This window comes from Rhinolophus sinicus, chromosome X (genome assembly GCF_036562045.2).
Source record: "Rhinolophus sinicus isolate RSC01 chromosome X, ASM3656204v1, whole genome shotgun sequence".
NCBI classification, from domain to species: Eukaryota; Metazoa; Chordata; class Mammalia; order Chiroptera; family Rhinolophidae; genus Rhinolophus; species Rhinolophus sinicus.
This window is the reverse complement of record NC_133768.1, coordinates 91,991,821-92,063,202: the sequence shown is the minus strand read 5'-3', so window position 1 is coordinate 92,063,202 and position 71,382 is coordinate 91,991,821. Positions and strand designations below refer to the sequence as shown.

The following is a 71,382-nucleotide window of genomic DNA, read 5'->3' as shown; positions in this document are numbered from 1 at the left end:
GGCTTTGATTTCTGCTCTTCAGCTTACCAGCTATGTGAACTTGGGTAAGCCTCTGAGCCTTGGGCATAAAATAGGGATAAAGGCAATATCTGTCCCTAACTCACAAGGTTGTCGGAGGAGCCAAGCAGCTCAGAGATGGGTGGGGCACACAGCGCAACACCTGGCACCTGATGAGCTCTCACTCAGTTCTGGCTCTTAGTGCTACTAAGTCCTGTTTTTTTTCATTTTAGGGCTGGGACCCCGTGCTTGTTCTTCTATGCCTTGTGTTCCCCACCCCCACTCATGCCTACAACATGCACCTCCTTGTGTGCACATGCACGAACTTGACAGACGACTCTCATATTTATTGTTCCAGATGATCCATGCGACCTCAATCTCCTGAGTGGACAGATCAGAAGCTATCCCCATTTTCTGAGATGGGGAAACTGAGGCCCAAAGAAGGTCAATGAATTGTCCTACAGGTCCTACAGCTACGTGGAACTTGGTAGTATTCCAACTCTGCTTTCCTGCTCCCTCCACAGCACTTTTGCCATTTGGCAGGACTGGGAAGAGGAGTAAGGGCAGGAGGGAGAGAAGCCTTGTTTACCTTTGTGCTTTTCCCTCTACCATGTCACCTTACCCTCTGAGGGGAAGGAACTTGCCCAGGGTCACAATGCTCGAGCTGGCTGCTCGCTGCCTTCAGGCCCAGGGAAGTTACTGTCTCCACCTTCTGGAAGCACACCTTGGCTTTTCTAAGGGCACTTCCAAGGTTTGAGGCTTGGAAAGTGACTCTGAAGGCTGGCCCAGGCTCTGGCAGGAACGAATGAGCTTTCCCTGGACCACCCTCCCTTAGAGGACCACATGGGCCTTGTTTCTCCTGGGAGAGGCCTGGGGGAAATTGCAGCCACCAAGCACAGAATTGGAATAATGGAGGTGAAGAAACATGATGGGAACTTTTCTGCCTTCTGTGTGCCCCTGACACCTCTGCCTGCGGTGGCACAAGGTCCCAGTGTCAAAGTGTCAGCTCTTTCTCAGACTCTTTCCTCCAGCTCAGCTCCCATGTGGTTTGGGGCCCAGCAGTGTCTAGAGCAGTCTTGACTTCCCACCCCCATTAGGCGGAGAACAAGGGGAAGCAGGCTGCTCGCCAAGGAGAGTCAGCCAATAGCAAATCTGCTCGGACCAGTGCCACGCAGGGCTTGGACAGGCAGGTGACAGAGCCTGTGTGAAAACTCATAAATCTCTCCCCCACCCCCACCCACCTCCACTGCAACGTTAGACAAGCAGCTGGGGTGGGGAGAGTACAGCTGGAAGTAGCAGCCACCCCAGGATCTGAGATGAGGCAAGATGCACACACCAATGACCTGAAGCTCAGCCTCAGCTGTCTCAGCCTCGGCCTGGGAGTTGCTCACTTGACAAGGGGGTTCCCCCATACGGCACTTGGCCTGAGGCTAGGCCTGGGCCTCTTGGACCTGGTTCAGGCCTACTTTGGAATGGTCCTAGGATCCCGCTGGATTTGTGGGATGTTGTTCCTAATTGCCTGGGAGAATTCTACAATCAAATAAAAGACTAAGTCTAGAAATCCTCAAATCCAAATAAAGAAACTTAGATCTGGCATAACCTTCAAGGAATCTTCTAGTCCAGCCTCTGCTCCAGGAAGATGAATACTTCTGCTGTCCATGGCAGCTACTTTGCCTCCTGGCCTTTAAAATATCCCCCTAAATTTTTCCTCCTTAGCCCTCACTCCTACTCCCCATCTCACCAGCTTCATTTTTCATTCTTCACAATAATTTCTCCCCACCTGGGAAGAGCCTGTATGCCCCCTGCATCCCACTGCAGGTTTGGAGGCCCTCCTCCCCATGTCCAGTTTGGTCCCATTAGCAGTGTGCCAGGGGAGCTGCAATAGAGCTGAACCAACTGAGCAGAGTCCCGGCTACAGTCAAAGGGCAGGGGACCTAGGAGCATCACGGCTCCAAGTGGGGTGGCCCAGCAGGACTCTTTGAGTGAGATGGGTCCTGAGAGGCCATGCTCAGGCAGAAGCGGTGGCAGGACCAGTGTAGGGGAGCTACAATGAAGTAGTCTTAGGATTCAACTTGAGAATTTTATTTTGTGATTCTCAAATTCTAATCTAAGATTCTAGCTCCTAATTTTAAGTCTCTATCCCATCATTGTAGGGTTGAGTTCTATAACTCTAGAATTTTAAGAGTATATTCTATAACTCCATTTCTCTAGAATTTTGGAAGTATCCTTTGTACTTCTGTTATTTTAGAAACCTTTGGGCCCCTGTCCCATTGTCCTTAGAAGAAAGACCCTTGCCTACAGACTCAACATGTGGCCTTTGGCTCTTCCCACTTCTACAAGTCCTGGAGAGGACGGATTGAATGAGCAGAAGGAACAAAGAAGTGAGTTCCCAGAGATGGTCCTCACCTTTTTCTTCTGAGTGGGCTCCTTCTCGCTGGCGTTGGAGGGCTTGCGGCGCAACATTGTCCTCTGCCCTGGTGACACTCTGTCCTTACTCTCCTAGGTGTTGAGATGCAGAGGCCTCTTGCTCTGCTTCGTCTGCACCGTCTGGGGGGCACGGCATGGACTGAGCCTCTGGCTGGCACTCTGACTGCTGTGCTGGCAGCTTAGGGGTAAGGGCCATGTACACCCTGCAGCAGCAGCATACAGGAAGCCCTGCCACGTGACCTGCTGTTACAGCAATCGCAGCCCCTGTCGGCCCCTAGGGAGGAAGGAAGTCCCAGCTTCAGTCTCCAGAGATTCTGATGCAGATGGCTCTTGGGTTGAACAAGCAGAGAAAAGTCCCTCCTGCCATCTCATGTCCATCATCAGCAATTCATCTGCTCTGTTTCTTCAGAGGTAGCCAATCAACTTGACATCATATGGCTTACTCAGGCCTCTTATCTCACTGACCAGAATATGAACCATCTCTCTGCCTATTGGCCAATGCTCCTGGTCACTTTGCATCACCAAAGTCATCACTGCCATCATTACCACTACATCACCCCTAAAACCATCACTCCCATTTATAGCCATCACCTTACAGCCATCACCTCTACAACCATCATCCCTCCAGTCATCATCATTGCCTCTCTCAACCTTACAATCATCATCCTTACAGCTGTCACCCTTATGGACATTACAGCCATTACCCCCAAAATTCTCTTACCCCTACAACCATCATCCCCTATAGCCATCACCCCTACAACAATCACCCCTGCAGTCATCCTCACTGCCATCAGTGTTAGAGAAACTACCCTACAGTCAACACCCCTCAGCCATCTTCCTCTATCTGCCTCACTACTGCTACTATGAACTGCACAGCCATCAGGCTCACAGTCATTACCTTTATAAACACTATTACTAGAGCCCCTCACCCCGACTGATGCCCTTACCTTTATGACCATCACTCCTACAGCCATCACCTCTCAGTCATCACCCTACAACTATTATCCCCATTGCCACCACCATATCTACAGTGATCCTCACCAGAGGAGTCACACCTTAGAGTCAAAGCCCACTTGGCTATCACCCATATATTTATCATCACCATAGACATCATGAAAAACAAATACATTTGCAAGCAACTCCACACCACCAGAAAATGTCCCATTCAACAGGCATTTCTCGATGCCTATGTGCTAAGTTTACTATGTTCACTTTGTGAATTATCTGTGGCAGATATTTTGATAACTCTAATGACTTATTGTTATTGAAAAGCAATTCGTATTCATCATATACAATTTAGCTGATAGATACACACAAAAAAGAAAATTCAGATATTCTCCATAATTATCTTCCATAATGTTTGAATGGATATATTTTTCTGTTTTTGAGCATTTAGCTATGTGTATGTGTTATTTTCCCCCAAAAAATCATACTGCACAGAAAGCAAATCAGTGGTTGGGGGAATGGGGAGAGGAAGGAGAGATCAGGAGTACTACAAAGATCATTTTGAGGGTGATGGATATGTTCACTATCTTGGTTGTGGTGATGGTTTCGTTGGTGTATACATGTCAAAACTCATGTTGTACACTTTAAAAGCATGCAATTTATTGTATGTCAATTATACCTAAACAAAGCTGTTTTAATATATTTTTATTTTGTTTCTTAATTAAATTTATTGGGGTGACATTGGTTAATATTAATCTTTTTAGAAATTAAAAAAAAATCATACTTCACAAACTGTGTTGGTACTGCTTGTTACACTGAACACATTAAAATTTTTCTCATACTTTGAAATATTCAACTGTGTGATTTTGATGGCTGTTATGACTGTACTGTGATTATTTCACCAAGCCCATAACGATGAACTTAGGTTGGCCTAATTTTTAAAAAATCTTCATTGCATATCCTTAAGGTAAATATTCACATCCACGATCTTCCCCTTGGCATAGATTTCCAGGAGGGGAATCCTGGAGTAAAAGGTACACATCTTTTTAAAGCTCTCTACTGTGATACTTGAGAAATCCTGGCTGGCCTTCCCCTGTTCCCAAGATGTTGTCCTGACTTCCTCCCTCCTACCTCCCAGCCTGCCTGACGCCCTCCAACCATCCATCCATCAGTAAACTCAGGAAAGGCAAGGTCCTTCTTTCCCAAGCTGAAACCACACTTCATTGGCTCAGCCTGCCTGGCAGAACCTTGAAAAGATCGGCGCCCCCAACTGGGCGCCCCTAGTTTGCTTCCTCGCGGACCTGGGCCTGCGCTTTCTTTCCAGCCTGAAAGTCTCTCACAGGCCGCGTGGAAACTGAGCATGGAAACTGCTGAGGCTGCACTGCGTGGGAAGGAGCCCGGCAGCGGTGTGGAGGACCTAGCGGGCCTTTGGTGCCCAGCGGTGTGATCAGGGCCAGGAGGGTAGGCTCTTAGGGTGCTGGATGAGGGACAAGGTTGCATGGCCTCGGGGCAGCTGGGGCAGGGAGGGAGCCACTAACAGAACCTTCCGTGTCGCCTGGGCCTGCGCGCAGGATGTGCACCGCTTCCTGTTTGCGCAGCCCAGGCATCGAGAGGAGCTCACACTCTAACCGCAGAGCCTTCAAAGGCAGACACCTAACCAGGCTGCCTGAGAAAAGGCAGTGTGTGTGTGTGTGTGTGTGTGTGTGTGTGTGTGTGTGTGTGTGTGTGTTACCTCCTAGAGAAGTACAGCTTTCAGGACAGAAGTGAGTGAAGGTTTTCAGCCCCGCCCTTCTTCTGTCTCCTTTTCAGATCTGTTTCCTCTGGTCAGCAGACCTTGTACTGAGGGCCCAGGGCTCCCTCATCCCGACTTGGCCTTCCCTCAACTTTTCTCTCCTAGCAGATTGCCCTGGCCCGAGTCCCATTAGGTCAGGCTCCAGCTAGCTAATTGGTCCTAAATACGCTTTTAATGGGTTTCCCCTCTGGGCAACATTTGCATTTTATAGGTTATATTCCAGATACACAGAGCCCTCAGCTAAAGAAGTAATGCAGGTCAGTAGTTCACTGAACAAAGCCACCTCAAACTTCATAATGGGCTGGCATACAGAACCTGGGAGTTAACTGTGGGCAGAGCCTGTGCTAGGCACCTTGAAAAGATGTGTGATAAATAGCTGTCAAGGTCCCTTGCACCTGGGAGCTTGCAAACTAGGTGGGCAGCAAGCCTACATTTGCCCAGTACTTGTTCTTTGTCAAGCACTACATTAATCCCACCACAACCCCCTGAGCTAAGTACAGTTGTCCCTTATTATCTGAGGGCGATTGGTTCTAGGACTCACCTCCCCTGCAGATATCAAAATCTGCAGATGCTCAAGTCCCTTAGCTGGTCCCCCGTATCTTCCGGTTCAGCATCCGAGGATATAGAGGGCCAACTGTAGCTTAAATTGGGATTATTATTGCAAAGACGTGCCCAGTATAAATCTGGGGCAGGAGAGCCTTGATTTAGCAGCAATATGGCGGTTGTGTGCGTGTATGTGTGTGTGTTGGGGGTGTTCTACTGAAAGTGAGATCCATCTGAACCCTCAGAGGGTGGACACAGGGCTGCCAAAGACACAAAGGTCATCATAGGCTGCATTCATATAAAGAAATCCCCATGTGAGCCCCCCAAGAGATCCTAATTTAGTGTTAAGATCATAGTTGGGATATTGGGCTCACAGGGACCTTGACATGTATGAAAGCATCCCTTACTCTCTGAATGGGTACAGTGCTAATTTGAGAGAGTGAGAGTTTGGATAGTGAGGGGTACCTATATTTGGAAAAACTTCCCAAATGATCCTTATTCTCACCTGTCCCTGCCCCCCACCCCAACACATCCAGTTGAAAATAATAACACTATGTGGCAGGCAGTGGGCTTTACAAGAATCCTATGAAGCAGGCACCATTGTTATCCCCATTTTCCAGAGAACAAGGTGACGCTTATAGGGGTTCAGCAAACAGTGTAAGACACAACTAGGAAGTGGTAGGAGCTGAGTTTTAAACACAGGTCTGGTCTTGGTCCACAGCCCAAGCTATTAACCACTAGACTCAAGTGCCTCTGATGCAGAGTTCCTGAGAGAAGAGGTGAGAGAATTGGTACCCTACACTGGTCAGGTGCCAAACTAGGTGCCACAGGGCTGTCTTAAAGCAGGCCTAGTGCGGAATGAAGAGGATGGGATGGGTGTCTGGAAGTTACATCATAAGCACAACAACTGGATAGCTAGGGCTGATTAAGTGGTGATGACTTATAGCAGAGTTCTTGTCAATCGGGAAACTCTGAGTGTAAACTGATGTAGTCACCTACCTGTAGTATTTGGTCTAGAGGGTTGGGTGGGAAAGCAAGTTGACTTCAAACAGCTTTCGTGTATGGGAGGCAGATGTGTTCTGGGTTGCTAGGAATGGTAGGGAACAGATAAATAAAAGGTTTGCATTAATTCCAAGGAAGACATTTTTAATATTCAGATCGTACCAGCTCAACCCTGGTAAACAGTGATCATCCTGTCTCCAGAAATGTTCAAGCAGAGACCACATAGTCTCTTGAAAATACTTGGGCATTTCCAAGGTGAAGTTAATAGCCTGACCTGTTAGCAGATTTCATGGTGATAATCATTTTTTTTAATTAAAGTTTATTGGGGTGACAATTGTTAGTAAAGTTACATGGATTTCAGGTGTACAATTCTGTATTACATCATCTATAAATCCCATTGTGTGTTCACCACCCAGAGTCAGTTCTCCTTCCATCTCCATGGTGATAATCTTAGTCAAGGAGGATGAAAAAAGCAAAAGCGGATGAAAAACACCAAAAGAATGGTGTTTGCTTGGAGAGGCAAGCAAGGGATCCAGGTGGGAAGCATCCATTCCTTATGCACACAGGGAGTACTCACAGAGCCTGCAGCTCTGGGGACACTGGGGAGATCCTGGTAGCAGGGTCTGATGGGAGGGAGAATTTGTGAATTTGTGATAAGTTCCTTTTTTGATTAAAGTTTTTTGGGGTGACAATTGTTTAGTAAAGTTACATAGGCTTCAGTGTGATAAGTTCTTGGTTTAAAAACAAAGTAAAACAAACGAAAAAAAAACACCTTCAGGTAGCTGTGGCAGTTACCATCAGAAGAGGAGGCTAAGTTTTGGTATGAAGATGAAAACTTGCTGGAGGCCCTTTCTATGGGAGACTGGGAGGGACTAGGCTGCTTTGCCTAGGCTTGTGTCCCAAGGTTACAAGGACAAATGTTGCTCAACAGTCTAGGGGATAATTGTCGAGGGCTCTAGGGAAAAAGAAGAGCAGGAGAAGACCTCGCAGAGATGGAGTCAGGTACAACTGGAATTAAATTGTCATACATCACCTACTGGCTATATGACTTTGGGCAAGTGACCTTGGGCAATGAGCTCTAGTGAAGACAGTAACAGTGATAATGTGAGCCTTGCTTGGAGAGGAAGAATGGTGTGTGTGTGTGTGTGTGTGTGTGTGTGTGTGTGTAAGTAACCAGGGTTACCCAGATGACCTGTACAGCGAGAGCAGTCTCAGCCTAGTGCTCTGTTCATGGAAAGTGCTTGGTACCTGGTAGGTGACTACATCAGTTTACGCTCAGAGTTTTTTCTTTTGCCTTGACACTTGTTTCTACATCTCATCTGGGCTCCATCTGAATCTCTGCTGCATGACCCTCTGGCCTTGTGTCTCCACCTTGTCAAGGGCAGGGTCCCCCCAGCCCAAGCTATTGTAGAACACAGGAGGTGTGATATGCAAGAGGGTCTAGAACTACTTATGTGGGACTGCTGGGAGGGAAATTAGCTTTTCAGCTTCATGGCCTTGCCATGGACCACTGAGGCTTTCTCAACTACCTATTTTACACTACCCGCTCAGTTCCTGTTTCACAAAGAAACAAGGAAGTGAGAAGATGGGTGGCCTCAGTGCAAGGGCTGGCTGGGCAGGGTTGGAGAGCGCCTCCCACTCCCAACTGAGACAGCCTTGGAGGGCAGGGCTGGATAGAGAGGGAGGAAACAGTTTCTATTAAATCTTTCATATTTCTATTTTTTTTCTTTTGAACCAAGAATGCCCAATCACTGATTTGAGGAAGTGACCAGTGACTTGGTAAAATTCACTGGTGACGTGGTTTATCTCGGTGAAGAGTAGCCAGCCTTGCCCCTTCTGTGGTCCCAGCTCATTAGGACCTGGAGCCAGCTGGCTGGCACATGAGAGGACTGGCTTAATAATAATTTTTTAAATGAGCCACTTAGACTCTTTGTGTATGTATGTATGCATCTTTCATCTTACCCATGCTCTTTCCTATTCCCAAAAGGATTGAAAGCATTAAGAAATGTATCTCAATGTCATCATCACCACAGTTGTCATAGCTGTGTGACCTCACACAGCTCTCTTTGGGCCCAAGTTTGTTTATCAGAGGCAATAAGAGAGTGACAGAAGGACCCACTGAAAGTGAGGGAGGAGCAAGCACATAGTCAGGACACCAGAGATTTAGTCAGGACACTGGGGGGGAGCCAGCACATAATCAGTCCTAGCTCTGGCCCCAACAGGCAATGCGACCTTGGACAAGTCCCTTCCTATTTCTGGGCTGCTGTTGATGTTTCCTCATCATACACCGAAGGGATTGAATCCACCTTTTTGTTTGTTTGTTTGGTCATGGAGCTGCTAGTCAGGACTGGCTATAGAATTTGTGAGGCTTGGTGTAAAATGAAAATGTGGGGCCCCTTGTTCAAAAATTATTAAGAAATTCAAGGTGGTGACAGCAGAGCACATCTACTGCACAGGTAGATGACCCATGAAGCTGGCTCGGCAATTGCTTCTAATAAAATTTGATGGGAAGCCCACATGGGCTGCTTTTGGCTTGAGTGCTTTCCATGGCAGCTTGTGGCATTTCTGAAGAAGCGTGGGCTCTAGGGAGCAGAGCTGGAAAAACACAAATTAGATACTTGCTCAAAAGTCTATCTAGTTTTGACAATTTATATATAAAATTTGCATCCCAAACCTTTTCCTTACCTACCTCTAAAGGTAAGGCAAGGGTTGAAGTCATGCATGCCCAACAAATAGTAGCATTGTCATCTCTTGCCTGTACGGCTTCCTGTTTTATAGGGTGCTGTCATGTCCGGATTTTCCGGGCCTCTCACTGTAACCTCATGAGGCAGGTGGTACACGTTGTTTATAGGAAGGATAACTGAAGACCAGAGAGGTTAAGGGACTTGCCCAAGGGCACATAGCTGACACAGCCTGGACTAGAGCCCTAGAATCCTAACTCTTAGGAAAAGGGGATTTTCCACATGGTTCACTCCACAGTGGCAATCAGCAGGCAAGGAAGGGTTTAGCAAGCTCATCCACCAGCATCAAGAAAAAGGACCAGAGCCCAAGGGGGCATTTATTTATCTTCAGTTCATAATGATGTCTCAAATGCCCCTGCATATGTTAGCCCCTCTGTATGTGCCCTGGATGTTTCCCTGCCCAAACCAGAGTGAAGCTCTTGAAGCAGGATAGTCAGTGTTCTAGCCATCTGGGGCCCAGGAAGGGAGGAGTGTGTGTGTGTGTGTGTGTGTGGGGGGGGGGGGTTGGCAGCGCCAAGGCCCTCCTACAGGAATGCTTCCGGAGGCAGGGGTTGTCAATCCCAAGATGGTGGATTGGAAGCAGCAGTTACTTTATGGGGAGGAGATGAAGTGGAGCCCTCGGTCTTACACTAAAGGGAGGAAAGGGGAACGTGTGAGCCACCATGGGCTGAAAGGCCTGTGAGTGGGTCTTGCTCAGGCATCCAGGGCCCTCTTGCTGCCCATAGCCTGCCAGAACCATAGGAGCAAGTGTCAGAACCCAAGGATAAAGGCTTGAGCAGGAAGACCCTGGGGAAACAGGATAGTCTAGAGAATATCAGTTGGATCTGAGTCTTACCTCACCAGCAGTGTGATACTGGTTGAGCCTTAGTTTCCTCATCTGTAAAATGGTGCAAGCCATACCACTTGTCCTTTTCTGAGAGTGAGTTCTAGAGTCATCTGACTGGTTTGAATCCTGCTTTTTTCATTTCCTTGATGAGTGACCTGGAGCGAGTTGGTTAATCTCTATGAGCCTCTCTTGTAAAATGGGAACAATAAAAGTTCCTTTTTATAGATTGTGGGGATTAAGTGAGAAAATGCAATAATTACACTTAAACGTTAAAAGGCTAGATCTCACATTTAGTGTTCTTACCACAATAAAATAAAATAAAAATGAAAAAGAATGCATGTAAAGCACAGTGTCTGGTACATATGAAACACTTAGTAAATGGTAGTGATGATGATGACAATGGTGGTGGTGCCTTTAATTGTACTATTAGTAGCTATCTTTGTAGGGTGAGCATGTGAGGGAGCAAATGACTCAGCCAACAGAGGCTCACTGTGAGGATGGCTCAGAGCTGGGGCCTTTGGATGTGAGCATCAGTGGTGATAACTGTCACAGGTCACCCTTACACTTGGCAGTCTAGGCCTGGTGGTCCCAGGCTGAGGGACTCCTCTGCCTGGTGCCTTTGTCCAGCACTCTGCCCCAGAGACTTGGTTGTCTCCAACTCCTAACTGTGCTCCTCTGAGCAAAGGAGGTGGCCCCAACTTCCCTGGACCACATTTGACAAGTCCCCCAGTGTGAGGCTCCCCCACCCCCATCCCCTCCACAAGGCTCCATGACCTTTAACACAGGAGGTGGTTGGCCGGGCATGGCATGCATATGAATACAGGAACACTCACACACGTACATGTACGCGTGCTCACAGGCACATTCTCAAGGACATGTGCTCCCCAACTGAGCTTCTGGGAGCCTCACATCCCTGCCCCCATCTCATCCTCTCCCCTTCCTCCCCTACCACAAAAGCCACAGGTAACAGCAGTCCCCAGCAACACAGCAGACATAATGCAAAACCCAGGGGCAGTCTTCATTGCCAGGCTGTTTTAAGCATCGAGCAGGATGTGAGCCCAGGTGGCTAACGGCTGGGTTGGCTGGAGAAAACTTCCCCCTCCCCCAACAAAAGCGGGCTCAGTGAACCAAGAGGGGGCTGGGAGGTAGGTTAAGGGATTCTGCATGTACCAAAGGGCAAAAGAGCTGGACTGCCAGCCCATTGTGGTCCCACCATATACCAACCAAACACTGTGTGTCCTTGGGCAGTTCCCACCCCATCTGAAGCTCAGGTTTCTTATCTGTAAAATGGGGAAACCAGACACTAGCCACACAGGTTAATGGTCATCCAATGATGCTGGAGGGCTTGTCACTGTGGCTGCACTTTGGAAAGTTAAAAGGGCTCCCACATGTCATGAAATATGGGACAGTGATTCAGCATCAGTGCTCAGGCTGTTCCAAGTTCAAGTAGGGCCGTATTTCAGAGGACTCCCTGCAGTCCCTCCTACCCTATGGCCAAATTCATATGGATTAACTCCCTATCTTGTCATTTGGCATGGAGCCCACACAGGGTTTAGAAGCAATGGGCTCACGTGTTGGGTGCGGGGGCTGGTGTTTGTGCCCTTTCTCTGGCTGGCCTCCCTGATCTGGGGTGGCAGTATGCAACCAGACTGCCCAGCCACCCTCCACCCCCCCACCCCCCACAGGCACAACAGGGAACCTGGAGGCAATCTTTTTCCTTCAGCCCATGGGCAGCAGCCAGGAGTCCATTACAGGGCCAGGGATAGGCTAGAGGCAGCCTCAAGGGCATGGGGAGACCAAGGAGTCAGGAGCCAGGAGCCAGTGTGGGTGGGAACAGCTCTGATTATATTCATCAGGTGGTGATAGGGTGGGGCTCTCCCAGGGCCATGGAGTCCCTGGGGGTAAGACACTGCCCTATATTGTTTTTCTTGTGTGTGTGTGTGTGGGGGGGCAGTAGCAACAGGTTCTGCCAGGTTACAGTTTAGGCCTACTGGGCTTACAGGAGGAAAGGAACTACTTGGCTCTCCTATCCTGGGGCTGGGGGTTAGGAACCAAGAGTGAGGTGTACAAGCTCAGAGGGGGCCTGCCTAGGGCCAAGGAGCCCTGCTTCCTTGGGGCTTGGTCCTGGAGAAGGAGGCTGAGGGCAAAGGTTTCCAAGCAACGGGCTAGCAGAAGCTCTTGGGGCATGGGTGCTGCAGGGTGAGAGGAGCTGAGTGAGAAGGTCAGCAGGGGAGGCCTGGGCCTCTAGACATTCCAGTTGAGGATGGCAAGGGTAGAGACTGCCAACACAGAGGCCAAGGAGGTGGTGCATGGGGCCCTGGAGGACAGGGGCTCTGTTTGTTGCTGCAACCACTCGAACTCCTCCAGTAGCTGGCGCTGCTGCAGCTCAGGGCCCACCTTCTCTCGGATGGTCTGGTAGTAGTGGTTCAGGTACTGGAGCTACAAAGGGTAGGAGGGGTGAGGTGCCAAGAAGTGAGGTCTTAGTGCCATCCAGTCCCCTGCTGTGGTATTCCAGCTGCCCACCTCGGCCCAGGTACCCATAGGTATCTCATAGATCCCCGTAAGTTCCCAGCCATCATCAAGCAACAGGCATTCTCCAGGGCTTTTCAGAGGCAGTGTGCCACCGTAGCTGTTTAATGTCATAATCACTTTCATGGAATGGGGGTGGGGAGTGGGTTTCAGGCCCAGGAAGGAGAGTGAGTAGGGCAGGCATTATTGTACCATTTTACAGAAGAGGGGCCTGTGGCCCAGAGAGGGGAAGGGATTGATGGTGGAGTCCAGAGACCCAGTCTCAGACTCCCCAAGAGTTTACTACCTGGGGTTGGGCACGCTGGTCTGATGGGATTTCTAGAAGCTCCGGGATCTCTGATGAGCAGGAGAGGAATACCCCAGTGTGTGCCTACAGGTGCCACCAGTGTGAACCCTTCCAGCTGAAGGGAAGGGGCAGAGGGTCTTGGGGTAGGGGGAGCAGAGGAAAAAGAGAGGCCCAGGGTGGAAGAGAAGGCAGGCAGTGGTTCGGAGGCTGCAGGCTAGACAGTGCTGAGGGGCACTCACCTGCTCTGGGGACAGCAGGCTGACATCAATGAGGTTCCGGTCATAGGGCACCAAGGACACCACATCAAAGGTCAGGTAGGTCCCTGGGTACTGGGAAGCCACAGGGTAGGTGGGAAAGCAGGAAGTGAGCGAGGAGGAGCTAGGCTGAAGGAAAGGCTACAACACTCCATCCAGAAGCCATGGGCACAGGGAACTGACCCTTTTCAAACCCAACACAATGCCCTTGGCCACCCCCCTTTCTATCACTTAGCACCCTGTATTTGGTGCTTCCCTCCTGATTCCTAAGTTTAGGCTTGGGTCTGTATTTCTCCAAGTGTGGGCATTCACACAGCACATAGTAGGGAGCTTGTTAAATGTGTAGATTCTAGGGCCCAACACGCAGACCACTGGAGTGAGAATCTCTAGGGCAGGGCAGGGAACCTACATTTAAATAACTTTCAGATAAGTATTAGGCTTTTATATCTATCTATTTGTCTATCTATCTATCTATCTATCTATCTATCTATCTATCTATCTATCTATCTATCTATCTATCTATCATCTATCTATCTATTTCTAACTACATATCTATCGATGGATCTATCTATAGAGATAAGTACAAAGAAGAAAAAATAGCCCACAATTCTCATATCCCAGAGAGCTCTTGCATGTGTGTGCTTAGGAAATTCAAACTACAAAAATATACCCAATAAAAATTGAAAGTCTCTTCCCTGCCCACATTCCTTCCTGAAAAAATTTTAGGCATATACAGTATATATTGTATATGCATATATTATAAAAATTCATGCAAAATGGATCCTATCATACACTTTTCTGCACATTCTCTCCCTTTCCCCACCTCAATAGTGACCTAGGAAAGCACTCCATATTAGCACAGGGAAATGCACTCATTCTTTTTAAGGCTGCACAAGGGTCCATAGTATGCGGATGATGATTTATTTAACTAGTGATGGATATTATGCTGTTTCCACTTTTTAAACTATTACTATGAATGTTATAATGAACATCATTGTGTATAAATATCTTGGTGACCTTTTGGGACTATATCCAGAAGGCATATATCTGGCAGAGGGAAAGATGAAACAAAAAGTACAGGCATTTTTAATAGGAATTTCAATATTGTCAAACTGCCCTCCACTAAGGTTGTACCAATTTGCACTTCTCCCAGCAGTATTTGGGAGTGCCTGTTTCCCCACAAACTCACCAGCACTGGGTATCACCAAAGTCTCTCATTTTTGCCAATCGGATAGGTGGGCCATGGTATTCTATTGTTGTTTTGATTTGTATTTCTTTCTGAATTGTTGTTTTGATTTGTATTTCTTTCTGAATTGTTGTTTTGATTTGTATTTCTTTATGAATTGAATCTTTTCATGTTTATGGACCATCTATCTGTGTTGATCTTATTGAGTTGCCTCTTCATGTCCTTTGTCTGTTTTTTTCTGTTTTCCCTATTTTTTATCTTATTGATTTGTAAAAGCTCGTGGTAAAAAGGACGTTCATCCTTTCTTTGACATATGTGCTGTACTTGTCATACGTCTTTTGACTATTCATGGTATTGTTTCCATATAGTCTTCTAAAAAGATTTTAGTCAGAATTATCAATCTTTTTCTTCATGGCTTCTGGGTCTTGCATAGAAAGGTCCTTTTCCACCCTAAGATTATAAATGAATTCACATAGGTTTTCTTCTAGATCTTTTATGGCTTCACATTTAAACCTTGATCCATTTGGGATTTTATTTTGGTGTAATAGTGAAGTTCTTCAGTTTAATCTCCACCCCCAAATGATTAGCCATTTGTTCTCCCATTTATTAAACAATCTCTCTCTTCTTTACTGTTTTGAAATGCTAGCTTTATTATAAACTAAATTCCCATTTTATTTATGGATTTTAGAGGGTCTATTTCTGGACTACCTCTTCTGTTCCATTGTTACTTCTGTCTCTCCCATTTCCAATGTCACACTATTTTAGTTATGGTAGCTTCATAGCATGCACTAATATCTGAGAGGGCTAGTTTCCCTTATTGCTCTTTTTTTTCCTGGAATTTTCCTAGCTCTGTAGCTATCTTTACATGTTTAGTTTTACAAATAAACTTTATTAGCATTTTGTGAAGTTACAAAAGCATCCAGTTAGCACTGTTGAAATTGAATTTATAGATTAACTTAGGGAGAAATGACATCATAATTTTGAGGTTTCTTTTCAGAGAAAACCATTTACTTAGCTCTTTTTTAAGTCCTTCAGTACATGTTTTCTCCATGTACGTCTTTTAAAGTTTGTATATAGGTATTTTATCTTGTTGGTTGCTATTATATGGAATCTTTACTTCTAACAAGCTCCCCTGGTGGTGATTATGTACTCTGAAAACCAATGATTTAGGGCAGGAATATTGACTCATTTGGTCTGGAGTGGGACCCGGGTATTAGCATTAAAAAAAAGAAAAGATCTCCAGATGATTCTAATATTCTAATGTGCAAACAGTTTTGAGAAAATCTGATTTATGGAATTTTTCTGGAGCTAAGGAAGACTCCAAATAAACTCTTGTCCACACATTCTCCTTTGACCTTTTACCCTCCTCCCACCCACACACAGCCCAAAGTCACTGCCATGCTGTCCAAACCTCTAGCCCATCTTGGTGGCACTTTACCTTGGTCTTTGCTTCTACCACGACGGCCACATCTTCAAGACGGATCCCAAATTCTTTGTCGTGATAGTAACCAGGTTCTGGGAGGCACAGAGTTGCTGGTTGCATTAAGCAGGGTGGGGGGACTTGAACCTGGGCTTCCTGTATCAATTGAGTAGTGGCTACAGGGTACAACTGCTTAGCTGCCCTTGGCTGGTGGCTGGGACAGACTCACCACTTGTTAGATGCTCATTGATAACCCAGAGGCAACCAGCCAGGCTTCAATTCCCTCACCCTTCCTTGCAGCCCAGCGGGAAAGATTTCAGGGTTCACTTGGGTCCTGGAGGTACTCCCATCTCCTTGTGTGCCACTGTCCTGTTACCCCAGCATTTGATTGGAGACTTTAGAGCTTGGATGTACAGCTGGGAACAAACTCCCAAGGGCAAAATGAGGGTATGGGCTGCAGGTGGCCTGGGGTTAGGGTGGGATAATAATCCATTTAGGGCTGGGAGTGGAGAGGTGAGGGAAAGCAGCAGTGGAGCCTGGGTGTGCCTATGCCTGTCATGTTTCATAGACTGCAATCCTGGGCTCGTCTTGGGGTAGGGAGGGGTGGAGGAGCCCGAGAGTCATACCGATGGAAGTGAACATGCCCTTGCCCATGGTAATGCTGCTGGACTGGAATCCTACTGGCCCTGGAAAGGGAGATGTAGGCACAATATCAGCTTTCCTATACTTACTGGCTTGGAAACTGGCAGGCTCAGGGGAATAGCAGGTAAGTGGGGGTCCCCGGGCATCTCTAGCAGCACTTGTCCGCCACATCATTGTCCACCTGGGGCTGGTACAGACCAGATTGGCTCTGGCTTTTATTTCTGCAGGGTCTACGCCAATCAGCCAGCAGGCATTGACCCTGCTCCTCTCTCTGAGGCCCTCCCAGTTGCCAGGCAGGCAGCAGGAGTGGCCAGATGCCAGCATTTCTCACTTACCTCACAGAGCATCACCTCCCACCAGTTGGGTAATCTTGGGTGGGTCACTGCATCTCTGAGGGTCTCGGTCATTTCCATAACTGTGAAAGGCTCTGCCACCTTCAGAAGAGAGGGGATCCCGGGGGAGTGTTGAGGAGATACCTACACTCATGCACACTCAGGAAGTTGCCAATGCCATGGCCTGTCCCATGACCATAATTGAGTCCAACATCCCACAGGGCTCTGCGGGCAAAGGCTTCCATTGCTAGTCCTGGAAGAGAGATGGCCCCAATCAGTTGGCTGGACCCCAGACTAGTTGCCTTGCTCCTTCTTGATCTCTCGTTTCAGAGCCAACCACCAGGATTGTGCCTATGAAGAGGGATTTCTGAGAGTGCACTGTCTCCAGCACACCTTACATTGTACCCATCACCCAGACTGACAACTCTAATACAATTTCTCCCCATCTGTCAAGACACCTACCTTCAGGAATCCTCCCATTACTGCCACAGCCCACAATAACTTCCCCCACCTCTGAGCTACCCTTAGATTAGGAGTCAGGAAGCCTGGGTTCAAGGCCTGGCTCGCCTACTAGCCCTCTGTGTAACCTTGGGCAAATCACTTTCTCTCTCTGGTCTGGATTTTCCTATATATACAATGTATGGGATGATGCTGTGGGTCCAGCCTGGTCTCCGAAACCTACCTGATGTAGCAGCAGGAAAGACAAGTCTGGACAGATCGATATTTCCTATCAACACACGGGTATATGCCTCCTGATGGGGAGAGGGAGAAGTAATGTGGTACACAAGAGGGGTAGCCTGGGCATTTCCAGCTGCTTGGCTTGTGTATACACAGGTGTGTGGGCCCTGGTCTGTGAGGGATACTGGGGGGAGGTGTATGCTCATGTGTGGTCACCCAGGTTCTAGAAGAAGGCCAGAGGAGGCTGAGGGGGACCTGTCCAAAGCTGGGGCTTAGTCCATGTACTTCTCTTTGGCTGGCTCACAGTGATGCTTGTAGATGGTGGTGAGCTAAGGCTGTGACAGCAGGAGCTTGGGAGAAAAATTCCCTGGGCTGGAATCCTGACTTGGTCACCTAAAAACTCTGAGACCTTGAGCAAGCAACTTTAATGTCTCTGCACCTCACTTTTCTCGTCTCTAATGTGACAATCCCAGTACCAGCTCATAATGTTGCTGGGAGGAGTAGGTAGACTCATGCAGCTAAGGTGCTCCAAACAGAGTAAATGCTCAAATTGAGGTCAGTGCCCTTATTACCAATATTATGACCATCCTTTTTTAAGGCATTAAATTTAGGTTGGGATCTGATAATCTGGCAGGTCAGCCTTGCTTGGATGGGGCTGTTAACTTGTGGAAAGAGGAAGGAAGGTGGGCTGACAGAAACCCCTTCCCTGTGGTGATGTGGTGAGTCCCCTTCACCCTCCCAGCCCCAACACACATGTACAGGCTTGTCATCTCAGGCACAACAATCTGGGGCAGCAAACTCAACCCGCTAAACTATGAGCTCCTGGAGGCCGGACCAGTGTTGTTGTTTTTTCTGTTTTCAGCATAATGTCTGAGCTGCAGACTAGTGCACATAGATGAGGTCTCAGCCTCTATACTAGGTGGACCAGCCCTCACTGCTTCCTGAAAACTTCCAGCTCCTTTCCACTTCTGAGACTTTGCTTGTGCCATTTCTCCTCTTGGAATGCCTTTTTCCCTCCTTTCTGTTGAGCATGGAGCTAGGCACACAGATAGCACCAAAAAGTATTCATTGATTTACTGAAATGGGATGATGATAAACTTGGGCACATCTAAAGGGATGCCATTCACTTCATGGTTCTGTACTAATTTCAACGAGAGCACACAGGTGGTAAGATTGTTGAGTTCTGTTGGTAGCCGGAAACATCTCTGGAGAAGTAGCTAGAAGGACTGGGTTTTCTGATACTAACTTACTGTGTGACCATGGGCAAACTATTTAACCTCTTAGGGCCTCAGTTTTAGCTTCTGTAAAATTAAAGGGCTCTTAGTGGAGTGATTTCTTGGGTGTCCCTTGAATGAGGGTAGGTAGGGGAAATCTGGGTCCAATGCTTACCTTTTGGAAAGCAGAGGGGGTGCCCCAGTGGACTGTTCTGGTGATATCTGTGGTTCCATCCCTGTGGAAAAGGAAAATCAACATATGCAGCTCTGCTGAATACCTGGGGGTAGGGATCATGGTGATGTGTTTCCTGTGTGCTTTTCACTGGGGTTTGAGCAGCAGGGATGGAATGGCGGTGGGGAGGGGAGTGAAAGGAAGAAAACGGCTGCCATCATCAAAAGCCCATCTTCAGCATCTATGTGTGAAGAAGCTCTGCAAAGCTATCAAGTTCAAATCATTATGTTGTCAGGCAATCCTGATTCCCCACAAGCGTATCCACCTTCACGCCCCCTACCATTTTGGCTGTTTGCAAGCCTGGGTTTGTTTGGGTCAGGCTGGCTCTAAAAGCAAGGCTTGTTCCAGGCTTTCTGAGAGGTAGGAGGGATTGTCCCATTTTTACAGCTGGGGAAACTGAGGTCCAGAGAAATAATAACACTCACACATAGAGATAATTATTTACCATCTATATAACATTTTGGGCAGCTCCCTGGGAAGGGTGGTAGAGCAGACCTCATTATCCCCATTTCACAGATGAGGCAATTGAGGCCAGGAGGCCGTCTCCCTTTCTGAGCCTCAGTAAAACCAGGCCTGCAGCAAGCACTCACTCTCCACAGTTCTCTCCATTGTAAACATGGATTTGATGAAGAAATTTGTTCAGAGTCCCAATAAACTGAAGCCAGAAGCCAAAACCTGACTCCCAACCACCAGCTGCAACTGTTCCCCTAGGATGGCCCGTGTGGTAACCTCCCTACCTCAGGGAGGGGAGGGGGAAGATAAATGGTCCCAGGGCCCTGGGGATCCCTCCTTGGGAGCAGGTCACAGGACGTGGTAGGCTTTTTTAGAAGGAGAGAAGAGGAAGTGAGGTGACCATTTCACCAGCCTCACCCTGCTCTGAGTGTGCCCCAATCCAACAACGCCCCACAAATTCACTTCCCCTTTGCACATTGGCTGTCTCCAGTACACACAGAGACACAGTTGAAACTAGGAAAGGCTGCCAGGCTGAGTGCCTGCTGCACTGGCTTCCAGAGGTGTACTTGGAACATGCAGAATGCCTTTGTCATTAGCGCATTCGCCATTTCCACAGGATAGAGGATGGCAAACTGTTTGAAACTACTCCTTACTCCTCCATCAGCTCCGACACCCTTTCCTTTCCCCAACTCCAAGCTCCCCACAGTCCACTTGCTTCCTGGATGAGAAGAGAAAATATTCCAGCAATTCTCAGCTCAGTTCCTGAGTGAATGATTGGTCACATATTTGGAAGGAATTGGGTTAGCCTATTTTGCATGGCCATCATATCTGGGTATTCATGTTGCGCACTGTATAAGGGTAACACATCTAAAGGGATGCCATTCACTTCATGGTTCTGTACTAATTTCAATGAGAGCACACAGGTGGACACAGGCATTGTGGAGTCCTGGTGCAGGGGGAGAGTACCCTCTTACATAGGAGAGTGCCTTACACATGGTTGTGCATGCACTTAGAAGAACATGCACACATATATACTCAGAGACACCTACCTATGCTAATGGGTGTACCCTGTCTCAACTGTGCTCTGGGTGTCCTCTGACATTGCTTCTCTTACCTGCTTATTGCTTTTGGAGGTCTGGTCCTGCGCCACCCCCAACCTGATATGATCACCTCACCCATACAGTGGCAGTGGGAAGGGGGCTGAGGAGGATGCATGGTGCTGATAGAGTATGGGCCATGTCCAGTGTGTGCCTGAGTGAGTGAGAATATGGGTGTAGTGTTTGTACAGCTGGGCAGGGCTGTTAAGCATGGCTGTTCAGACTGTGTAATAATATGCAGGCTTATAAACATTTTATTTGAGCAAGGGGAGTCTTTTCCTGATTCTCACTGAGGTGTTGCATGGGCAGCCCCACTGTTTTGGTCTCTGTGTGTTTCCCACTGTGCAGAGATCCCCCTGCTCCCAAGTGTAAAAGTGGGAAGGATGCTCAGGCTCAATCAATGCAGGCCTCTTCTTTCTCAGATGAAGAATCTATGCCCAGGAAGGGACAGCTTTGGCCAGTTCTTGGCTGGCCCAGGGTGTTTGGGCTGAGACAGTTGGGCCAGGGTTGGGTAGAAGCTACGTACCAGTATTGTCCCCCAGAATCCACCAGGTACATTTCATCTGAGGATAGCTTGCGGTGATTCTCCTTGGTTGGGCTGAGAACAGGAGAGATGCTGAGAAAAGGAGCAGTCTAACCCTGCGTTGGGTGGGGTGGGGATTCTGAGTGAAAACAGAGGAACACCCTCTACCCCTGGGGGTTGGGCTTCCAGGCTGATTCCTTTGGGGAAGTCATTATCTTCCAAAGGGCCCTGGGAGAATACTCAGCTTCTATCACTAATGTCCTCAGCGTGCATCTGTTTATCTTGCACTTCACAAGCAAGGCCCTGGTCCCCAAGGAGGAGAGAAAGGAAAGAGCCCAGAATGTGGGAGCTGGGAGAACCTTAGAGAGCACCCAGCGCAGCCACCTTCTTTTACATAAGGAGAAACAGGCCTGCAGAGGCCAAGGGGCTTGCATGAGGCCATGTGGTAAAGCTGGCACGGAGCTGGGCCTGGACCCCAATGCTTAGTCCAGTGCTCTTTCTCTAACTTCTGCTACATCCAGAGTAGAGAGCCCTGAGAAGCCAGGAAACAGGAAGGAAGGATACCTGAGGGTAGGGATGGAGAACAAGATTTGCTAGGGCCAAGGAGCTCCTATATTGCTATTCTCTAGTGGGGAGAAAGGGCTGGGCCAAGGCACCTGAAGGCTTTGGAGATGCCGGGGAGGGAATTCTGGGATAGGCCAGGCCAGCCCGTGGAGTGTGTCTGATTTCTGCCTGCTGTGCCCATTCAAGGCAGAGGCATCTGGTCAGCTTGGTTCCCCAAGTTTCATCAGGCAGGTCTGCAGGTGTTTGTTTTCTGTGGTGCCAAACATCTGGCCAGCCTACATCTTGGGCCCGCCTTAGTTGGTTTAGGCTGAGTGAATGGGCCTTTCTCCTTATGCACTTGTGAACTTTAAGAATTAACTAACATAACTGACAGGATGCCAAAGAAAAGCATCCAGCAGCAGCCCTGCCTCCCTTCCAGATCCCTCAGCCCTGAGCAATCACAAAGTCCCAGCCTCTTAGGGGAAAAACTGTTCAGGCCTTTTAATTCCAAATAAACTTCCAAGCCCCAACTGAACTCCACTCCCCACCCACAGGCCCCACAGTGCTAAACGTTTCAAAACTTAAATATGGACTCAGGTCCCAGAGCACTCCCTCCTCCACACCCTCTCTCCCTGCACATACACTGGGATCCTCCCACAGAGCCCTAGAAAATTGTTTCTCCTGAAGTACCTGTAGTGGGCCAGGGCAGCATTCAGACCACTAGCAGAGATGGTTTGGAAACTGGGTCCAGAGGAAAACTTTTCCTCTCTGCAAAGTACAAGGCAGGAATGGTCAATGAATGAGCTCATGGGCTGGGCTGTGCCTAGAATACCTAACAAGGGCAAATGAAGGTCACGGCTGCCTCTACCTCAGCCAGACTCTCTCAGCCCCACCTCCTGGTTCCATCCTCCCAATTCCCGATATGCCACTTATAGATCACTCAAGGTCAGAGAAGGAGGGACTGTAGATACAGGTCATTCTCTTTCCACATCCATTTTACAGATGGGGAAACCAAGGTCTGTATGACTCACAGTGTATTCATGGTAAAACAAGAGTGAAGAAATTTAGCTCCCTGTATTTAAAAACTCCTCCAGCGCTGGAGCAGCATCCTGCACCTCAAATCTACAATTTTCCCATGGTCTGGGCCAAATGTCCCCTCAGGAAAGTCCCCTCCTCAATTTGATATCCTTAAGTGGTACAGGGGCCAACAGGCCTGAGTCAGCCTCCCCCAGGGAGAATGGGCCCATGCCTGAAGCAGACACGAGGGGGCGCAGTTGCATTGTGGCCCTTGAAGTTTTAGGGGCTGAAGAATATCATCCAACACCCTCTGCCTAGCTCCGGGACTACTCAAGAATCTGTTACTTCTTGCTCCAGAGAGGCACCCCCAATAAAAGAGGGTCTTCCTTCCCTCTAAGTAAGGAGACCAAGTCCCCTTTCCTGTCCCCACCCCACATTAAAAGGTAGCCAAAAAGGAGCCGTAGTCCTTCACCCTCGGAACTTATCCAGCAGCTCTGCCCCTGAGAACTCGTCCACTGTGCCTTTGGGGACGTTCTTCTCCAGCCAGACCAAGTAGCGGATCACGGGCACAGCATCCCGCACCTGGAGTGAGGCAAGCAGAGAAGCCCGCTGAGGAACAGTCTCCGACAGGGCTCAGGGATGACAAGATCAGGTGACTGCTCTGGAAGCTGAACTTTAAGAATCCGAGGGTTTCATGGGTTATTTGATGATATTAAGGGATTCTTGTTAATGTTTATTTATATGATCACAGTGTGGTGATTTTTTGAAAAGAGTCCTTGCCTTTCAGAGATACTGATGTGTTGTCAGAAGAAAAGATATAATACCTGGGATTTGCTTTAAGTTCACACAGTATCAGAGGGTAGGGAGTGGAGGTAATGAATGTGGGCTTGCAGACTAAATGGGATTGGCCATGACTTGATGACAGTTGAAGCTGGGTAGTGGCACATGGGGGTCATTATGCTATTTTCTCCACCTTTGTATATGTTTAAAATTTTCCATAAGAAAAACTTTTCTAAAATGAGGTGCTTTATCCTTATTTTAACAGGACTATGCAAAAGAGAGAGTAATTCTCTTGCCAGGGTGATGAAATCATTACAGCAAACACTTATTTAACACTTGGATTGTGCCAGGTGGTGCTCAAAGCAATACATATATCATTAATATAAGATTAGGGGGGTAAGAGGGGTGGGGGGTGGGAGATGAGGGTACGGGGGATCAAATATATGGTGATGGAAGGAGAGTTGACTCTGGGTGGTGAACACACAATGGGATTTATAGATGATGTAATACAGAATTGTACACCTGAAATCTATGTAATTTTACTAACAATTGTCACCCCAATAAATTTAAAAAATAAATTAAACAAAAAGAAAAAAAAATGTACACCTGAAATCTATGTAATTTTACTAACAATTGTCACCCCAATAAAAAAAGAATTATATATAAAATTATAGATTTATGTAATTTAAATTATTATTACATATGTACATAATATATATATTTATATGTATATACACATTATATGTATGTAAATGTGTATACATACACACATATAATATGTGATTATATATTGATTATACATTGTAATAAACATACTTAAAATATTTCAACATATATTAATCATTTATGAATATTTATTATATACAGTTGGTCCTCTGTATGCACAGGTTCCATATCCATGGGTTCAACCAAACACGGGTCAAAGGTATTAGAAACTCTTCCAAAAAACTGAAGAAGAGACAATACTCCCTAATTCATTTTATGAGGCCAACGTTACCCTACCAAAACCTGGTAAGGGCAACACAAAAAAAGAAAACTACAAACCAATCTCTCTGATGAATACAGATGCAAAAATCCTAAATAAAATTCTAGCAAATCGAATGCAACAATGCTTTAAAAAGACTATTCATCATGACCAAGTGGGGTTCATCCCAGGAGCACAAGAATGGTTCAACATCCTCAAATCCATCAATGTGATACATCATATAAACAAAATAAAGGACAAAAATCATATGATTATATCAATTGATGCAGAAAAAGCATTTGACAAGAAACAACATCCATTTATGATTAACACTTAATAAAATAGGTATAGAAGGAAAATACCTTAACATAATAAAGGCCATATATGACAAACCCTCAGCTAATCTCATAATTAATGGAGAAAAACTGAAGCCCTTTGCTCTATGCTCAGGAACACGACAGGGATGTCCCCTATCACCTCTGCTTTTCAACATAGTGTTGGAAGTCCTCGCCAGAGCAATCAGGCAAGAGAAAGAAATAAAAGGCATCCAAATTAGGAATGAAGAAGTTAAACTGTCACTCTTTGCAGATGACATGATGCTATATATAGAAAACCCTAAAGACTCCACCAAAAAGCTATTAGAAACAATCAACGAATACAGTAAAGTTGTCGGCTACGAAATCAATGTACAAAAGTCCACTGCATTCCTATATACTAACAATGAAATCTCAGAAAAGGAAATTAAAAACACCAACTCTTTTTGCAACTGCAGCAAAAATAATAAAATACCTAGGAATAAACTTAACCAAGGATGTGAAAGACCTATATGCTGAAAAGTATAAGACATTTTTAAAAGAAATTGAAGACACGAAGCAATGGAAAGACATTCTGTGCTTATGGATTGGAAGAATCAACATAGTCAAAATGGCCATATTACCCAAAGCAATATACAGATTTAATGCAATCCCCATCAAAATCCCAATGGCATTTTTTAAAGAAATAGAACAAAAACATCATCAGATTTATTTGGAACCACAAAAGACCCCGAATAGCCAAAGCAATCTTAAGAAAAAAGAACAATACTGGAGGTATGACACTCTCTGACTTTAGCTTGTACTACAGGGCTACAATAATCAAAACAGCATGGTACTGGCAGAAAAACAGACATATAGACCAATGTTATAGAATTGAGAACCCAGAAATAAAACCACATAAATATGGACAGATAATTTTTGATAATGAAGCAAAAAACATTCAATGGAGAAAAGACAGCCTCTTCAATAAATGGTGCTGGCACAATTGGAAAACCACGTGCAAAAGAATGAAACTGGACTGCTATCTGTCAGCATGTACCAAAATTAATTCAAAATGGGTCAAAGACTTAAGCATAAGACCTGAAACAATAAACTGCATAGAAGAAAACATAAGTACTACACCTATGGACCTTGGGTTCAAAGAGCATTTTATGAATTTGACTCCAAAGGCAAGGGAAGTAAGTAAAAGCAAAAATAAATGAATGGGACTATATCAAACTTAAAAGCTTCTGCATAGCAAAAGAGACCATCGACAAAATAAAGAGGCCACCAACTGAATGGGAGAAGATTTTTGCAAACAGTGCCTCCAATAAGGGACTAATATGCAAAATATACAAGGAACTCATGCAACTCAATAACAAAAACAAACAAACAACCCAATTGAAAAATGGGCAGAGGACCTGAAGAGACATTTCTCCAAAGAGGACATACAAATGGCCAACAGACATATGAAAAAATGTTCAACATTACTAATCATCAGAGAAATGCAAATCAAAACCACAAAGAGATGTCCCCTCACCCCAGTTAGAATGGCTATCATCAACAAGACAAATAGTAACAAGTGTTGGAGAGGCTGTGGAGAAAAAGGAACCTTCATACACTGTTGGTGGGAATGCAGACTGGTGCAGCCGCTATGGGAGGCAGTGTGGAGGTTCCTCAAAAAATTACAAATAGAATTACCATAAGACCCAGCAATCCCTCTCTTGTGTATCTACCCATAAAATCTGAAAACATTTATCCATAAAGACACATGTGCTCCAATGTTTATTGCAGCTTTATTTACGGTGGCCAAGACATGGAAGCAACCAAAATGTCCTTCGATAGATGAATGGATAAAGAAGTTGTGGTATATATACACAATGGAATACTATTCGGCGGTAAGAAAAGATGAAATAGGACCATTTGTGACAACATGGATGGATCTTGAGATTATAATGCTAAGCGAAGTAAGTCAGACAGAAAAAGCAGAGACCCATATGATTTCTCTGATATGTGGTATGTAAACCCAAAACAACAAAAGAACGAGATAAACAATGAGAAACAAAAACTCATAGACACAGACAATAGTTTAGTGGTTACCAGAGGGTAGGGGGGAGGGGGTGGTAGATAAGGATAAAGGGGATCAAATATATGGTGATGGAAGGGGAATTGACTCTGGGTGGTGAACACACAATGGTATTTATAGATGATATAATACAGAATTGTAAACCTGAAATCTATGTAACTTTACTAACAATTGTCACCCCAATAAACTTTAATTAAAAAAAAAAGTATTAGAACAAATTCAGAAAGTTCATCTCTAAATTGATGAGACAAGTAAAGAGTTAATAGGAGCAAACTTGTTGGCTAACAGGAGTGAGCTTAAACATTAACCGCTTGGCCCTAACTCCCCTGGCTAGCACTGCACCTACAAGCTGACAAGCACCTTACATCCATCATAGGTGAGAACAGAACAGTTCCCAATCGTTGCAAGCTAACATCCATCTTACCATGTTTCCCTGAAAATAAGACCTAACAGGAAAATAAGCACTAGCATGATTTTTCAGGATGACATCCCCTGAACATAAGCTCTAATGGGTCTTTTGAAGCAAACCTTAATATAAGACCCTGTCTAATATTCTGGGAAACATGGTAGATGGGAACAGGACAGTTCCCAGGAGAAGACAATTGTAATGGCAGCGCCTCCCTGCAAGATGACAAGCACCCTACATGCTGCTTAGAAAAATATAAAACCCCAGCACTCCTTCTCATTGGCGCAGCTGTCCCCCATCAGACTCTTCCCTGGCAGAACTCCATTTGCCAGTATCTCTATCTTATCCCTCTGTCTCTGCCGCTCGCCCTCTCAAACTGCCCTGGCAAAACTTCTGCCAGTTCCAAACAGAACTCTCTCCCTTTTTAACTTTCAATAAATATTTTGTCTGGATACTCTTGTAGAGTCTCATAAATTATTTTACATTCTGTGAATGACCAGGGGTTAATTTTATGGCAAGATATAAACAATACATTATAATCAGTATTTATACCACATTTACATTTCATTAAGTATTATAAGTAATCTAGAAATGATTTAAAGTATATGGAGGATGTGCATAGGTTATATGCAAATACCACACCATTTTACATAAGAGATCTGAAGATTTTGGTGTCTGAGCGGGTCCTGGAATCAATACCCTGTGGATACTGAGGGACAACTGTATTATTAATCTTGTAATGTTATATGTGTCTTATATATTGTATAATATATATTTATTTACTTAATCCTCAAGACAACCCTGTGCTATAGATTACTATTATGATCCTCATTTTACATATGAGGTAACTAAGGCCCAGGGAGGTGAAGTGACTTGCCCAAGGTCACCCATCTAAGAAATGAATGGAGGAGCTGGGGCTTGATCTCAGACACCCTAGCTCCAGGTAGGGTGCTTTGAACCAATGTACCATGCTGGGAGTATGGAAGTAGAGCACAGGTAGGCACCCAGGATTTCTGTGTCCACTTCTCTGTTTCATTGGGGGGCTTTTCAGGCTCTTCCTTCAGGGTTTCTTTTCTAACCCATCAGACCAGGAGCTCCAAAAAGGCTATTCTGCCTGCCCATGGACTTACGTGGCTGGCCCTGAGGAGGGCCTGTTCCTTACTGTTTTTCACCGCCTTGGTCACCATCACTGGGGAGTAGGTGTCTGCTACGAGTTTCTCCTGTCAAGGGTAGAGAGGAAGAGGTTTGTGAACCCTCTTCAGGGCACAGCAGTGTTTGAAAAGGATTAGTAGGAAAGCCTGGCTGAGGGGAGACTTGCTGTTTCCTATGATGGCAATGACCTTTCCTTGTGTGATCTCTGGCTGTGCAAGTGTTTCCTAGTCTTCCAAGCCCAGCTTAACCTTCTTCCCTCCCTTCCTCCATTCCTTTCTGCCCCTGGATCCCACCAATGCTCTGAGACGGATAAGAGCTTGGCCCCAGCCAGTTGATGGGCTGTTCTGACAGTGTGAGTTTCCTGCACATGTCATACCATTTGCCATTTATTGAACACTGGGTTTTACATGCACTATCTCCTCTAAAGCTCCTCAGAGCAACTCCTCTGAGGTCTGGATTATTATCACCATTTACAGGTGAGAAAACAAAGGCCCAGCTTGGCTAAGTCAGTTGTCTAAGGTTGTTGCACAGCCATTTTGGGGCAGAGCCAGGACTCAGTCCCAGGTTTGTCCACCTCAAAGGCCAGGCTGTGCTCCCTTTAGCTTCCTTGACAATCTCTGAGCTCTCTGTGGACAGACATCTGGCTTCTTCATCCTTCTCTTCTCAGGGAGGCCTAGAAGGGGATTCATTGCACCATTGTCAACTGAACAACTGCCTGAATGGCTGAGGAGCTGTGGCCCCACTTTAGGTGAGACTTACCAGGGCTAGAGTGGGGGCATTGCCTGGCCTGGGTTGTGGCATGGCAAACCCACCTTGGGTATCACTTTGTAGAGCCCATACATAGTGTAGCTGGTCCCAATCCAGATCCTCACAGCTCCTGTGGCATAGGTTTGGACACTGTCATGGACTTGGCTGTAATCTTCAAGTTGCACACACATGGAGCCTGTGCAGTTGGAGTTCAGATACTGCAGGGTCTCGGAGTTAAAGCGACTCTTGTTTACAAATAATCTGGGTGGGGAGGCAAGATTGAAAAGGTCCTGAGGGTGTCTAAGGACAATCAAAGGACCAGAGGCCCTTTGTTGCTGGAGGTCAGGGAGCTGAGCAGACTGGATTTGGAGTAAGTGGGACCAGGTGTCAAGATGTCAGGAAAAGTTCCAAGCTTGTGGGAAGGCTGCACATTGAGACAGGGTAAGTGGTGCCGCAGTGAGAGGTGGAAATTGGAGGAAGTCTGCCATAGCAAGCCAAGGAAAAACCGTACCTGATGGAGGAGTCCGTGAGCAGTGTGTAGGAATAGAAGAAGGGGTTATAAGGGATGTCACTACTGCGAAGATTGAAGAGCCCTGGAGAAGAGGATTGATGGAGACTATTTATGAGACTGAGCTGCCTGAGGCCAGCCCATCTGACACCTTTGCCCTACTGTTTGCTTTGGCCCCCCCAAAATTGAAAGCAGCACACCTGCTTCATCTACCTTTGCATGTTTCTTAGTCTTTGGGTGGGTGGGGGTGTCTTTGTGGCATGGATGAGAGCTATGGACCCTTTCTCTCAAAAAATGCAGATACCCAGCCAGCAGTCAGCAAGTAGTTTCAGTGGGTTCCCAGATTATCTGAAAAGAGGTACACTGGGTGTGTGAGTGCCCTGGCCAGGCTGCTGGGGGGTGTTTGCTGGGTCTCTTCCCTTTCATGAGACAGAAGCCTTTGCTGCTGTGGTCAGGCCATCCCTCTGGTGGCCTGGGGCCTGGGGGCTGGCCCCAGCTTGCCCTGGGCTTCCTAGTTGCCTTTTTTGGCAGACATGATCTCCTGTCCCCTCCCCTTCTTAGTTCTCACAGGACATGGCCACAGAGCTCACAGAACTGGTGGGTACCTGGTGGTTGGGGAGGATTCCTGCACTGCAGGGCCCAGGAAGCTTGGGGGTTGGGGGGACCCAGGTGCCTCCATGTACTCACAGGCTGTCTCATCAAGTGCTGATAGAAGCACAGCAGTTGGGGCCTTGTGATGCTTCTGCATCTGGCTACGGATGCTAGATACTTTCTCCTGCCAGGTGCTCCCTAGAAGAAAAGAAGCCCAAAGAAAGCATAAGTGACATACCTTGTCTCTGACACTCTGTTCCTGAGAGGGCTCCCTTAGGGCAATAGTTTTTCATTTCTTTAAAAGCACTGGAACTCTTTCTTTGAACAAACTCTTACTTGTGTAATCGTTAGGGGCATGGGCTCTGGACCCAGACTGTCTGGGTTCAAATACTAGCTCTGTCATTACTAGCTGGGTGACCTTGGGCAAATTAGTTAGCACCTCTGTGTCTTAGTTTGCACATGTGTAAAATGAGAATGGATCATAATGATAGTATCTACTTCAATAGGGTTGTTGTGGGGAATCAAATGAATTAATATTTGTAATGCACATAGGATGGTGTCTTGGAGTACAGTAAGTCTGGTATAACTTTCTGATCAACAAATATGCCTGCAGAACAGAGATCAGGAAAGCAGCCCTAGTTGAAGGGAAAAGGGATAGGGTTGGGTCATGTTTAAGCCTCTTCTCTGCAGTAACCCCAGTGCTTAATAAGCCACAGATCTGGGCAAAGCTCTCCATGTACATTATTGTTTTAATTCTTCTTAGCCTTTTTTTACAGAGAAGGAAATTGAGTCTTAGGGGAGGCAAAGTGACCTACCTGGGGTCTTATAGCTGACAAAGAGTGGAGCTGAAATTTGAACCCAGGTTTGTTTGACTACATGGCTCACACTCTTAATCTGTATAGACACTGGACTATCTTGCTAACATTGTCGGTCTCCAAACCTGTCCTTAAACTCGGTGTCACAGAGCTGTCCTTTCTGGGATGCTTGTATCCTGGTCCTAGGACTTTAGTTGCCATCTTTTATTCCTGCTCCCTGTAATGCATGTAGAGTCTACCTCTAGGCAGGGCCAGGAATTTACAGGCAGAAATTAAGAGTCCTAGCTGGGCTCAGAGATTAGCATAAATAACTTAATGTCATTAAAAAGCACTTTATGTCAGGTAAAATGATTCAACAAGAAGCAAATCTTTGGATATGATACACTTTTAGGTTTACTTTATTTTACTGTGATAAAATACACATACCACAAAATGTATAATTTTAACCATTTTAAAGTGCACAATTCAGTGGCTTTAAGAACATTCACAAGATCATGCAGCTACCAAGACTATCTAATTCCATAACATTTTCATCATCCCCAAAGGAAACCCTGTAGCCCTTAAACAGTCACTCCCTATTCCTGCCTTCCCCCAGACCTTGGAAACCACTAATCTGCTTTCTGTCTTAATGGATTTGCCTCTGCTGGAAATTTCATACAAATGGAATTACACAATCTGAGGCCTTCTTGACTGGCTTCTTTCACTTGAATTATGTTTTCAAGGTTTATGGATGTGATACATTTTTGAGACAGCTAATGAAAGCAAATTTACATTGTCTGATACACAAAAATATATTTGAGTAACTAACTTTTCATGTTCTTCCCTTTACTTTTTATATCCTTGAAAACCTATGAGTTGCTTGGGGAGACAGTCTCTCTCAACTTTATAACCTTAGAGACTCAAGAACTTTAACGGTTTCCTGGCCCAGTTCTGGCACGACTATCAGCCCATGAATGCTCAGCTTCCCCTCATTTGTGACAAAACTCACGCAAATTGTCTTCCAGTCCCTGGAAGCTTTTCCCCTTTATTCCCTCCCCTGCCCGACATAACTGCACCCTTCCTTATCTCAATGAGATGAGTTTTATTTTTGATTGAACAGTCTTGGATAGCAACTTTCTTTAAAAACTGTGTCGAGATGCAGAAAAAATGATTCTGCAAGTTATGTCAGAACAGATAAAGAAAATTGGACACAATTTTAACTTGTTTCATCAGACTTGCTATTTTGAAATTTCTCTCCTGCTTTTTTGACTCCTCTCCAAACAACAGATGTGCACGGGCCTTCATATAAAAAAGGGGCCTCTCAGATTGCCCAATATTCCTAGGAACCCCAATCCACGGGCTCATTCAGAAATCTCGGGAAGGTAAGGGATGGTGGTGGCCAAGACACTGATTCACAGTCAGTAGCTTGGTCCTACGAGGATTTTTGTTACTACTTACAAGAATCATAGAGCATGCTGTTATTTTATGATGTATTTAGATGATGTCAACAGACTAGCTTGGGGAATCACCTGTGAATGCCTCCTGCAGGATATAAATGGGCTCACTTGGAACTGGAGGCCTCTCTGACCCCCACACCAGGTCCACAAGGTTGGCTGTGATGGACACCAGCTCTCTGCCAGAGTCTTGGAGGGCCTTGTTATAACTCTCCCAGGAGCCTGCGGAAACAAGAAGGAGTCACTTGTCTGATGCCCATTTATACCTCAGGAAAAATTGTGACTCAAGCAAAGCTGGTCCTTGTCCACTCTGCTTTCTGTTCAGTTTCTGTAGGCCCAGCTGCCCAGAGCCTGTCAAAGCAGCCTGGCCCTCCTGGGTCATGTCCTCTCACCTTCCTCTTTCCACTTTCAAAGCCTAATTTCCCTTAGCCCACTCCAATGCTGTCCACAGCCAATTGGCTAAGCTCATCTTATTAAGTGCCAGTGGTTTTGGGGCCCTGTTTTGGTGCTATCCATTTTAACTGAGCTTCAATGCCATAGCCCAAAGGAATGGTAATGTTTAGGCCATTGGAAAAGCTGTCAAAGAAGCCAGTTCTGAAATGGGAGCCTTTCAGTACATGTTTCTATCCTTGGGGGCAGGCTGGCCAGTTGGCTGGAGCTCCAGAGCTCATGGAGCTATATTCCTGTGGGGAGGGCACTGTGCTTCTTTACTCAGAATCCCTTTCAACTCCTTTGACCCTTCCACACTGCATTCCAGGAGAGGGCTACCAAGTGTTCCTAGTGCCCTAATTGGTAGAGTTCCAGGTCACAGAGGATGGTTCTGGGTTTAAGTAAATCCTAGTCTATTCATCCACTAGATCTTAATGATTGCCTGAGTCTTATAGGTTGGATCTATGCACTCATGACTTAAAATCTGTATTCGTTCTTTTAAACATATTTTCACTACATAATCCATGAATATACTTTTATTGCAAAATATTCTGTAACCACAAGTTCAAATACTCTGTCTTTAGAGTCACTCTGACCCTCCTTCTACCAAGGTATGCTTTTCTACATCCCAGGGAAGCTGAGTCACCTTCATTGGTGTGGACAAATGTAAGGACTGAAGGAAGAACTTACCAATGGAGAAGAGGGAGGGGTCGAAGCCTATAAGCCCCCCAGCAGAAATGTTGGTAAGGAGCCATTTGACAATGGGAACAGTGCCAACTGAGAGAAAGACAGGAAGGAAAACAGAGGTTACTTCCAGAGCCAGCCCTAGGCCCTCCAAGTAGGCTTCTGTCTGTGAGTCCTGCCATGTGTGGCCTCCTTGATAGCAGCCTCAAAGTTTAGGGATGGCCTCGAATTTCCCCAGATTCCCATAGGGACCCAGCATGGCCTTGCATGCACCCCTTACCTGTACGTCCCCAAACCTACTCCAGGTTCCAGGGCTTGGGGGACAAATCCATGCGTCCTTTTACCTTCTTTATGGAGCTCCCAGTTGCAGTCCATCTCCCGTTCAGCCTGGGTCCAATAGCGACTGTCAGTCCAGAGACCTGCTTTCCCCATGGTCACCACTGCGGTTCCTGGGGTAGAACAGAGAAACTTGGAGGCAAGGGTGAAGGTGAGGGTTGTGGTTTTAGTTAGTGCATGTGCAATACAATGCTGGGTCTGAGAATGTCACAGGGGTCTCTGCGAAGAGTTTCTCTTCTCCATTGGGAAGAAATGAGGCAGGAGATGTTAGAAAGCCTTGATGGAAACCAGAAGAAAGGGTGTCCTGGGTCAGGCATCTCTACTTTGTGTTGAGAGCCTCTCCCAGGGGGAGCGTTAGGACTTTTAGCAGGAGAAGTGGGGTCTGCTTTCGGCAGTCCAAAAGAGTCAATGCTGCATGTAGATGCTCTCAGGAAAGATGGTATAGTCAGTATCAAGACTCAGTGTCTTATATGGACACAAAGCTAGGGGCTTAGCTGAGGATAGGCAGAGAAAATAAACCCAGCAACTCTGGCAAAGAGAAAGGCCCATGATGGGAAAGGCAAGGCAGCTTGAAGACCAGGGAAGGAATGTTTAAGGATCAAACAAGTGAAGCTTGGATTCATTCAAGGGGCCAGAATTAGGATGGGAGGTTCTTTCAGAAAGTGGGAGCCCATAAAAGGCTTCTACATTTGTGTCTCATTTGGCTATATGGAGTAATGCTGTCTCTTAAAGGACCAGCAAAGTAAAACTTTGTCTGCAAGTGAGCCATTGTCTGAAGGAAATCAGCAGGCTCCTCGTGGCTAGACATAGAAGTATCAACTGTCCCAGAAAAGGAGCCCAGAGAGGGCTAGGCTGGGCCCGGCTGCAGCAGAGGCAGTGAGCATGGGAGAGAAACCAGGAAGGCCATCTGCCTCATGCAGAAGTGTGTCTATGAGACTGCCTTGGGGAACCTGATGGGGGAGGGGAGGCAGAAAGAATAGCAAGGGGTCTATGGACACTAGGTCTTGGGGTCCTTGGCTGCTGATAACCAGCTATGCCAGGGTATCTGTGACCACCTCTGGGTCGAACAACAGAAGCAATCAGAGCAGGGTAATTGCTGTCACCTGCAGACCCTGTAAAGCCTGTAATCCACGCACGTCGCTTGTCATGTTCGCCAATGTACTCGTTCTAGGAAATCAACAACACCATCATTAACCTTCGTCATGAAGTCGGACTCCACATAGAAGGCTCCCAACTACATCCCAGTTCTTTCTGGTCAGATTTATCCAGTCCTACAAGCCCAGGCATGCTGGGTAATATCTTCCAGGAAGCCCTCTGGAACTCCCCCCAGTTCTCAGGATCTTCCCTTCCTTTAAGCAACTGTATCTCTTGGAATCTAAACCCCACAATCTAGCTCTGGACTGTTCTGCAAAGGAGTCTTGTCTACCCAGCCAGAATGCAAATTCTGTGCAGTCTGGGATCATGTCTTTTGGTTCTGGGATCATGTCTTTTGGAAGGGTTCTCCCATCCAGCTGTCCCTCTCCCTCCCCAGTCTAGCACAGTACACTGAGTACAACATAAATAACTTCTGAAGAGGGCTTTACACATTATTGTATTTTGATCCTCATAATCCTCGGAGACAGACTGCATTATTCCCATCTTGCAGAAGAGGAAACTGAAGTTCAGACACTTACCCAAGGTTCTTAGCCTTTCCCAGCAGGTGGGAAAACTAATTCAAATAATCTTACTGACGCTGAAAATTCCTTCTCTTCCAACTGGGCTGGTGCTGGGAAGGTGGATGGGGTGGAAGTGGAACCAGTGGTGGGAAAGGGTGGGATGGGTGGGCAGGGGAGCTGCTTTGGGAAAAATAGTTCTTCAGACCATGTTGTTTCCTGTCTGCTCCCTCTCCCCCAGCTTACACCCCAAACTCACGTAGTCTGGGGCTCTGGATAATTTCAATGTTCCATCCATTAGGTTATGGGAAGGGCTGAGCTAGAAGGGAGCTTAGCATTCTTCCAGTCCAATTCCCAGCCCACATTCTAGGGTAGGGTGCCCTAAACATTCATTCTGGATCTGCCATCTAGGAATTGATCAGAATCGACTCTGAAGTTATTTATAGTTTCATTGCCTGAGGTCAAGAAGATTTGGCAATATCTTCTCTCCAGTGTAAAGGATTACATTCTTTCAGCTGTCTCAAACTCCCGTGTCTAAGCTCCCCACTTCTTTCCTTTTGCCTGTCAAATCCTGTCTCTGCCTTCAGGAGTCTTAACAGCCTCCTGTTTGTGGCCTGTTCTCATAGGCTGACCAGGTGTAGCACAGAGGGCAATGGTGGGGGCGAAGCCATCCCCTACCATGTGAGCATCCGTGTCCGGGATGATGTAAGCAGAGAGATTCTTGGTGGACATCTGCTCGCGGAGGGCTGCAAGCTGTGCTGTGGTATTGACCGCAGTCATTGGAAGGTACTGACATGTGACAGGAAGACACCAAGACACAGACACACATTGCTTAGAGAAAGTGATGCCAGAGGAGCCACCAGCTTCTCTTTAGGCAGGGGTTTGGGTGGGTAGGCTTGGCCAGCGTGGAGAGGAATGGGGTGGCAGGTGATGTTACAGGTTGGTCTAGATTAAGCTGCCTGGGCTGAGTAGAGATGGAGGTATTGAAGAGCTTAGAGAGGGGTCCTTTGTGATAATAATGGGACCTGAGTCTGGGATGGGGTGTGGGTGAGTTACAGGGATCTGAGCACTGGCACTGGGTCAGGCTGGTGGAACCGTCTCTCGTTGGATACCTTGGGGGTGATGTTGACAATTTAGCAAATAAAAATACAGATGACCACCCAGTCACATTTGAATTTCAGATAAACAATGAATAATGTTTTAGTATAAGTATGTCTCATGAACAATTTGGGGTATAGTTATATAAAACATTTTGCATTATTTGAAATTCAGATGTAACTTGGCATCCTGTATTTCATCTGGCAACCAGAGACTTTTTCAAGTTTCCACTCACTGGTCTCCAATGGCAGAGGAGAGTAAATGAGTACCCGAAGTAGTTTGGGACATTGTCCAGAAAGATCCTCTCCAAGATAAAGGCTGCTTTAGCTTTAAAATATAAAACACATTTTTATTTGTTTGTTTTGTTTTGCCTTTGCTTCACAATATATCCATGTTTGTTTTAATGTAAAGGTAATGTGGCTGGCCCACCACCTGCCTGCCTTAGTAGTCTCATAAAGTTGACATTGCAAGCAGATATACTCCTGAGCCTTAGTGGCTGCTGGCAGTCTCACTAGCTCTCACCTTTTTGCCCACCCCTCCCTGGGGAAACTCTTTTGCCCTACTCTGGTGGTGGAAAGAATCGCTTTGGTCTCCAGCCAGGGAGCGGATGACCTTTCAACTTCAGTCTATTGGGCCTTCTCCGGGTCTTCACACCCTAGATCTCCCACTCTTTCCCTTCTGCTGCCTCTTGTAGCCTTCTGTCTCCCCTTCTCCTCCCTTCTGTGCCTTCCCCTTCACTGTTCCTCTAGAATTTTGGTTTTCTTTTCTCCCATCCTCCTCCTGGCCTCTGCCTGACTCAGCCAAAGTTTAGTTAGGGGCCTCCTACCCTCCTTCTTGCTCTTCCTCCCTCCCTCTAGCAGGGCTGCCCAGGCCCAAGAGAGGACTATAGTAGATAACCAGCTTTGGGAATGGGTGGGAGGGAGGAATGGGGGTGGATGTTAGGCACATAAGAATGTGCTGCCTGCCCTGAGGGATGTTAATCAGAAACAGTGACCCCAGAGTACAGAAATCAGGAGAAAGGCTGGAAGAAGGAGAGCATAGCAACTGAGCCAGTAGGAGAAGGGGAGGATAATGGGAGCTGTGGGGCAGGGTTGGGGCAGGTTGTGGTGTGGGGGTGCCGGGATGGGGGCCAGGGTGGGGCCCAGCCAAGACCTCACCTGAGGGCTGGTTGAACAGTTTCTTACATCCTCTGTTTTTAGGTCCACTGGCTTTGGATGACCCCAGGTATAAGCTAGAAACCAGAAAAAAAAAAATCCAGGGTCACTTGGAGATCAGATAGTTTCTAGAGAGCACAGGGACATGTTCCCCAACCCTCTTCCCCATCCCTGCAGGGCCTCCATCCTTTGAAACACATGATGCTGTCTAACTCTTCTTGAGGATAAAAATAATTACATTTCATCGGAAATCAGGCTGAATTGGATGGCACCCTGGGCCACAATCAAAGAAACCTGATGCATCAACAAGTGGTTGTCATTTTTAGATTGGTTTTAGTGCTCATTAAATCAATTTTTTTTCTAATCTAATTGGGTCTTTTCAGGGTCTACCCAACTAGAAAAGTAGTGTATAAATTAAGCTTTTGTGATCAAATTTTATTAGAAATGCTCTAGAGGATCTCACTAAGTAAACACCACAACTTCATTTTACTCTTCTATAAATCTAATTTTAGGTGTGATCAAACAATACGGTGAATGTTTAAATAAAAAAAATTATTATAGTAAAAGACACATTGCCATTAATTCACCTCAAAATACTCCCCATCGTTCTTGCCACTTTCTGAAGCAGTTCTGGAAGTCCCTTTCCATGAGTGCCTTTAGTTGCACTGTCATAGCTGCCTTGATGTCCTGAATCATTTTGACTTTGGGGAAGAGCCAGAAGTTGCACTGTGCCAGATCCAGTGAATAAGGTGGGTGAGGACACACTGTAATGTTTTTATTAGACAGAAATTGCCATATACCAGAAGCGATGCGTGACATGGAGTGTTGTCATGATGGAGGATGATTTACATCACAGTTTAAAACACACCTTCTCTCAACCGTAGCTCACACCCGACTGACTGCACGGAACAAGTTAAAACTTGTCACACACTGTTACTAAAGTTTGATTCACCACTTCTTGTATTGAAGATCCCTGCCTTTCCCTTGGATGGCACATGACAGCAGCATTGACCGTATTTTGTGACCACAATGGAAAGGCTCCATGTCACACATTGCTTCTGGTATGATGATTTCTACAAATAAAAACAATTACAGTGTGTTATCATCCACCTTATTCACTGGATCTGGCACCTTGCAACTTCTGGCTTTTCCCCGAAGTAAAAATGACCATCAAAGGTAAATGTTTTGAATTGGTTCAGGACATTGAGGCAGCCACAAGAGCACATCCAACGACACTCATGAAACAGGACTTCTAGAACTGCTTCAGAAAACGACAAGAATGATGGGATAAGGGTGTTTGAAGCGAGGGGAAGTATTTTTTTAAATATAATTGATTTTTGTTTTATTATTTATTTATTTATTTATTTATATATTTTTTGTTTCAGGTGTACAAAGCGACATAATAATTAGACATTTAAGCCCCTCATAAAGTGATAACCCACCCCCCAAGCTACCACCCCTTTGACATCTTATGTAGTTGTTATAATACCATTGACGATCTTCCCTATGTTGTATTCTACATCCTGTGACTGTATATACCTATATATTTAGTTATAGTTGACATTCAATATTATTCTACTTCAGCTCTTCAGGTGTATTGCACATTGGTCCGGCATCTACAGAGTCTATGACGTGATCCCCCTGATAAGTCCAGTGCCCATCTGGCACCTTACATGATCTTTACAGCATTGTTGATTATATTCCCCATACTGTATTAACTATCAATTTATATTTCTTCATGCCTTCACCTTTTTCACCCTGTCCCCAACCCCATTTTCATCTATCACCCTGATAGATCTAGTACCTATCTGGCACCATACATAGTTATTACAATATTATTGACTATATTCCTTATGCTATACCCTACATCCCCATGACCACTGTATAACAACCAACTTGTACTTCTTTATCCCTTACCCTTTCACCCATCCTTAACCTCTCTCCCATCTTAAAGAAGTCCCTCTAAGATTCCTTGTAATACTGGTTTGGTGGTGATGAACTCCTTCAGCTTTTTCTTGTCTGGGAAGCTCCTTATCTGTCCTATCTTCTACCTCCCTGGCTGGATCCTCTGCTTCATGTAATCTATGGTTTATTCCCTATAATATATTTTTCATTTCCATTATTGTATCCTTTATTTCTGACTGGTTCTTTTTTATGGTTTCCATCTCCATTTTTATGCTTCCTATCTCTCTGTTGAAATTCTCCCTGGATCATTGAGCATTCTTATAACCAGTGTTTGAAACTCTGCATCTGACAAGATTGCTTGTCTCTGTTTCACTTAGTTCTTTTTCTGGTGCTTTGTTCTGTTATTTTATTTGGGACATGTTTCTTTGTCTCCTCATTTTGGCTGCCTCCCTGTGTTTGTTCCTATGCATTAGGTAGGACTGTTATGTCTTCCAGTTTTAGTAGAGTGGTCTTATGTATTAGGTGTGCAATGAGGTTCAGTGGCACAGTCTTTCTGGTCACTTGAGCCACGCACTCCAGGTGTGTATCTTGTGTGCGTTGAGCCTTGGTTGATAATTACACATAAATGTTAGGGACTGACCCTTGGGCTGGCTGGTTGTGAGGACTGGCCTTGACTACAGAAAAAGAGTTGTTGTGCAGGAGCTGATGCAATGGAGCAGGATCTGCCTCAGCAGGACTCTGGCGCCTGCCTAATCCACCCCTTGTGTGTGTCATAGTTGGAGGCAGCTGGGTGATGCTCCAGCTTGTTTTGAAGCTGGCCACTGGGAGTGCCAACCGCAGGACCACCTTGGAGGGGATCCACTGTAGGTCTACTTTAGCTTCAGCTCATGCTCTACCTGGGGCCACCGAGCAGGAGCCAGAAAGAAATCTGCAGATGGCTGCTGCCCATGCTGTGCTTGGAAGTGCCTGGGGAGGCCAAGCTGCTGCCACTAGTGCTGGCCTAGGACTGCTCTGCCAGAGGTACAGGACATGCTCAAGCCAGATGCTGCTTGTCTGGGTTCCGTGAACCTTTGAGAGACCTTAGGAAAGTGCAACTTGAGCCAAAGCAGGTGGTCTGCATGAACAAACCACTGAAAGCAGCCTGGGTGTGCCCAAAATTTGGGCGGGGCCATGTCTCAAATCACTAGAGCGTGGCGAACTAATGGTGGAGACTCAGAAATGGTGGCAGCCTGTGTCTGCACGCTGGAAGAGGGGACAGCTCAACAAAGAAACAATAGTCTCCACCAGTTTCCCTGTCCAGGAGAAAGCCTCCTCTCCAGCCCCCGTCCCATGCCAGACAACTCATTTCTCCCCCCATATGTCCCTGCTTCCTTTCCAGCTACTGCCCCAGCGCTGGAGCTCAGAGCAAGTGATTTCATTGGTGGGTAAGTCTGCATGCAGTCCCTTTAAGAGGAGCGCCTGGGGGCCAGCTCAGGCAGTTAGCTCCATGCTTCTAACTCCGAAGGCTGCTGGTTCGATTCCCACATGGGCCAGTGGGCTCTCAACCACAATGTTGCCAGTTCAATTCCTCAAGTCCACAAGGGATGGTGGGCTCTGCCCCCTGCAACTATGATTGAATACGGCACCTTGAGCTGCGCTGCCTCCCAGATGGCTCAGTTGGTTGGAGCGTGTCCTCTCAACCACAAGGTTGCCGGTTCGACTCCCGCAAGGGATGGTGGGCTGTGCCCCCTGCAACTAGCAACGGCAACTGGACCTGGAGCTGAGCTGTGCCCTCCACAACTAAGACTGAAAGGACAACTTGACTTGGAAAAAAGTCCTGGAAGTACACACTGTTCCCCAATAAAAGTCCTGTTCCCCTTCCCCGATAAAATCTTTAAAAAAAGAGGAGCGCCTGTGAGTGCAGCCGCAGTAAGTGTCACTCAGTCACAATGTCCTCTGGTTTTCACAACCAGAAATTATGGGGACTTCTCTCCCCGGAAGTGGAACCCTGGGCTGGGGTGGGGCTGGGACCTCTTGCTCCTTTAAGGGGTGGCGGGGACAACCACAGCCAAAATAGCCCTCCCAATCTTTAATGGTCACATGCGGGTGTGGGACCAGCCTGTTCCGTGTCTCTGATCTTCCTACCAGTTTGGAGGTGGCTTCTTCTGCAAGTCCTTAGTTGAAAGGCTTCAGTTCAGCTTGATTTTAGGTACATCTCAATAATGGTTGTTTTGTAGATTAGTTGTTATTTTGATGTGGTTGTGAGAGAAGGTAAATACAGCATTTACATACTGCACCATCTTGGTTGTCCCCCTATCACGAGGGGAAGTATTTTGAGGGGGATTAATGCCAATGTGTCTTTTACTGTAATAATTAAAAAAAAATTAAACATTCACCGTAGTTTTTGATCACATCTCATCATATATTGGGTTTACTTAAATTCAAGGCTGACTTGTACCATTTATAATCCAAATCTCTGGTATTTTTAAATACATAAGACAGGCAATCTCAGTCAGACATTGTCACCTGGTGGGGAAAGGTGGGTTAGCATTAAAGAACTACTATGTGCCAGACACTGAAGTCAGCGATTTATCTATAGCATCTCATTTGATACTTGCAACAACTCTGTGAAGTGGGTATTATTGTCTACTTTCTATTGAGGAGGAAGCTAAGGTCCAGGTAAGGCTTTACCCCAAATTTGGTTTGACCCAAAGAGTCATCCAGTATTCATTGATCATTGCCCAAGTACCGACTCTATGCCAGGTACTGGGCTAAGTCCTACAGGCTCTGTACCCGGAAACTCCAGTGGTTTCTGATAGTGCTTCCTTTTAGCCTAGCCCCCCAACTTTCAGGGAGGATCTCTCCAGAGGGTAATAAGGGCCTGAGTATGGGGAGGTATTAAACTTTTACTTTCTGAGTAAGCTGAGCTACAGGAGGAAGGAGGGTGGATAGGGGTGTAACACCATGAATGCCCTGCTTGGCTGTCTTGGTGTCATAAAATCCAGGGGGAGATAAGATGCATACTGTTGATTTAAGAAAATGAATCCTTATTACTGCATGAGCAGATCTCTGGCAAAAGGATGGTGCTAACACACCAACATGAGAAGCAAAACTCAGCCAACCTGTGTTCTCTGGACACCCAGATTGCTTTTCTCTGAGGCGTGAGCTGTGGTTCCAAGGGTCAGGCTCTGCAGCTGAATCATTCTGTGGTCCCTGGCACAGGCCCTGGCACTTGAGAGGTGCTCAGGAACTGGGTGCTGAATGAAGGAGCAGGGTCTTGCTCACAGAGAGCAAAGGGAAGGGAGGCTTCCCTAAGGCTGGAGGTGGAGAGGATGTGGAGGCTGCTAAGCTGGGCACTTAGTTGTGACCAAAGAGGACAAGCAGGGCACCATAGGGGTAAAGAAGACCAAAGTTAATTAGGCTCCTCCGAGCCCTCTTCTTGATTAGGCCTTGACTTTGGCCTTCATATCAATCCTGTTTTTGCTGGGCCTGCATTGCCCAGTCTTAGCAAGAATCTTGCTAAGTCAGTTTAGAGAGAATCCCCAACCCTTAATATCTGATCACCTTTGATATCTTATCAAATTCCCACACCCTACCCTTGATATCTGATAACTTTGGCTTGCCTGCAACAAGAATCCTATTAAGTCAGTGTAGCAAGATTCTCCCTACCTTTGATGTCTCCTCTTAGGAAGTTTCTATCCTCTGACCCCCTCACTCTCCTCATTGACCATCTTTGCTGTATTCGGACATGAGTCTGATCTTTCTCCCCTGTTGCAATGCCCCTATTACAATAGTCTTGAATAAAATCTTCCTTATTCTTTTAACAAGTGCTAGAATCACTTTTTCTTTAACAGATAGGGATGGAAACATGCCAAACCAGACTTGACCTGAGTCTTGAGGGTCCCAAGGACTGGCCCTGGGGTTCTTCTTCCTCAAGATGGAGAGGGGGAACAAGAAATAAAGAGATAATCTGGGCCCCAGCCCTCATTCCAAACCTTTTCAAACCCAGTAGGGGAGGCCAGAGCTGCTTTCCTGCTGGACCTGCCTTCCCAGCATACAAGGGGAGGTTGAGACCGGGATGCACATACCACAGAGGAGAATAAGCCAGGAGTAGCAGCGCCAGGAAGCCAGAGCCATGGAGTCTCCAGATGCTGGTGCTGAGTGAATAGAAGAACAATGGAGAGTGGGCAGGTCTCTTCCTTCCCTGGCCTCTCCCTCCAGAGCTTTCCGGGACAGGAACAGCAAGGGGGTGGGGACTTGGGAGGAGGTGTCAGGCTGATGGATGGAAAGTCCCCTTTTGATCTGTTCTTTCTGAAGGCTCCAGGAGTCAAAATGGGCAGAGAATTCTCTGCTGGCTTCCAGTCACCTGGAATAAGGTGTGGCCTGCTCCGGGCAGAGTCCAAAGATCTCTGAGACAAAGGAGCAGCAGCTGGTCTCAATCAGCCTGCTTCTACCAGCTCCCTGTGTAGCAGCCAACCTCAGCTATTACTGAATTCTGTCCCCCTCCATCTGGCAAGCTGTTTCCCATTAGCTCCCCCACCCTGGGCTCTGGCTATAGTTCCACTTTTCTTTCAAGATGGATGTTTATTGTTCCTCCTCTTCTGAGCTGGCCTGTCTCAGAAAAAGCCAACGTCCTCTCTCCCTGGTTCCTGGGAAGCCCTACTGCAGCCCTTGGGGAAGATGAGTTTAGCTGGAGAGTTACTCTCTTGAGCTGGGATGAGACCCCCTTAGAAGAGCCCACTCTGTAAAAGTGCTGCCAGCCATTGGCAGAGGGGAAGTCTGTCCTTCTCTTGGGGCTGTTAGTGCCATTCACCCCTGAAAGGAAACAAGGGCCAAAGGTTTATTTGGAGGGATAAGGAGACACCACTGAAGAGGGAAGAAGACCCAGAAAGGGGAATTTGGGGGCTCCAGAAGACAGATTTGGTTAACTGGACATGGACTTTTTGCCATAGCTTCTAGAACAGGGCTTTGGTTCCCCTGCAGTCACTCCTAACCAGCATGACTTCCTACGGAGGAAGTGGAGAAACTGAGTCCAGCCTTGTCACCACACCCTTTGCATCAGAGGACAGCTCATTGCACCAGTGTCAATGCAGTTCCCAGTAAATGCCCTCTAGAATCCTCAGCCAGAAAGGAATACTTCCAAGAGACAAACAGACCCAATGGACATGTGCTAACCTAGCCTGGAGGGCCACAGAAGCAAACTACCCATTCCTTTTTATTTTATTTTAAACGTATTTACACTCTGCTTATGTCCACAAGTTTAAGGCAGCTTTCAAAGGATCCAAATACAATAAAATAGACCATTTTGAAGAAGGAAAGGGGGCCTTCATGGGACTCCCTGAAGGAGAGGAATCTAAATGAGAGAGGAGTTTCAGTGAATTCCACTTCCAGGAATAAAAGCTGAGGGCAGAGCCCAGGGCCTCACAGGATAGACTGGGGACAAGCACTGCAAGGACCCTGTGTGATTCTGGGACTGCTGACACTCCCGCTGTCTTTTCCCTGCCTCCTCCCCACTCCACTCCAGGTTGAGAATGAAGTTATTCCCAGAGACCAGAGAACTGGGGAAATGCCCCCCTCAAAGGCCCTTCCCTCCCCCTCTGTACCATATTAGCCATCTTGAAGGGCAAGCAGGTCAACTTGATGGGATCATGTGGGGACAGTCAGGGGGCAGATGACCCTGAAGACAGCTGTCTAGGACAAACAGCCCTGCCTTTACCAGTAAGCCTAGAAGCCAGACTGCCAGGGTTTCAATCTCAGCTCTGTCACCCACTAGCTGCATGGTACTGAGCAAGCGACTTTACTTCTGTGAGCCTACAATTTCCTCACCTGTGAAATGGAGTAATAATAGTAGTGTTAACTTCTTAGAGGTGTGGTGAGGATTAAGTGGGTTAATGTCTTTGAAGCTCTCAGAATATACTTGCCATGAGGAGTCAATGCTATATAAGTGTATGTTGAGCCAAATACCTAACTAGAAATCAAAGGTATCTCATCTATACTTTGTTCTTTCTGCCCCTAGCATCCAACACTGCTGAAATGGCAGTTAATGTTATACCTAGATCAGCTGGGCTGAAGTGCCAAGTCAAAGCAAATAAACCTATAGGCATCCATCCCTCCCCCATCTTTTGGACTCTGCCTGGGGGTGGTCTCGGAGGCTACCAAGGCTCTGCACTGTAGTCAGCCCTCTGTTTCTGTCCCCAGCGTCCCTGTCTTGGCCAGGGTGGCAATAATGACCTCACCTGCCTTCCCCCTCAGCTCCTCCCTTATCTCCTTATCTCGAAACCAATGTCTTTAGTCATCAGTTTGGGGTACTTGAACCCAATTTGGCAACAGGCCTGAAGTGGAAAGCAATGATTCAGGGTGGGGAGGGTTAATGGTCAAGAGTTCTTGTATTAAAGATGTTTGGAAGGTCACTGGAGTCTTGCTGTAGCCTGCACAGGCAGCCCATGTCTGCTTGCCTCACTTTTTGGCCCAAGGTCATAATCTGAAATTGGAGAAGTTCTTTTCAGGGTCTGTCCTGTTCATGTCTCTTTTTTGCACCCTGATCCCTCCCCAGGCTTGTCACCCTGCCTTCTGATCTGGGCCTACCCTCTCCAGGCACCAATGCCTACTGTCAGAATGTACCTACCTGACTGGCATTTTCTCCCACTCAGTGATAGTGAGGGTCCACAGTTCACAGATAGTAGGTGAATCACAGTTCAGATCATGATAACAAACCATTTCATGAATGACTGAGAAAATGCACGGAAAGTGACCAGCTTCCAAGCAGCTCTGCTGTGGGACCCTCTGAAGGAGTGGAACCCAAGGGAGGCCTGAGAAACAAAGTGACAGCCAGCAGGCCAGAATGGCAGAGGGCATTCTGGCAGCCTTGGGGAGCAGCAGGGAGCTATCATTGGCAGGAGAGGTACAGAAATGGCACTGAAGGCAGTAGTCAAGGGGAAGGTCAGCAGTCGGGGCAGATTGGCAGCAGTGACGTAAACAGCAGCCCAAGAAGGCATGGGCAGATAGCGCCATGGCTTGGAGCCGCCTGTGGCAGCAATAAAATCAGAGCTCTGAGAACTGCAAAACAACTCCTTGGGGATGTCCCAAGATACTGAGGATGAAATCTTGAAAGGAGGCCTGAGGTGCTGCAGTTATTTAGATGAGAAAGGGGCATCTGACCTAACTGTTGATGTGACCTCGGAGGCTGAGAGACTATACACCCTGGTGGCATATCATATTACTGCTACTTCCAAAACCCCTTCCCACCCTTCCATCAGGTTTGTTAACTATGTTGGGAGACAGGTAGGATCCTCCCCTGCAGAAGAGGAGACAGGATGGAGAAGGATAGCGGCTTGGCCCAGGTCTAAGCTGACCGGTGGCAGAGCTGGGACTCAAATCTGGGTGTGGGGGCCTTCAGAGCCCCTAATCCCTCCATTGGGCCTCACTGTTGTCCCTATCTGAAGTTCTTCTGTGGCTTCCACTGTCATCGGGATAGAAGTCAATCTCTTCAGCCCAGTGGTCAAGGCCTCCCTCTCTGATTTGTCCCATCACCCATCTCTTCTTATCTATATTCTCTCCATCCATCAGAGATGAGCTCAAAAGTCACCTCATCCACCAAGCTCTGACCTCCATCTCAAATTCATCCTTCCATCATGGAGGCTCCCATAACATTTTGTGTGAACCTCTATTTTAAAAGCTTTGCCATAACCCTCTGCTTTCTTGACTCTTCCCTCCTATGCCACCTGTCCTTCAGTGCAGGAGCTTTTATTTATTTTTCCCCCCTTTCTTCCACCTCCCTCCCCACTCTGGTTTAAGCATTGTTTCTTGGTTTAGTTGTGTAGGACACAGCTCTCTGGCCCATGCTGGCATTATGAGCCTTGCACTTATGAGCATTGTGCTCCCCCTGGCTGAGGTAGTCGGTCACCAGTCGTTGGTTGGCCGCTCACAGCAGCTCACGGCCACTCATGCTGGCTACTGGCCGCTCATGGTGGCACATGGTAGCCCACGGCAGCACAGCTCTAGGGAGAACCATTGTTCACAATCTTAGCTGTAGAGGGCACAGCTCACTGGCTCATGTGGGAATCGAACCGGCAACCTCGGCTTTAGGAGCACGGCGCTCCAACCACTTGGGCCACCGGGCAGGCCCTGCTTTTATTTTATTACTTTTATTTTACTTTATTTTGTTTATTTTTATTGGGGAGAATTGGGGAACAGTGTGTTTTTCCATCAACTCCAAGTCATTGTCCTTCAATCTAGTTGTGGAGGGCGCAGCTCAGCTCCAAGTCCAGTTGCCGTTTTTTTTTTTGTTTGTTTTTGTTTTTCGTTTTTTAAATTTATTTTTAAAATTTATTGGGGTGACAATTGTTAGCAAAATTACATAGTGTACAATTCTGTATTACATTATCTATAAATCCCATTGTGTGTTCACCACCCAGAGTCAACAACAAAAAAACAAACAACCCAATTGAAAAATGGGCAGAGGACTTGAAGAGACATTTCTCCAAAGAGGACATACAAATAGTAAATAGACATATGAAAAAATGCTCAACATCACTAATCATCAGAGAAATGCAAATCAAAACCACAATGAGATATCACCTCACCCCAGTCAGAATGGCTATCATCAACAAGACGAATAGTGACAAGTGTTGGAGACGCTGTGGAGAAAAAGGAACCCTCATACACTGTTGGTGGGAATGCAGACTGGTGCAGCCGTTATGGAAGGCAGTGTGGAGGTTCCTCAAAAAATTACGAATAGAATTGCCATATGACCCAGCAATCCCTCTCCTGGGTTTTTTTTTTCAATCTTTAGTTGCAGTGGGCACAGTCCACCATCCCATGCGGGAATCGAACCATCTGTTGTTGAGAGCCCCGCGCTCTAACCAACTGAGCCATCCGGCTGCCCCTCTGGAAGCTCGGTGGCAGCTCATTGTCTTCAGTCTAGTTGTGGAGGGCACAGCTCACTGGCTCATGTAGGAATTGAACCAGCAACCCTGTTGTTCATAGCTCACGCTCTAACCAACTGAGCCATCCGGCCACCTCAGGAGCTTGATTTTATAAATCTTTGCATGCACCAAAACATACAGGTCAGAGCCCAGTGAAGAGTGGACTCAACACAAGTTTGGATAATTGACAATACACCTCAACAGCCTCTAACTTGAAAGAAATGTCCTTAATACCCTTGACGGGGGGAGGGGCAATTGTTTAGCCTCCAGAAGGCTGCCATGGTGCTATTGGGTACCCCTTCCCTCACATCTGCCCCACTTTGACAAAAAGTCTATATTGGTCGTGTGTGTGTGTGTGTGTGTGTGTGTGTGTGTGTGTGTGTGTAGGGGGTGGCCAAGGGGTAGAGGCAAGAGTTCCTTTCATGGAACATGGAAGCTGGTCTTTGTTGAGATGTGACCCAGGACCTTTCCACCCAGCCATCCAGGCAGCAGGAAGCAGGATTATCCCCTCACAATGAGGGTTGGACTTCTCTTTGCTGTGATTGGTGCGACCAGTGAGTAGCTCGTTTAAGCAGCTTCCAGCTGCCTATGGCTCCTCCTACTCATGGAATAAGTTGGTAGTTACGGCCCAGGAACTTTGTTAGGGAGACATAGTGGACCTGGCTGAAGCCCCAGTTAGCTTGGTTTGATTCTATGGGCACAGACTGAGTCAGACCCTGAGCCCTGGCTGAGTCCTAAACCCAGTCAGTCGTGTCACAAACCTGTGCTGCCCCCTCAGAAACCTTGCATTAGGAGTCGCTAGAGCAGCATTGTGGCTCACCAGGGTGCCAGTCGATTCTATTCAAACCTCCATTTGGTGGTTCTTGGGTACTCTCCCAACTATCTGATCTCTTTGGTAGCCTAATCCTTTTACTTCTCCTCCATCTTATGCCTCTCTCCTCACCATTGTCACTCCAGCCACACTGCCCTTCTTTTAGCAACACTTACTCTCCATACTCCTTCTTCTTCAAGTCTCCTTAAGTGTCACTGCATCTGGGAAGCTTTCCCTGAACCCCCCCACCCCCCGCTAGGTGGAATCTCCCTATTAGTTCTTTTACTGCCTTTGTCACAGTTCCCATTATCTGCCTCCTGACACTTTCCCAGTCATGTAGAGGACCATGGCGACCAGCTCAGGGCTACTTCTCCCCAACACGTCTGCCATTACCCTGGGTGACATCAAGGTTCCTTTCAATGATTCATATCATGTTCTAGTTCTTCATGTTCAAAGTCCCTCAGTTCAAAGCCCTTTCTCCACTCTTCCTTAATCTCTCATACCACAAACAGCATCTTGGGCCTCATCATTGCTGGGATCACGGTTCTCTGATATACTGAACCCCAGTCTCTCATTCTCTCATCACATCCTCTTTTCATTGTGGTGATAGTCTTCTCTCCCTCACTAATATTACACCTGCTTTTTCACTTCACTGAAATTTCCTGTCACTTACCCTATGCTTCTCCTCTCCATTTATCAGCATCCCTTGGTCTCATTTCCCTCCCTATTTGGTCCAAACTACAAAACCCATCATTCAACCTCCCTTTTTTCTAACACTCTTCTGTCCCTTTGTCCTTCCACTACAACCATCCTGCCAATCTCCGTCCTCAGGTGAAGCATGCTCACACCCCAGAGCCTTTGCACATACTGTTCACACTACTAAGAATGCTCTTTTGTCCAGATATCAACATAGCTCATCCTACTTCATTCAGATCTCTGTTTAAATGTCATCTCTTCAGAGAGGCCTTTCTTGATCTCATTATTTAAACAGAACCTGTGTCATTTTTTACCCCCTTATTCTGTTTTATTTATTGTTCAGAGCATTTACCTGATATTATATTATATATCTGTTTGTATGTTTTTTGTGAATTTCTCTCACTAGTATGCAAGCTCCATTAAAGTAGGTACCCTATTTATTTTGTTCACTGCTGTATTACAGAGCCTAGGACACTGCCTGGCACTTTCTAGGCACTCATACTATTTGTTGGATGAATGAGTAAATGCCAGGGCATTTGAACCATCTCTTTTGAACAGGCGAAAATATCACAACTCTGTAGGTTGAGGCCACTCCAAATTCCAACCTTGGCAGTTTTCTTGACATGCCTGGCAATGTTTTTCTTGTCCTGAGTTGGCTCCCTTCCCATTGTCTTCATAGACTATTCCAGGCCTTTACCCTTGGCCTCAAACCCTTACCCTGCCTGCATTCTGTGACCAATGGAAATTTAGTTGTTTTTGACTTTGTATTATGTCAAACAATTGCACTGAAAATCTGTGCACACATTGAAGGATTTCTCTAGGATCCATATCTGGAAGTAGAAAGGTATACATTCTTTTTTTTTTTTTTTTTTTTTTTTTTTTGGGGGGGGGAAGGGGAACAGGACTTTATTGGGGAACAGTGTGCACTTCCAGGATTTTTCTCCAAGTCAAGTTGTTGTCCTTTCAATCTTAGTTGTGGAGGGTTCTGTTCAGCTTCAAGTTGTTCTTTCAGTCTTAGTTGTGGAGGTCTTAGTTGTGGAGGGCGCAGCTCAGCTCCAGGTCCAGTTGCCGTTGCTAGTTGCAGGAGGCACAGCCCACCATCCCTTGCAGGAGTCGAACCAGCAACCTTGTGGTTGAGAGGACACGCTCCAACCAACTGAGCCATCCGGGAGCTCAGCGGCAGCTCAGCTCAAGGTGCCATGTTCAATTTTAGTTGCAGGGGGCACTGCCCACCATCCCTTGCGGGAGTCGAGGAATCGAACTGGCAACCTTGTGGTTGAGAGCGTGCGCTCCAACCAACAACTGAGCCATCCGGGAGGCAGCTCAGCTCAAGGTGCCGTGTTCAATCTTAGTTGCAGGGGGCGGAGCCCACCATCCCTTGCGGGACTCGAGGGATTGAACTGGCAACCTTGTGGTTGAGAGCCCACTGGCCCATGTGGAATTCGAACCAGCAGCCTTCGGAGTTAGGAGCACGGAGCTCTAACCCCCTGAGCCACCAGGCCGGCCCAAAGGTATACATTCTTCACTTCAGTAGATTCTGCAAAATTCCTTTCAAGAAAAGCAGTATATGAAAGGTGTCCTTAAAAAAAAAAAAAAAAGAAAAGCAGTATCAGTTCACACTCCTACCAACAGGGTATGAAAATGAATATTTCCACAACCTTACCAACACCCAATATCATAAATGTTCTAAAATTTTGTCAGCTTGATGGGTGAAAATTGGTTTCTTGTTGTTTTATTTGGTTGCTGACAAAGGTTGAGAATTTTTTTTTCAAGGTCTAACACTTTCTTTTTAAAAAAAGATTTTTGTTAAAATACAGCTAACATACAATATTATATTAGTTTCAGGTGTACATCATAGTTATTCAACAGTACCCACCTAGCATTATACAGAGTTATTACCACATGGTGGATTTTCTTCTCTATGCTAAAGAAGTGGTCACCATGGTGAGAATGTTTTATTTGCCTTTTATTTGTTCATCTCTGAGTACCTGTTCTTTTCTTTGCATATTTTCCTATTGGGTTGTCTTATTCTTATTGATAAAAGGACATCTTTATATATTTTGCATAGTCCTCCTTTAACTGATTGACACATTACAAATATTTACAAGCCACAAATATTTTCTTGCTTTCAACTTTGTTTTTGATTTTAGAGACTTCACATTTTTTTATGTAGTAAAAAAAATCTATCACGATATTACTTTATAATTTGTAGATTTTTTTTTAATTTATTGGGGTGACAATTGTTAGTAAAATTACATAGTTTTCAGGTGTACAATTCTGTATTACATCATCTATAAATCCCATTGTGTGTTCACCACCCAGTGTCAGTTCTCCTTCCATCACCATATATTTGAACCCCCTTACCCTCATCTCCCCCTCCCACCCCTGTTACCCTCTGGTAACCACTAAACTATTGTCTGTGTCTATGAGTTTTTGTTTCTCATTTGTTGGTCTTGTTCTTTTGCTGTTTTTGGTTTATGTACTGCATATCAGTGAAATCATATGGTTCTCTGCTTTTTCTGTCTGACTTCTTTCTTTTTTTTAATATTTAATTTTATTTTATTAAATTTATTGGGGTGACAATTGTTAGTAAAATTATATAGATTTCAGGTGTACAATTCTGTATTACATCATCTATAAATCCCATTGTGTGTTCATCACCAAGATTCGGTTCTCCTTCCATCACCATATATTCGATCCCCCTTACCCTCATCTCCCACCCCGCACCCCCCTTACCCACTGGCAACCACCAAACCATTGTCTGTGTCTATGAGTTTCTGTTTCTCATTTGTTTGTCTTGTTCTTTTGTTGCTTTTGGTTTATATACCACATATCAGTGAAATCACATGGTTCTCTGCTTTTTCTGTCTAACTTATTTCGCTCAGCATTACACTCTAAAGATCCATCCATGTTGTCACAAATGTTCCTGTATCATCTTTTCTTACCGCCGAATAGTATTCCATTGTGTATATATACTACAATTCTTTATCCATTCATCTATCGAAGGACATTTTGGTTGTTTCCATGTCTTGGCCACCATAAACAAAGCTGCAATGAACATTGGAGCACACGTGTCTTTATCTCTAAATGTTTTCAGATTTTTTGGGTAGATACCCAGGAGAGGGATTGCTGGGTCATATGGCAATTCTATTTGTAATTTTTTGAGGAACCTCCACACTGCCTTCCATAACGGCTGCACCAGTCTGCATCCCCACCAACAGTGTATGAGGGTTCCTTTTTCTCCACAGCCTCTCCAACACTTGTTACTATTTGTCTTGTTGATGATAGCCATTCTGACTGGGGTGAGGTGATATCTCATTGTGGTTTTGATTTGCATTTCTCTGATGATGAGTGATGTTGAGCATTTTTTCATATGTCTATTTGCTATTTGTATGTCTTCTTTGGAGAAATGTCTCTTCAAGTCCTCTGACCATTTTTCAATTGGGTTGGTTGTTTTTTTGTTGTTGAGTTGCATGAGTTCCTTGTATATTCTGGATACTAGCCCCTTATCGGAGGCACTGTTTGCAAAAATCTTCTCCCATTCAGTTGTTTGCCTCTTTATTTTGTCAATGGTTTCTTTTGCTGTGCAGAAGTTAAGTTTCATACAGTCCCAGTCGTTTATTTTAGCTTTTACTTCCATTGCCTTTGGAGTCAAGTTCATAAAATGCTCTTTGAACCCAAGGTCCATAAGTTTAGTACCTATGTTTTCTTCTATGCAGTTTATTGTGTCAGGTCTTATGCTTAAGTCTTTGATCCATTTTAAATTAACTTTGGTACATGGTGACAAATAGCAGTCCAGTTTCATTCTTTTGCACGTGGCTATCCAATTCTCCCAGCACCATTTATTGAAGAGGCTGTCTTTCCTCCATTGTATGTTTTTAGCGTCTTTGTCAATCATTATCTGTCCCTATTTATGTGGTTTTATTTCTGGGTGCTCAATTCTATTCCATTGGTCTATATGTCTGTTTTTCTGCCAATACCATGCTGTTTTGATTATTGTAGCCCTGTAGTACAAGCTAAAGTCAGGGAGTGTGACACCTCCAGAATCGATCTTTTTTCTTAAGATTGCTTTGGCTATTCGGGTGATAATTTAACTTCTTCATTCCCAATTTGGATGCCTTTTATTTCTTTCTCTTGCCTGATTGCTCTGGCAAGGACTTCCAACACTATGTTGAAAAGCAGAGGTGATAGGGGACATCCCTGTCGTGTTCCTGAACGTAGAGCAAAGGGCTTCAGTTTTTCTCCATTAATTATGAGATTAGCAGAGGGCTTGTCATATATGGCCTTTATTATGTTAAGGTATTTTCCTTCTATACCCATTTTATTAAGTGTTTTAATCATAAATGGATGTTGTATCTTGTCAAATGCTTTTTCTGCATCAATTGATATAATCATATGATTTTTGTCCTTTATTTTGTTTATGTGATGTATCACATTGATGGATTTATGATGTTGAACCATCCTTGTGCCCCGGGATGAACCCCACTTGGTCGTGATGAATAATCTTTTAATGCATTGTTGTATTCGATTTGCTAGAATTTTATTTAGGATTTTTGCATCGGTATTCATTAGAGATATTGGTCTGTAGTTTTCTTTTGTGCTGTCCTTACCAGGTTTTGGTATCAGGGTAATGTTGGCCTCATAAAATGAGTTAGGGAGTACTGTCTCTTCTTCAATTTTTTGGAAGAGTTTGTGCAGAATTGGTATTAGATCCTCTTTGAAGGTTTGGTAGAATTCACTAGTGAAGCCATCTGGTCCCGGACTTTTGCTTTTGGGAAGGTTTTGGATGACTGATTCAATTTCGTTACTGGTGATCGGTCTGTTTAGATTTTCCAGTTCTTCATGGTTCAGCCTTGGAAGGCTATATGTTTCTAAGAACTTGTCCATTTCTTCTAGGTTGTTGAATTTTGTGGCATATAGTCCTTCATAGTATTGTTGGATGATCCTTTTTACTTCTGTGGTGTCCGTGATAACTTCCCCTTTTACGTTTCTGATTTTGTTAATCAGTGTCTTCTCTCTTTTTATCTTATTAGTAAGTCTAGCCAAGGGTTTATCAATTTTGTTAATCTTTTCAAAGAACCAGCTCTTTGTCATATTAATTTTTTGTATTGTCTTTTTGTTCTCTATTTCATTTAGTTCTGCTCTAATTTTTGTTATTTCCTTTCTTCTGCTGACCTTGGGTTTTACTTGTTCTTCTTTTTCTAGTTCTTTAAGGTGTAACATGAGGTTATTTATTTGGGAGTTTTCTTGTTTCTTGAGATAGGCCTGTAATGAGATACATTTCCCTCTTAAAACTGCTTTCGCTGCATCTCAAAAATTTTGGTAGGATGTATTTTCATTGTCATTTGTTTCTATGTATCTTTTGATCTCTCCTCTAATTTCTTCTTTGACCCAGTCCTTCTTTAAAAGTATGTTATTTAATCTCCATGTATTTGTGTTTTTCCCCACTTTCTTTTTACAGTTGATATCCAATTTCAAAGCCTTGTGATCAGAGAATATGCATGGTATGATTTCAATCTTCTTAAATTTGTTGAGACTGATTTTATGTCCCAGTATATGGTCTATCCTTCAGAATGTTCCGTGTACACTAGAGAAGAATGTGTAGTCTCATGTTTTAGGATGAAGTGCTCTATAAATGTCAATTATGTCCATTTCATCTCATGTGTCATTTAGGGCTACTATTTCGTTATTTATTTTCTGTTTGGATGATCTATCCATAGCTGTCAATGATGTATTTAAGTCCCCTAGTATAATTGTGTTTTGGTCAATTTCTCCCTTTAGTTCTGTTAGTAGTTGCTTGGTGTATTTCGGTGCTCCCTGATTGGGGGCATAAATATTGATGACTGTTATGTCTTCTTGTTGTATACGCCCCTTCACCATTATGAAATGTCCATCTTTGTCTCTTGTTATCTTTTTCACCTTGAAGTCTGTTTCATCTGATATCATTATGGCTACACCTGATTTTCTCTGGGTACCATTTGCTTGGAGTGTCAATTTCCACCCTTTCACTTTGAGTCTATGCTTGTCCTTGTAGCTGAGATGTGTCTCCTGGAGACAGCATATGGTTGGGTTTAGTTTTTTGATCCAATCTGCTACTCTGTGCCTTTTTATTGGTGAGTTCAGTCCATTTACATTTAGGGTGATTATTGATATGTGAGGATTTCCTGTCATTCTATCTTTAGTTTTCTGGTAAGGCTGTGTCTCCATTGTTTCTTTGCCTTTATGTTGTTGTCTATTATTTCTGTGTGGTGGTATTCTATGATGTTTCCCTCTGTTTCTTCTTTTATTACAGAATATATTTCAATTCTGGATTTATTTTGAGTGGTTACCCTTAAGTTTATGTAAAAGAAAGTTTGATATTTAGAGTATTCCATTTTCTTCAGCACGCTTACTTTCTCCATTCCCATATTCCGGTTCAGGCCTTTACTCTCCCCCTTTTTGAGTTGTGGTTGCCACAAATTGTCCCTGTTGATGGTTGTCGAATAGCCTCCTTTAATATTTCTTGTAGTGTAGGTCGTGTATTAGAAAATTCCCTCAGCTTCTGTATGTCTGGAAAGGTCTTTATTCCTCCTTCATATCTAAAGGATATCTTTGCTGGATATATTATTCTTGTCTAATGGTTTCTCTCTTTCAATAGTTTGAATATTTGGTTCCACTCCCTCCTGGCTTGTAGAGTTTCTGCTGAAAAATCTGATGATAATCTAATGGGCTTTCCTTTGTAAATTACCGTCTTCTTTTCCCTGGCTGCCTTGAGGATTCTTTCTTTGTCGTTGATTTTAGACAGCTTCAATACAATGTGCCTTGGAGAAGGTCTGTTGGGATTGAGGTAACTAGGTGTTCTATTTGCTTCTTGGATTCGAGGGTCCAGTTCTGCCCACAAATTTGGGAAGTTCTCATCGAAAATTTGTTTGAGTATATTCTCTGTTCCCTTCTCTCTTTCTTCTCCTTCTGGTATGCCCATTATTCTTATATTGCTCTTTCTGATGGAGTCAGAAAGTTCTTGTAGAGTTCTTTCATTTCTTTTAAGTCTCAGGTCTCTTTCTTCTTCCATCTGTGTAATTCCAAGGTTTCTATTTTCGATGTCACTGATTCTTTCCTCTATCTGGTGAACTCTACTACCTAAGCTGGTTATTTCATTCTTAATTTCTTCTATTGAGTTCTAAATCTCCAGAAATTCTATTTAAGATTTCAATCTCTTTCGTAAAATGCTCATGTTGTTCTTTGATTGAGTTTCTGAGTTCATTTAACTGCCTATCTGTGTTTTCTTGTATCTCGTTGAGTTTTTTCAGAACTGCAATCTTGAATTCTCTGTCATTTAAGTCACATATTTCTGTATCTTTAAGTGCCTTCTCTGGAGATTTCTCACTTTCTTTCTGAGCTATCTTGTTGCCTTGGTTATTCATGGTGATTACTGGTTTACTATTTCTCTTCCTAGACATCTACAGGAGTGACTTCTGCAACAGGTTGATAGAAAGCGGTCTTTCTTTAGTTTGCCAGTACTTGTTGGTAGAATGTTTTATTATTTCTCCAACTGCAACTTATTTTTCTTCTCCCACACGGTAGTGCTATGTTTTCTCTGCACTATTCCATCTTCTCACACAATGGGGGGATTCCCTGGGAGACGGGCTTCTCCTCTGTTAGTAGTTCGTCTAGGTCACAGGGCGCAGTGTCCCGGTGGGTATGCGGAGAGCTTTTGATGTTCCAAAGCTCTTCCAGTTCCTGATTCAGAGCCCGTATATTTCAGCAGTTCTGTTTACTCCTGCAGGGATCCGCCCAGAAAGGTGGGGCCAGGGGCGGGGTGAGCTGTGAGAGGTGGCCCAGAGCAATGGCGGTGACCACCACCACAGCCGATCCTGCTTCCACAGCTCTCTCCCCTTTGCTGGAACTAGTTGGGCTGTGAATTTGTGTTTGCAGTCCACAGTTTTCAAAACAGCAAATTTTCTGTTGTTTTGATCTGACACTGCTACTGTTTCGTTTCTAGCCCCGGGCAGGTGGGGGCGGGGCGAGCTCTGGGAGGGGAGGGAGGGGGCGGTTAGTATCAGTGCTTAAGGCTCTGTTCTCTGCTCGGCAGTGCGGGCTTAAACCACCGTTTTCAGCCTTTTTCCCTCAGTCTTTTCTCCGAGGTCTCTGCCGTGAGCGTTGGGTTCAGCTGTGTTATATGCTGCCCCCTCAGGCCTGTGGAGCCCTGGCGGAGCCCTAGCAGTCCGAGTTCTTCCCTCTCCCGCAGCTGCGGTAGTTCCGGGAAGCAGTGAGCTCGGAGCACTGAGCTAGGTCTGCGTCCTGCGCCCGCGCGGCTCCGTCTCCGTGCACCTCTCCCTTTCCTCCTCCCTCCACTCGCGCGGACCTCCCACCTGTAGGTGATTTCAGTCGGTAGTGGGCCTCTTCGTCTTGCCTGTCTGCTGTGCAGGGAGTCCTTTGTGGAGTTTTTGTTGTTCGATTCTTTGTAAATTCCAGGGGAGCTTTACAGAGGCTCACCTCAAGCCGCTATTTTTCCGGAAGTCCTCCTAATCTCCATGTATTTAATGGAGTTTAATCTCCAACTGCTTTCTTTTTGCAGTTGATATCCAATTTCAAAGCCTTGTGATCAGAGAATATGCTTGGTATCATTTCAATCTTCTTAAATACGCTTAGGCTGATTTTATGTCCCAATATATGGTCTATCCTTGAGAATGTTCCATGTACACTAGAAAAGAATGTATAGCCTGATGTTTTAGGATGAAGTGCTCTATGTATGTCAATTATGTCCATTTCATCGAATGTGTCATTTAGGGCTGCTGTTTCATTATTTATTTTCTCTTAGGATGAACTATCCATAGCTGTCAATGATGTATTTAAGTCCCCTAGTAAAATTGTGTTTGGGTTAATTTCTCTGTTTAGTTCTGTTAGTAGTTGCTTGGAATATTTCGGTGCTCCCTGATTGGGGGCATAAATGTTGATGACTGTTATGTCTTCTTGTTGTATAGTCCCCTTTACCATTATGAAATGTCCATCTTTGTCTCTTGTTATCTTTTTCACCCTGAAGTCTGTTTCGTCTGATATCATTATGGCTACACCTGATTTTCTCTGGATATCATTTGCTTGGAGTGTCAATTTCCACCCTTTCACTTTGAGTCTATGCTTGTCCTTGTAGCTGAGATGCGTCTCTTGGAGACAGCATATGGTTGGGTCTATTTTTTTGTTCAAATCTGCTACTCTGTGCCTTTTTGTTGGTGAGTTCAGTCCATTTACATTTAGGGTGATTATTGACATGTGAGGATTTCCTGTCATTCTATCTTTAGTTTTCTGGTAAGGCTGTGTCTCCATTGTTTCTTTGCCGTTCTGTTGTTGTCTATTATTTCTGTGTGGTGGTATTCTATGATGTTTCCCTCTGTTTGTTTTTTTATTACAGTATATATTTCAGTTCTGGATTTTTTTTTTTTTTTTTGAGTGGTTACCCTTAAATTTATGTAAAAGAAAGTTTGATATCTAGAGTATTCCATTTTCTTCAGCACGCTTACTTTCTCCATTCCCATATTCCGGTTGAGGCCTTTACTCTCCCCCTTTTTATGTTTTGGGTGCCACAAATTATCTCTGTTGATGGTGGTCGAATAGCCTCCTTTGGAATTTCTTTTTTTTTTTTTCTCTTAGTTTGAGGTGCACAAGACAAAGCAATACTTAGACGTTTATCATTTATATCCCTCATACTGTGTGAACCCCCTCCCCCCAACCACTGTCCCTGTGACATAGCACAGAGCCATTACAGTTCAACTGTCTATATTCCTAATGCCGTACTCTGCTTCCTGTAACCATTTACATAGGTATGTGTATATATATATATATATATATATATATAGATAGATAGATAGATAGATAGATAGATAGATAGATAGATATAGATATAGATATAGATATAGATATAGATATAAAATTATAGTTGGCCTTCATTATTGTTCAGCTTCAGGTGTACAGTGCAGAGATCAGGCATCTACATCATCCCTGAGGTGGTCTCCCAAATGGGACACGTGTCCATCAGATACCCTACAAAATCTTTACATTATTGATTATGGTCCCCAAATTAATTTTCAAAACACTGTGGCCATCTTGTGGTTACCGACTATTTTCTAAACCCCTCACCTTCCCCCTTATCCCCATCCCCCAGCACATCTAGCAACCCTCAGTTTTTCCTCTATGTCTCCAAAACTGTTTCTGATTAGTTCATTCACTTATTTTTTGCTTTAGATTCCGCATATAAGTGAGATCATATGGTATTTGTCTTTCTCTGTCTGACGTATTTCACTTAACATAATGTTCTCTAGGTCCATCCATGTTGTTGCAAATGGTGAGATTTCTTTCTTCTTTATGGCTGCATAATACTCCGTTGTATAAATGTACCACATTTCTTAATCCAGTCATCTACCGATGGGCATTTCTGTTGTTTCCATGTCTTGGCTATTGTGTATAGTGCTGCAATAAACATAGGAGTGCATAAAGATTTTTGAATTGACGTTTTGGATTTCTCCGGATAGATACCTAGGAGTGGGATTGCTGGATCACAAGGTAGTTTCATTTTCAGATTTTTGAGATACCTCCATACTGTTTTCCATAGTGGCTGCACCAATCTGCATTCCCACTAACAGTGCACAAGCGTTCCCTTTTCTCCACATCTGCGCCAGCACTTGTTGTTTGTTGATTTATTGATGATAGCCATTTTGACTGGGGTGAGGTGGTATCTCATTGTGGTTTTTATTTGCATTTCTCTGATGGTTAGTGAGGTTGAGCATTTCTTCATATGTCTGTTTGCCATCTCTATGTCCTTTTCAGAAAAATGTCTCTTCATGTCCTCTGCCCATTTTTTAATTGGGTTGTTTGTTTTTTTGGAGTTGAGTGAGTTTTTTATAAATTTGTGATATTAACCCCTTATCAGGTATATCATTGGGAAATATCTTTTCCCATTCAGTAGGATCCCTGTTTGTTTTATTGATGGTTTCCTTTGCTGTGCAAAAAATTTTGTTTGATATAATCCCACATGTTTATTTTTTCTCTTACTTCCCTTGCATCAGGGGATATATCAGTAAAAATCTTACTCCGGGTAATGTCTATGAAGTTTCTTCCTATATTTTCTTCTAGGAAGTTTATGGTTTCAGATATTACATTTTAGTCTTTAAGCCATTTTGAATTTATTTTAGTATATGGTGTAAGGAGGTGGTCCAGCTTCATTTTTTTGCATGTGTCTGTCCAGGTTTCCCAGCACCATTTATTGAATAGACTGTCTTTACCCCACCATACATTCTTGCTTCCATTGTCGTAGATTAAATGGCCATATAGGCATGGATTTATTTCTGGACTCTCTATTCTGTTCCATTGATCTATGTGTCTGTTTTTATGCCAGTACCATGCTGTTTTGATTACTGTAGCCTTGTAGTATAATTTGAAATCAGGTATTGTTATACCTCCCACTTTGTTCTTATTTCTCAAGATTGCTGAGGCTATCCGGGGTCTTTTATGGTCCCATATAAATTTTAGGATTATATGTTCTATTTCTGTGAAAAATGTCATTGGTAGTTTGATAGGAATTGCGTTGAATATGTATATTGCCTTAGGCAGTATGGACATTTTAACTATATTAATTCTGCCTATCCACGAACATGGTATGTGTTTCCATCTATTTGTATCTTCTTTCATTTCTTTCTGCAGTGTCTTATAATTTTCTGAGTACAGATCTTTTGCTTCTTTGGTTAAATTTATTCCCAGGTATTTTATAGTCTTTGGAGCAATTGTAAATGGGATTGCTTTTTTCATTTGTCCTTCTGATGTTTTATTATTGGTATATACAAATGCAACTGATTTCTGAATATTAATATTGTATCCTGCTACTTTACCAAATTCATCTATCACCACTAATAGTTTCTTGGTGGAGTCTTTAGGGTTCTCTAAATATAGTATCATATCATCTGCATATAATGACAATTTTACTTCCTCCTTACCGATTTCAATGCCTTTTATTTCTTTTTTTGTCTGATTGCTGTGGCTACAACTTCCAGCACTATGTTGAATGGAAGTGTAGAAAGTGGGCAACTTTGCCTTGTTCCTGGTCTTAAGGGGAATGGTTTTAGCTTTTCCCCATTAAGTGTGATATTAGCTGTGGATTTATCATATATGGCCTTTATTGTTTTGTGATATAACCCCTCTATTCCCACCTTCTTAAGGGTTTTTATCATAAATGGCTGCTGGATTTTATCAAATGCTTTTTCTGCGTCTATTGATAAGATCATGTGATTTTTATTTTTCATTTTATTAATGTGGTGTATCACATTAATTGATTTGTGGATGTTGAACCACCCTTGCATACCAGGGATGAATCCCACTTGATCATGGTTTATGATCTTTTTAATGTATTGCTGAATTCTGTTCGCTAATATTTTGTTGAGGATTTTTGCATCTATGTTCATTAGTGATATCGGCCTGTAGTTTTCTTTTTTGTGGTGTCTTTGTCTGATTTTGGGATCAGGGTGATAGAGGCTCTCTAAAAAGTGTTTGGGAGTCTTCCCTCCTTCTGGATTTTTTGGAAGAGCTTGAGGAGAATAGGTGATAATTCTTTTTTGAACGTTTTGTAAAATTCACCTGTAAAGCCATCTGGTCCAGGGCTTTTGTTTGTTGGGAGATTGTTGATTACTGATTCAATTTCCCTAGTGGTAATCAGTCTATTCAGGTTTTCTATTTCTTCTTGAGTTAGCCGTGGAAGGTTGTACGCCTCTAGAAATTTGTCCATTTCTTCCAGATTGTCAAATTTGTTGGCATATAGTTGCTCATAGTAATTTCTTAAAAATTTTTGTATTTCTACAGTGTCTGTTGTCACTTCTCCTCTTTCATTTCTGATTTTATTAATTTGGGTCCTCTCTCTTTTTTAATGAGTCTGGCTAAAGGTTTGTCAATTTTGTTTATCTTCTCTAAGAACCAACTCTTGGATTCATTGATCTTTTGTATTGTTTTTTCTGGTTTCTGTTTCATTTATTTCTGCTCTGATCTTTATTATCTCCTTCCTTGTACTCCCTTTGGGCTTATTTTGCTGTTATTTTTCCAGATCCCTTAAGTGTGAAGATAAACTGTTGATTAGTGATGTTTCTTGTTTCTTTAGGTAGGCCTGCAATGCTATGAATTTCCTCTTAGGACTGCTTTCTGCATCCCATAGATTTTGGGTCGTCGTGTTTTCATTTTCGTTTGTCTCGAGATATCTTTTGATTTCTTCCTTGATCTCCTGCTTGACCCATTCATTATTTAGTAATATGTTATTCAGCCTCAATGAATTTGTGTGTCTTCCAGTTTTTTTTCCTGTAGTTCATTTCTAATTTTATAGCACTGTGATCAGAGAAGACAACTGGTATGATTTCAATTTTCTTAAATTTATCAAGACTTGTTTTGTAGCCTAACATATGGTTGATCTTGGAAAATGTTCCATGTGCGCTTGAGAAGAACGTGTATCCTGCAGCATTGGGGTGAAATGCTCTGAAAATATCGATTAAATCCAAGTGGCCCAATGTGTCATTTAAGGCTGTTGTTTCCATATTGATTTTCTGTCTGGAAGACCTGCCCCTTTTGTCAGAGATGTGTTGACGTCCCCTACTATGATAATGTTACTGTTGATCTCTGTCTTTATGTCAGTCAATATCTGTTTCATATATTTAGGTGCTCCTATGTTGGGTGCATAGATGTTTACTAGGGTTATGTCCTCTTGTTGGATTGATCCCTTTATTATTATATAGTGCCCATCTTTGTCTTTTAATATGTTCTTCATTTTAAAGTCTATTTTGTCAGAAGTACTGCAACTCCAGCTTTTTTCTCATTTCCATTTGCATGAAATATCTTACTCCAACCCTTCACTTTCAGCCTGTGTGTGTCTTTTGATCTGAGGTGAGTCTCTTGTATACAGCATATACAAGGGTCTTGCTTTCTTATCCACTCAGCCACCCTATGTCTCTTGATTGGAACATTTAATCCATTTACATTTAAAGTGATTATTGATAGGTACATAGTCATTGCCATTTTTAAATTTGTAGTTAGATTGTTTTCATCTTTCTTTTATTTACAGAAGTCCTTTTAGTATTTCTTGCAATGCTGGCTTGGTGGTAATAAATTCCTTTAGCTTATTCTTTTCTGGGAAGCTCTTTATCTCTCCATCAACTTTAAATGCTTTGCTGGATAAAGCAGTCTAGGTTGTAGGCCTTTGTTTTCCATCACTTTGAGTATCTCCTGCCACTCCCTCCTGGCCTTCAATGTTTCTGCAGAAAAGTCATTTGATAGTCTTATGGGAGTTCCCTTGTATGTAACCCTCTGTCTTTCTCTTGCTGCTTTTAGGATTCTGTCTTTAAACTTTGCCATTTTAACTATAATGTGTCTTGGTGTGGGCCTGTTTGGTTTATCCTGGTTGGACCTCTCTGCACTTCCTGGGCTTGTATGTTGGTTTGCTTCATCAGGTTAGGGAAGTTTTCAGACATTATTACTTCAAATACGTTCTCAATCCCTTGCTTCCTCTTCACCTTCTGGTATTCCTATGATGCACATGTTGTTGCGCTTGATGTTATCCCAGAGGTCTCTTAAACCATCTTCATTGTTTTTTATTCTTTTTTCTTTCTGTTGTTCTGTTTGGGTGATCTCTGCTAAGTTGTCTTCTAAGTCGCTGATTCGATCCTCTGCTTCACGTAACCTGCTGTTAATTCCTTCAAGTGAGTTCTTTATTTCGTCAAATGTGTTCTTTAGTTCTAACTGGTTGTTCATTATGATTTCTACATCCTTCTTTATGTCGTCTCTAAGCTCCTTAAACATTCTTATCATCAGTGTTCTGAACTCTGTCTCTGATAGGTTGGTTACCTCTGTTCCATTTGGTTCCATTACTGGAGGTTTCTTCTGTTCTTTTATTTGGGACATGTTTCTTTGTTTCCTCATTCTGGCTGACTCTCTGTGTTTGCTCCGATGTATTAGGTAGATCCCCTAGGGTTCTTAGTTCTTGCTGGGTTATCTTATGTAGTATGTGTCCTTTATATTTGACTTGCACTACTTCATTCTTCTCCTCTGCGTGTGCTCCAACGGTGACTCTTGTGTTGTGTATATTGTCCTGTTAAAAAAAGATCTTTAATTGCTTTTCACTTGTGAGTAGTTGGGGTTAACTCCTAGGCTGACTAGTTGTGAGACTTGGCTCTGCCCACTGCAGAGTGTTCTGCTGCGTGAGGGTTGACCACTTAAATATGGTTCAGCCTCTATGGGCTCTTGTGCCTCTAGAGAATTCCCTCTGGGTGTGTCACTTGTAGGTCAAACCCGGTAGTACTCTGGTTTGGTCTGGAGTTGGCCTCTGGGTTTGTTGAATCTTGTGCCTCTTAAGCTGGGCCCTGGTAGGGCAATTTCAGAACAAAGCAAATCACCAAGCACAACAACAACAACAAAGAAAAAAATCAAATACATTCACATGTAAAAACAACCAACAACCCCCACTCAACACAGGCAAAGATATCAAAGATATAAAGACAAAACAAAACAAAACAAAACAAAAAGCAGCAACAGTCTTGGCTTAAGCCCACCAAGTAATCTCCAGGTTTTCCTCTGCTGTACCAAAGAGTCCCCTGCGTATTGTGTAGGCAGAGTCGGTCACCTGGTGCCCAGAGTGACGTTCGGACTGCAGATTTAGATGTGTGGGGCTGAGGGGTCTGGATGGTAGTTTTTACAAAGCCAGTGCAGTTTCTGCCCTTGCATGCACATATGCATACTGAGAGTAGCACCACCAGCCCTGTGTACAGTTCTCCTGAGTCTTAGGGCACCTTTTCCGTGTGTGTGTGTGCTTACTGCTGATCCCTGGGAGTGCCTCTGCAGTTGTAATTGCCCTGCCTAGGCAGGCCAGAAAGGGTGGGGCTGGGGATGGAGGGTCTTCTCTCCCAGCCCAGCCATGTGTCACACTCTTCCCACAGGCCAGAAAGGTGGTGGCTGGGGGTGGAGGAGTCTCTTCTCCTAGCCCAGCAAACCACACTCTCAGCCTCTTCCTGGAGCTCCAGTCTAGCCTGAGCACCAAGGCTCCTCTGTAATCTGACCTTGGCCAGGAATAAATGTTTGTTAGTGAATGCATGGTCAACAAGTACATCCATGAAATCAGACAACTATATAGGTTGTTTGTGCAGCAGCATCAAAGGGGAGTGTTTTGTAAAATAGAAAAATGAAAGATGGCAGGAGAGAATAGAATCGGGACACAGGAAGCCTAGATACAGGAGCTGCCATTTCTGGGCTGCAGATTTAAAAGGAAATGTTGGCTGATCACAGCAGCAGTTAGCATCCCCATAGGAGCTCAGACTCAAGCAGCCTCAATTTGTCACAGATGTGCGCACTTCAAGGCACAGGTCTGTTGCCCACCACTGCAGATGCTAGACCCAGAGGATATGCATGGCTTTCCTCCTTCCTGCTTGTCCAATTTTGCCACCTGCACGAGTAATCCTTGCACATCTCTTCCTGGGTTCTGTGATGAGCAGACCCAGACTTAGGCCTGTGATAAACAGAACTGCCCATACTGAGATGACTGGTCGCCATTCCTATGCAGGAATCAGGATAGAGGTCATCAATAAAAAAATCAGAAGAGTGCAGGCAGATGGGATCAAAGAAGGTTTTCTTTGTTTCATATTCCATGGACATTCGAGCTCACCAAGGGTTCCAATAGGAAAAGACACACATCAAGACCCAGTGCTGAATTAAGGGCTGGGTGCCCTTCACCAGTGAAGAAGTCTTCTGTACTCTCAAGGTCCCTTTGGCCAGTGTAATAATCAAATAGTTACAGATTAACAAAAGAAAATAATCTTGCATACATATGTATGGGAACCCTGCATATATGAGAAAGTTAGAGATGGAAAGGAGGGACCTGTTGGGATATAGAAAAATTCTGTGCTATTTGGCTTCAGAAGGTCATTGCAGGCAAGAGGAAGTTCTCATCAACAGTTTGCCCTGCCATGTAAGTTGGTCTTCTCTCCGATAATTCTTAATATGGGCAAGGCTTCTAATTCAAGTTCTAGGTGATTAAGGAGAGGCCATTTTTCTTAGAGCCTGCAGGTCTTGGTTGATCCATCTGAATTCCAAGGCATGTTAGATGCCTCATTCTGAACCACTACCATGTTCATTATAACTTTAGAAAGTCTGTTCAGAAACCAAATTGATAGCTTATTTGTTATTTGGAAATGCTTTGTGTACCTCTTTGGTAAGGAAGGTTACTATGAGAAACTTTTTTTTTAATACCTAGTTGAGATCACTGCCTTTCTGTGTTTTTTACTTTATTTTTCCATTGAGGATGAAAAAGGGTTCTATGGAAAGTAATTTTCATGTCGGTGTCCAAGTGGGTGGTATCCAGCTGTCTTGTGACTTGGGAGCTGGAAGAAGCATTACTGGAGCCAAGGCAGAGCCTCTCCTTACATTCACAGGCTTTGGGCACAGCCAGGTTTCTCACTGCTGCACACAGCTGGACATTCTCAGGTTACAACGCTCAGCCAGCAGCAGCCTCATGTCTCTCCCACAGCAGTAGCCCTGGCTGCACATTCACAGCCCCATTTCTCAGCACTTTGGGCACGGCCCACATAGCCCCACACAGCCAGCCCCTGTAAGATGGGACCTTTTATACCACACAAAGACAAAAGTCACAGCCAAGTGCTTACATAAGCATATACAAACAATAACATCTTCCGGATAGATGGCGCTTATGTGCATTTCTGTTTATCTCATGTCCGCCCAGGTCGCCAGGTTAGGGTCACCAGATGGCTGGGGAGGTGGCCTAACAAACTTGATTGTCCCTCCACAGTAACCTGCTCCACAGCCAGGAATGTGTTTCTATAAATTCTATTCAAACTTTAAGTCAACAAATGGACTTATACACGTTCTTTGATCTCACTGCTTTCCCTGGCACGTGGCAGCCACTTTGCATACACAGCCATTTCACAACACTGGACTCTATTTTGATTTTTCACACAATAGTAGTGAGGGAATGCAAGACATTTCTCTTTTCTTTCTTTGTATTATTCTTCAGCATGAGCAGGACTCTGTTCTTCCAAAGAGAGGCCCTGTGAAGTGGGAATAACCACTGGACTTCTAGAAATCACAGGTGAGTCACAACTTCAATTTTTGTCCTGCAATGAAACCATTACCAAGATATGTGCACTGTGTCAAGCTGACTTGTGTCATGTGTTTTAGGTTCAACTAACTCAGCTACATACTACGGAGTAGACAGAGCTAGTGAAGATGTCAGGAAATGAGGAACAAAGTCATTTAGTCTGCGGAGGTGTCCTTTGTGAGATTTTAAAGTGCCTGAGCTTAATCCCATGTCCAAAGAGAAAGGTTCAAGTGAGATTTTTCTTTTTCCTTACTAGTTGAACAATCCCATTGCACACATACAAATTTATACAAATATGTTTTAATATCTAGAAAATATGATGTATTCACAGAAAGAGAAATCCAGAATTTCACAGCCAGTTCTAAGATTTTGGTGCATCATGTAGTATACATCTTCTCTCCCAAAGAGCTGGTTGTGTCTACCAATTTGCTTCTTGCTTTTCAAAGCCCTGGGTCCTGCAGTACACACCACAGAACCTATCAGTGCATGCTTTCTGTATCAGGGAGTTTTGCCCTTCCCCCAGGGCCTTGTGAGTAAGAAAGTGCCATTTCAGCCATCAGTGACATTCTGAGATTTGGCCACCAACTTCTTCTAAGAAGAGTGTTCCTGAACCTTAGACAGAACTGTACAAAGCTGTGAGCTCAGAAACTTATCAGAACCTGGTCTGACTGGATAAGGTAACGACTCTTTATTCAGCATCTGTTTCTGGTGTATCTTCCTTTTCCTGCTGGAAATTCTGAGGACCTTTCTCAGTATTTTATTTTATTTTTTATTTTATTTTATTTTATTTTATTTTATTTTATTTTATTTTATTTACTTTGTTTTGTTGTATTTATTTTAAATTTTGTTTTTTTATTTTATTTGCTTTGTTTACTTTATTATTTATTTTGTTTTCTTATATTTGTTTTGTTGTATTTATTTTGTTTTAATTTGTGTTTTATTATTTTATTTGTTTCTTTTATTTTATTCATTTTGTTTTGATGTTTTTATTTCATTTACATTTCATTTTTATTGTTCCATGTCCCATGAAGAGTTAGAAGTGGCCCACTTCCTGAATTTCCAAATTAAACAGAACTCCAAAGGACTTTGCACAGCAGACAGGCGTTTGGAAGGGTCTTGATCCTGATTCCTGCAGTGGGGGCTGAATTATTGGATATTGCTGGCATGACCAAAGAAGTATTCTTTTCCAAGATGCATTTCTGTTCCAGCCGGATGTCACTTTCCTATGTGAGAAGATGAACAGCTGCAGGAGAGGGAGCGGAGGCAAAATCACCCACAGGGCAGTGGGAGCGAGGAGAAGGAAGCATTCATGCAGAAGGCCAACCCACTCATGGCCAGCAGCTTTGAGGAAGATTGAGGGAAGCGCTGAAGGGATTGCTTTAACCCCTCACTGCTGAGCAGAGATGGAAGCCACTATCTTTTAACCATTACCTCCAGCCTCCAAATGTGCCCTTCCCAGAGCAGCTGTTTATCTTTACTGTCCGTTTTCATCAGCTTAGCCTTCCTTCCTTCATAAGGCTGTTTTTTCAAAATATCCCTCACACTTCTGTTTTCTTTATACCAGCAAGTATTCATTCTGTCTCTGATTGATTGGATAAATATATCCATCCATTAACACACATATTCAGTCTTTAATTCTGGCCAACAATTGGGATTTTCTAAGAGAATATCCATGAAGGAGTAAACAGTTTATTGAAGAGGAACTCTGGAGTCTGGTGCAAGAATACCTTTGGCAAATTCAAAGCACATCCCCACAGGGGTGAGTGTGACCCAGGCAACCATTAACAGAGAATCCAATCAGGGAATCCCCATTGGTGTGGATAGTGTGAGGGCCTGGCCACTATAGTGTGAGCAGACCTGTACTCTAGACCTGTAATCTACCCATGTCTTACATCTTCCTAGAGATTGTTGCTGGGTCCATCACCTGAGAGCTAGTGGTTTGGACAGGACCCAGAAGAGCAATTTGGGCCACATAAGAACTTGGTGTATGTCTTACTCCATTTGGGACACTATAACAATGTTAAAGATATGAGGGCAGTGACTTAAACAGCAGAGAATTCACAGTTTTGGAGGCTGGAAAGTGCAGGATAAAGGCACCAGCAGATTCACTTTGGTGAGAAAGGAGAACCCACATCCTGATTCATAGAACCGCCTTCTCCTGTGTTCTCACATGGTGAATGAAATTTATCTCTCATAAGGGCAAACAGAATTAAGATGAAGAACTCAGTGCAAATCATGACCTAATCACCTCTCAAATGCCCCACCTCTGAACACCATCCCATTGGTTATAATTTCAACATGAAATTTAGGGGACAGAGACTTCAGTCCATAACAGTGTCCCTCAGGCAGTGGGTATCTGACTCCATCAGAAAGTATTATGTCAAGAGCTTTTAAATTGCATAGTTTAGTGATATGCAGATGACATAAATCTAGGGCTCTGAGCTACAGTTCTGTTGTGGTCCCACATGGCAACTTCTGATGGAAAGACACCTCTAGTCCACATGGGATTTATAGCAATACATCCCTGAAATCTATGCTAACAGTTGTCACAATAAATTTAATAAAATAAAATTATTTGTTCTGGGTCTCACAGAACTAGTACTTTCCACATAACCATATAAGTGGATTAGAGCATTATTTCCAAGGATGGAAGATGCTCCTCCTCTCAAGCAGTGTGTTTATTACCTCAACAATAGGTTCAAACAAACATGTGTCTATGTCACTTACTCTGACAGGGATTCAAGGGCCCTGGACCACAGGTCCCTACAAATCTTCCTGTTATCATCAGGTTTCAGCAGAATCTCATCCAGAGTTTGTCTCAAATATTCTGCAGCACATTGTATGAGCTACAACATCCCTACTGATATCCTTTAGTTGTCCAGGATGAACATGATGTCATCATAGAGTGGACCAATGTGAAATTCTGCAGAATGAGCAGGTAGTCCAGAGTCTTCAGATAGTGGCAACCAAAACTCAAGAAGGAACTTTGTGCTGGACCAATATGAATATGAGTCTGCTGACAGATAACAAAGTGCCTCTAAATATCAAATCATTTACAGAAATTTAAGGGTAACCTCACAGTCCTGGAGGCTGGAAGTCTGAGATCAAGATACAGGAATAAAAGAAGAAACAGAGGAAACATCATAGAATACCACCA

At 44.5% G+C, this 71,382-nt stretch overlaps 2 protein-coding genes across 4 annotated transcripts in view; both read right to left on the bottom strand.

The window, feature by feature from the left end:
• SASH3 (SAM and SH3 domain containing 3) overlaps positions 1-2,611 on the bottom strand; it is a 13,862-nt gene extending 11,251 nt beyond the window's left edge. The window contains exon 1 of the mRNA XM_019717013.2: positions 2,404-2,611. Coding sequence (XP_019572572.2) covers positions 2,404-2,460 — 57 coding nt within the window. The 5' untranslated portion in view covers positions 2,461-2,611. The remainder of the gene's footprint in view (positions 1-2,403) is intronic.
• An 8,964-nt stretch (positions 2,612-11,575) lies between these two features.
• XPNPEP2 (X-prolyl aminopeptidase 2) lies at positions 11,576-43,934 on the bottom strand. Of its 3 annotated transcripts, none has more exons than XM_019716994.2 (21): positions 43,780-43,934; positions 37,811-37,884; positions 36,234-36,344; positions 35,007-35,070; positions 33,912-34,016; positions 33,574-33,660; positions 32,530-32,676; positions 30,303-30,404; positions 29,619-29,700; positions 29,173-29,368; positions 28,339-28,428; positions 23,152-23,261; positions 22,353-22,430; positions 21,123-21,194; positions 18,990-19,050; positions 17,605-17,674; positions 17,071-17,175; positions 16,575-16,634; positions 15,967-16,043; positions 13,328-13,417; positions 11,576-12,712 (listed from the first exon to the last, which is right to left on the bottom strand). In XM_019716994.2, exons 1-21 carry the CDS (start codon positions 43,826-43,828, stop codon positions 12,518-12,520), a joined length of 2,025 nt encoding a protein of 674 aa, XP_019572553.2. In that variant the 5' UTR covers positions 43,829-43,934; the 3' UTR covers positions 11,576-12,517. The 3 variants fall into 3 exon arrangements, with proteins under 3 accessions (XP_019572553.2, XP_074179879.1, XP_019572554.2); XM_074323778.1 differs by having other exon boundaries at positions 12,378-12,712; positions 36,234-36,308; XM_019716995.2 differs by lacking the exon at positions 21,123-21,194 and having other exon boundaries at positions 12,378-12,712.
• Between the last annotated feature and the right edge of the window lie 27,448 nt (positions 43,935-71,382).

Bases quoted from the DNA above. Each gene is read 5' to 3' on its own strand.
- XPNPEP2 (XM_019716994.2), bottom strand. From the start codon at position 43,828: ATGGCTCTGGCTTCCTGGCGCTGCTACTCCTGGCTTATTCTCCTCTGT. The intron at 29,701-30,302 runs GTGAGTACATGG...CCTCTTCTCCAG, and splicing joins AGCACTTGATGAGACAGCCT to GGCTCTTCAATCTTCGCAGT. The intron at 28,429-29,172 runs GTGGGTTTGCCA...TACCCTTGACAG, and splicing joins TCTACAAAGTGATACCCAAG to GAGAAACTCGTAGCAGACAC.